Here is a 72,089-nt window from a genome sequence, read left to right as displayed (position 1 = left end):
AACTCATAGGATTGATCATAGGAAACACCAAAAGGCAATTAGTATTTTCTCAAGTCATTGGTTTGGACCTTGAGAATATAGCCAGTTTCCAACTAAGAGAAGGAAAGTCATGAACATTCATGACAAGATGGAAAAACACAGTATGTTCCCTAGATTGATTGACACTTTAGGACTGCTGTACACAGTTGAGCATACAGATGTTACACCAAAGGAACAAGTAGACCCAAAAGCCAGTCCGTATTCTGCTTGCAAAGAACATGCTCCCTGAATTCCCAATTGCCTTTGGAAGCAGGTGACCCTGAAGAAGTCTTAATCACAAGAAACTTGGAAAATGCTTCTGTGACAAAATCCTAACCAGGAAGAAGAGTTTCCTGAGGGGTTTCTCCATTGTATATAGTGGATTGTCCCCTGCGCTTAAGTAGAGGGTCTCTGAGTCCTTTTCATTTGTTGTTTTTCAAAACTCAAAGCAAAAATATCATACATTCCGACCATTTTTCCTTCCCTCCCAATCTTTCTTCTGATCCACATGACAACAGCTTGCATGATACAGGGGACCTCTGACTCTTCACTTTGCTGTAACTAATGATGCATTTGCTTATCCTGTCAGAACTACCTCAAAGATTGAAAGGGAGTTTTTGTGGTTTGATCTTGGTTTGGCTGAGACTAATCATTGCAGGACAGCTGCCTCAGATCATAACCTCTCTCCTTTTAGTCCAAGTTCATCCGGAAGGAAGAGTGCGGGAAAGGCAAGAAGGGACACCAGAAGGAAGGGTACAACATGCAGTGGGGTGTTGGAATCTGCCCCTAGGAGGCACCCCAGGTTATCTAATGTTCATATGCATCCTTTTATCCACCTCTTCCATCTGCTGTCCTGTTAGACCACAGGGTTCTCTAGAGCAGATTCCCTTGGAGTTTTTACATGCTCTGTAATATGCAGCACAAGCAGAGTGCTCAGGGAGAAGGGGGCAGCGTCTGTTCTGCATGGCCTCTTTCAGTCTTCTTCCCAGTTTCTAGTTCTCACATTTCCTTTTAACTGGGGAGATGGGAAGAGGAGAAAAGTTTGTGTCAGGTAATAAGAGATTCTAATGAGAATCCATTTCATTGATCCATAAAATAAAACCAAGATTATATCCTCTATCTTCTTCATATAATTATTGCAATTTATTAAATTTTAATATGTTCCAGGTGCTTTACATACATTATCTTTAATCCTTATAAAAACAGTAAGGTAACTATTTTTTATCTCTGTTACATAGATAAGAAAACTTTGGTGAGAAAAGTTAATTAACTTACTCAAATATACAGAGCTAATAAGTTGCAGGGTTAGTGTAAATCCCAGCTCTATCTGACTCTGAAACGCTCTCCCTCCTGCCTTCCCTTCTTCCCTCCTTCTCTTCCTTCCTTTCCTTTCTTCCTAAAAAAACATTTTTAAATAGCATAGTCTAAACATGCATATATTTTCATTATATATAATCAATATAATACAAAGTGTATACAGTAAATATAGAAATTTTTCTCCCACACTTCCCTCACCCAAATATATCTGGCCCTACTAACTCTCCTGATGGGGGCAAATTTCTAAAACTTTATCAATACTTTTCAAATACACACAGACACACACACACACGCATGCACACACACACACACACACCCCACTGTATTTTAAAAAACATACATAGCTGACAGTGCATCATTCTAGAAGTTGTTCTTTTAATGTAATAATATATTTTAGAAATTGTCTTCCAATGAAAGTACTTTGAGACTTTTTTTATAACAGCCGTTTAATATTTAAACTTAAATTTATCTGCCATCTCATTCTGTATTTTCTTTTTGTCAAGCTTCTTGAAATAGATGATTTTCCAAATCCTTTTATTTGCATAAGTAAACAGAGGCTAAGAGGAGAATTTAGAGGATGACATTTTTTCTCCCAGAACTCTGTTGTTGTTTTTTTTCCAGATGAGTTTATCCTTATTTTATGGATAAATATCAGATTATTGCAAAAAAATTATTTCTGTTTGCTGCATTAATGTGATTACTTGGGGATCAGGCTTGCTGTTTGGTTGGATATGATAACTTTTTTCTCAGATCCCTGCTCTTCTTGGCTGACAATTGGACACTTTAAGCAGCCCTCAGTCTGCCTTCATAACATCACACTGTGGTCCATCTTATTATAAAATATTGTAGTCCATCCCACAGCTGAGGAAACCAAGAAGCAGAGAGAATAAATGACAGACAAAGGCATCGCACTATTTAGTGTTAGAACTGGTCATAAATCCCACTTATCTGCTGACTTCTGTCTTAGTACCTTTTCTAAAATATAGCATGTTATTAGCTGGAAGTCTTAGGGCAGTGTGTTGACTTACCAGTAAATTTATCCTTTTTCTCTGTCCACGTTTCATGTCCTATTTGTGGGCATACTTGTTTAACTGAAAGAGTTTGACATACTTATGTGTTCTTGACAGAGAACTCTGGAAAAGACCACTTAACTTTGTATTTTATCTGGAATAATTTCTGGAAGAATCTAGTACTAGACATTTCAATAAGTAAAAGGTTAGCATAATATGGCATGCTAGATAAAATAGAAGGCAACCCCTTATTTTATGAGTTCGTTTAACAACACAGTATTGTGTGTACACTTACTAGATGGTCATAAATGCTAATATATGTTAAAGTACATTTTTATATAATCTGGGGAATTAAAATCAAACAAACTAATTCACTTGAAAAACTTGATGTGCTAACTCAACAGTAAATGTCAGGGGATAGTTCATATCTCCTGATTCAAAATCCAGTGCTAAGCCCCCAAGCAACTTACCAGGTGCTATTGTATACAGCCAATAAAATACAGGCTAGTCCAGCCTATTTACGGTATATGCTAAAATATATTCATCATTTCTCTTTATGGTTTATAGAAAAACATAGTAATAGTCACGCAATATGTGGTGCGCTTATACCTTTTAAAGTCAGAGACTTTAGTTTGCTTTCAAATTTGTAATCATAGATAAACAGCAATGTTTTGAGGCAATGAGCTAGCTCCATTGATCTGAAGTATACCCCTCCCCATCTCTCTCTCTCTCTCTCTTTCTCTCTCTCTCTCTCTCTCTCTCTCTCTCTCATACAAGTATAATTCTTAAGGTCACCTCATATTTGACTGAAACTAGCATTTGTATTCAAATTTAGTAAATTATACTGTCAACATCTTGTGATCATTCCTATTGAATCCTGTTGAACATTTTGTACAAGCACATTCTAACTGGGCTGTTCAAGGATAGTATTGGTTTGAAAGGATAGAATATTTTTAGTGCATTATCACACACTTTAATATCAGGTTCAGGAGCAGCATTAACTAACCATGCAGCTTTATTAGCATGGAGAGAAGAGTTGATGTCATGGAATGGACATTGGATTTGCTATCAGACACCCTGAGTTTCAGTGACCTATTATTCTTGGCTTTCTCAGGGTCTTGGCTAATGTTATCTTAAAGGTGAAGTAATGATATCCATTTTCTTTGAGTTGTTTTAAGATTTAATTGAACTAATGCATGTGGAGTCACTGTGGTACATACGAGGAATGTAATAAAACCTAACTTCCTTTCTGGATTGCTCAATGTTTGCTGCTTTCATACCATTGTTTCTCAATAATGTGGAAACTAGCTCTGACAGTGGTAACAGAGCCTGACATAGCTCATGCATGCTCTTTTCCTGAAGCCCAGATTTCTCCATTAGTACATAAGCCTGGTGAATCAAAATCCTTCCTAAAATCTTCTAAGTGACTTTGCAATCCCCGTGTGCATTAGTCTGGATCACTTGAGGGTATCTTGCACATTTAATTAAACCTGTTATTTCTGGAAACAAAAACAAAACATTTGAGAAAGAACGGCTAAGAGGAACCATTGGTTTCCAGTATGTGACATGTGAATAAGTTTAGCAATCTTTTAAAGCTGTGCTTTATTTTAATTGGTTTTTGAATCCATTCATTTTCGGGCTGTGCTTTTATTTTCTTCGTGTATCATTGCTTTGTGCCACTTCTCTTTGAGGATATCTGTTATCCTTAAAAAAGGAACTGGATGGGAATTAACTTGCTTCTGACTCTATCCATTTATCCACTTGAAGATCACCATGGCAAACTATGAAATATGTGCTAGTTTTGAAAAGTGACAAAGCTCCCAAGATCGAAAAGGTGCTTATCCTCTCCCAGGAATCTATTTGTTCTGTTATTCTGCCTTCCTTGGCAGCTGGGGCTGGATTTTCAAAGGGAGATGCAGATTCTATTTTTCTTTATCTACCCTGAAAATTATGTCTTATTTCTGCAATGGAAAGGTTTTGGATCCAAAGTCCTTTCCTATTTGCACTGCAAATAAAAAACACAACCCCATTGTAAATTGCTTTAACACCTTTTCAACAATCTAAACCTTTCCAGGAAAGATATGCTGGCTATTATGTGTACATTACAAGCGCTGCACCCAGGTGTGTTTGTCAGGAGGTTCTGTGTTCACTGTCCTCTTCCTTAATCCTTCTCTAGGCAACCTCATCAGAATGGGGACATGAAATCTGTCCAATCCATCCAGACATTAAATATACAAACATTTTTCACTTTTAATTTAAATTGTACCAGAACCTTTTTCTTAGTAATAGAAAGGTAGTAATTTGTTTTTGCTTTTTCTTCCATCCTCTTGTATTACTTCCACATGGTCCAGGATGATGTTTTTATTGCACTTTGGACAAGTGTATGTCAAATGCTGCTGTTCTTCAAGCCTGTGGCTTGCTAAAGGCCACCAGACACAGGCCAGTTTTCCATCCTATGATGACATAAGTCCCATGAAACCCTCTTAGATGCTTTGAGATAAAGAGGAATGAGGGAGTGGGGAGGGTAATGCCAAAGCATTCACACTAGACAATCAGTTTTATCATAAAAATAGCCTCTTTTTATTTGAGAAGTCTCTTGTACCTAGACTGGAGGTCGATGATGATGCAATGGTCACAATCTCGGGTGCTGACCACCTCTTGGCAAGTCCTTAGAGATGATCCAGCATATTTCATTAGAATGTGGGGCTTCTATCATCCATCCCTACCAACATTTGGATCTCAAATGGACTTAGAAATATCTGTTTAACATTTTGTTACTCATGTATAGCTTTTTTTTAAAATAAAAACTAAGCCGTAAGAGATATCTATAGAGTACAAATGAAGAATGACTGGAGACGTTGGTAGAAATTTCCATTGTGGCACAACTATGAGACTGACTCTAAAGTATTTTTCCCTTTTGCTTTGATTAAAAGTGCAATTTCACATGAAAAAAAGAGTGTGCTATTTCATCTCCAGTTTCCAGGGAGGCTCTGTGGAGCCAGTCGTTAACCAGTGTGGTCAGGGAGCCAGCAGCTTCACTGATTAGTTCCTCCTGCTGTGAAGTAGAGACAAAACCTCAATCACAGGACATTCCAGAGAGCTGGAGTGTCCATACTCCAGCTGTGCTACCTAGAGAACTGTCAAGTGTCTGTAAATATTTTGCAGTTCCTTAGGAAAAAGTGTCAGCCTTCTGAAAAACTGCAGAGGGAGATAGTTCTCGCATCTGGCCCTGGTTCTGGGGAGACTTGGTTTGCTTTCTTATTTTCAGTCATTCTGTGACTCTGATTAATCTTCTATCTATATCTCCATCTTATCTCTTTATGTGATTTATGCTAAAGAGTATTATTCTTCTGACACATCTTCTTCCTCCAGGAGTGTGCAGAAAATCACTAAGTATCCCTGATTGATTCATTTATGACCTGAGTAGCCAGGTGACTGCACAGGACAAACAACCCTCAGCTTGAAATAGGGACCCGGGAGGCATCACTTGTCACAGTTTTCAGAGATTTTCATCTCAATTTAACATTTCCCCTCTCCCCCACTCCCATTGCTAAAATGAAATAAGAAACTTAGTCATTGTTACATTAACTCCAAGATTTTTTCTGATCATCTTGCCATTTTAACATGCTTTGTCCCATTTTCTCTCCCCAGATGGTGGATTTGTGTCTTCTGAGAAGAGTAACTAGCAACTTCAGAGCCTTAAAATGTGCATCCACCACACAAAGCTATCCGTAAATACATTGTTTGTTTTGAACAAACCTTCTGTTCTTGTTCTATTTGATTAACAAGAATAATCAAACATCTAAATAAAAATCATTGTCTGTTACCACTGGAGAGTGTCCAACCTACTCATAGACAGCTTGCAAGGCTGGCAAAAGGCAAGATGCATTGTGCTGGGGGACATCCAGGCCGGCGTGGAGGGACCTGTGTGCCATCTGCCCTCACCCCTTCTGCTACCATCCCAGTCCAATCATTTTAATCTCATTATAGCAAGATTCTTGTCAAGCCAAGAGATGAGATTTAGCTGCAGCTCCCAATTTTATAAGCTAAAGGAAGCCTGGCAGTGAGAAGGCCAGCTTCTTCAATCACCTTGAATGACCTCCCAGCTTGGAACCTCCCAATACCACCTACCTATTCATCCCATAAAGGGTTGAGCACCCTTTCTGTGAGTTTCACTTTTCCACACCATGAGACTTGAGAGGAGAAGAACCTTTCCAGTTAGAAATGTGTATAAGTGTGTATGTTCCCCAGGCACGATGCTGAAAGTGCTGGAAGATATTATGTGCTAATTGTTTGTTGCTTTAGAGCAAAGTCAGCCCACTGAGAAGCTGTCCCTTTTTATATTTGTAGAGCTGCATTTACCAGGAAGCAAAGTTCAGGAAGAAAAACAATCTGAAACCCTTTCTTCACAAAATAAGAAACATTACTGACACCCTATTTAATGACAACATTCAACTGTTTCTTTTCCATCTTTATTTCCCCTCTAAGGTTCAGCTTATTGGCTCATTATGTGCCTGGAACATGAAGGATGACAAGGAGATGGAATTCTGGCTCAGCAGTTTCAGAGCCCAGCCCCCACAGGCTCAGCCAGCTCCCCTCCTCCCTCTGGCTCTCCTCTCCTCTCCTCCCCCAGCTCTCCCGCCTCCTGCTGCAGATCTCTTTCTGCTGCCTGGCAACCGCACCACAGGCAATGTCACACAGGATTGCTTATTGCAGCTTCAGAGAAATAAACAGGAGGGGGAAATTTCTTGCTGTTACATTAGAACTGTTTTGTACAAATGTACCAATGCCACATAATTCCAGGAGTGATATGATAGCAGAATTTTGCACCTTGGTGCCTAGGTCTTCCCTCACCCAGATGGAGAGGGGTGAGGGGAAGAGGAAAAGGGAGTTGGGTGGATGGCTTCTGGCCAGTCATGTGTTAAATATAACCATTCTACTGGCATAGACCTCAAAAATAACTATTTCTGAGCTTTAAAGATTTTGCAAAAAAATGCTTTTGTTGATTGTCATTTGAAAAGTGCAATGTGTGTGTGCAAGGCATAGATCTATTGCTGACCCTTGGAATCTTGACTTATAATTATCAGATAGCTCGTTTTATCAGGACTTAAGAGCATCTCATCTAAGATCTATGAAGAGGTCAGGACCTCTCTTTTTTTCAATATCATTTTTTTGCTAATATGAGGGTCTTTTGTTCTTTCAGACATTGACTCAATCTATTGCTTCCAGCAGATGACAATGATGGAGCACATTTTTTGTGTCCCCTGCTGGATACATGAGGAGCAGGAAAGACAGGGGAGCCCTCCTAGGGATCACACTTCCCAGGGAAGATTGACAATTAAACAAATCACTAAAACAAATTCTTCCAAAGAATAAAATGGAAAAATCTTGTTCCGTTTTCATTCTGAGTTCTCCGCCTCTTTGCAACAGGAATAGTTTTATATCAGGATTTCCTTTTGGGTCCCATCTGTTTAGTCAGGCGATGGAAGGAAGCAGGTTTCTTCCAACTCCTTTTCCTGAGTATGATATCCAGAGAGCATAAACACTGTTTGAAGTGTGTCTCCCCAGACATCTGCACTCTCCTTTAACCTGATTGTCAAACCCTTTCATGTTCCAGGACCCTACCCTTGTGGGCCTTAGTAATCAACATTAGTAGGACCAGTCCTGTTTCCCAGGTCAAGTTAACTGTAAACCCTAAACCCCATTTCTGCCCTCTTGCCTACAAGTCAGTCTTGAAGACATAGGTGAGCCCAGTGCAAATCACAGTACTTGACAAAATGTAGGAAATCCTAGGCAAAGAGGGATGGCACATGTGCTGTGATCAAACAAGACAGGGGTGATATGAGGGTTTCTAAAGGAGCTTGTTAGTGACAGCAAGTGATGTCCAAGGTATGAGTGAGGGAAATTAATGCAGAGTAATTTGGTATAATATTGGAATCAGTGACTGTTACCTTCTAATTACTATTAAGAACTAGGCAAAAGTATCAGGTAAACAGGGTTCCCAGTTGGAGCTGTGAAGTAAACTCAGTTTCCAGAGAGAGAACAAAGTGGATGGACGAGGCAGGGCCTCAGCCTCCTTCCCATTTCACCAACCAGGTCAGAATATTGACCTCCAGGGTCAAAGAGTAGAGTCTCAGTAACTCTGATGGATGAGACCCCCTCCTCGCTCCTAGAATTCAGTGGTTCAAGGACTGATGGGACTTCTTCTGCAGGGCAAGACTTCTGTACCCCCCCCCCCATGTGTGGCACAGGGCATAGCTGGCAGATGGTGGGGAGAGGAAGCCAGACTGGATGGCTGGCACCAAGCTCAGGAAGCCTGTCCAAGGCACTGACCTTGATCAGACAGGCTTAGGTTTGAATCCCAGTTCTGACATTATATATGACCTAATTGGAAAAATTATTCATATTCTCAGAACTTTAGTTTCCTCATCTGTAAGCTTTCAACAAATGTCTCTAATATCTATTTGATTAAAATCACTATTACCATTCAAAGGACCAAAAACGGATAAGCAGGAAACCTGCCATAATATGAAAGCAAAATTAAGAAGCAATTAAAGTGTTCTATCTGAATTTATGGAGTTGGAAAATTTATGATAAGTGGTATTAATGACATTAAAATAGTACACCTTCAAGAATTAAAATCGTAAAATATATATTAAACTCAAAAAATTCTCTTCCTCTGTCTCTCCCTACCTCCCAGTCTGTCTATCACATGACAGCAGCTTGCACATGCCGCAGGTATCAATGACTGACTCAGTTCAATTCTCACACTATGTGATGTGGGAATTGAAGGAGGTGGGAAGGGCTTGCTGGCTATAACAGAGGTTGTTCGACATGGTTATGGAAGGCGCAAAACTGTATTTTCCCTGTGTTACCAAGGAGGCAAGTTTAACCTGTCCCTAAACTTCAAATGAGGTTGTGCCAGGTAGTTTCTGAGAAATTTCAATTCCGTTTAGGAAAATCTCTGTTCACATCTACTGCTTCCCTTGCCCCCTCATTTTCTTCCTGGGCTGTTGGCCTATTTGACTGTGTCTCTGCTTCCTTGCCTGTGTTTTCCATTTGGTATTGACAGTACAATGTGTCAAGAAGGTTTCACTTCTATTTAAATTCATCCCCTGCCTTCCCAGTGGTTGACAGATATCTCTCATGACTGAACTATGGTCCCTGGAACTCAGCATCACGCACCTAAGTGATAAATTCTAGTTCTCTGCTGGAAGTAAATCAGATGGACATGTGTCTATTTTTCCCCAACGTTATGAGAAGAATTACGAAAACCATGTCCTAGTATTTTCCAAGCAGTTCAAGGAGCAGCTTCATCAAGTCACCTGGGGGCTTATTAACAAATCAGGATTTCGAATCCAATCCCAGATTTACCAGCCAACTCCCTTAGGTAGTTGTTATAAACATTAAAATTTGAAGCTTGTTGCCTTTTCAGGTGAATAAATGACAATATAAATTCAATTTTTCCACCAAAGATTTTTTTTTTCTTTTTAATTCAATCTATTCATACATTCAGGAAGGGTTTTTCTTTACAATATAGATCTATCCTTTTTCAAGTTAACAGGCCATGGGGATAAAAATAAACAAATGAAAAATGATTCACAAGGGATAAGAAAACAGGTTGCATAATGCTCAAGTTATCCTGTTTGTCCAGGACTCCAACTGGCCAATCAGTTGCTACTCTAGGTGCTGGAGACACAGGACCTCTGTCTGAACAAGACAAAGTCACTGTCCTCGCTGAGTGAGCTTCCCGTCCTAGCAATGGAGGCCATAATGGACAGCATAGTGATACATATTTCTAGAGGGAAATAAATGCCATGAAAAATAGTAAAGTGTCTTGGGAGTTTGAGATCAACTAGGGGTGGGAGAAGGAGGCGGCTTGAAAGGAGGGCCAGGCAAGAAAACACTGAGGTGATATTTCAGTAGAACTCTGGATGATGTGAAGGAGCTAAGATTGTTCTAGAAGAGATTAGGGAGTGATAAGTCAGGAGGTTGGGAAGGCATTGGTGCAACTGAGGAGAAGAAAGCAGATCAGGGTGGCAGTAGCAGAGTGACTGCAGGGCCAGTGCAGGAGATGAGGGGACAGGGCTTTGTGGACTGTGGTGAGCAGGTTGTGTTTTACTTGACTTGTAGTGGGAAGCTTTTACTCAGCTTTGAGTAGGGAAGCTGCATCATCATATTTGTGTGTATACACACACACACACACACACACACACACACATTAATCACTCTGTTGTATAGAACAGAGATCACAGAAAGGAAAGATTGAAAACTAGAGATCAACTTTTCAATGGTCATTGAGAAGAGACAATTGAAGCTTGGGTGACAGTCATCTGTGGAGAGAGAAGACAATAACAGCAGAATATATTCTGGAACAAGAGCTGGTAGAACTTGTATATTGAAAAATGAAAGAGAGATAAAAATCAAGGATGCCTCATATGATTTTAGCCTGGCCAATGGACTGGTGGTGCATTTTACTAAAATGGGAAATCTAGGGTAAGACACTTCTGGGGAAAATATTGTATCCTCTGATCATGATAATTTTGTAAAACATGATTATAAGAGTCATGATGCTGAATATGGGATTGGGCATAATAATCTGGAGCTTGGAGCTCTAAAGTGAACATACAAACTTGAGAATCATCAGTGTTTAAATATGTAATGTCACAGAAATGAAGGTCTTCCAGGAAGTGAATATCCAAGGAGAAAATATAGACTTAAGTCCTAAACTACCCTGATATCTAGAGCATAGAGGAGGAAAAGTCCGTGAAGGAGGCTGAAAAGGAGCCAATGAGATAGAAATAAAATCAGTGTGGTAACCCTGAAGCCAGGTGAGAATTTGGGGCCTAGGACTGGTATCATGATGTGGACTGAAGCAGGTGAGCTGTTTAGAAGCATGAAATAAGCTGAGGAGTCAAGAGTAATAACTATTTGAATGTTAATAGCTCTCCTTTATTTTGTATTTTAATAAATGAAAGACATGTGAAGACATGTAAGTGGTCTCTTCCATAGGACCTCCAAAATGGAGAAAGCAACTATTGAACACACTCTAACCATAAAATGAAATGCTATTTATTTTTCCTGAGGGACAAAGAGACATGTCCAAAAGCAGGAGGATCTTTTTAAAACTTCCTCTGGCAGTAAATCAACATCAAACAGCTTACTGAAAAGGGCAAAATAAAATATGCTGATTAGACCTGCTATAACTTCTTGGCATTTGGGAGAGGAAAGGTTAAGGTCTAATAAGTGGTGAGTGAGGACTAATATTCTTAGGTTTCCAGTGGGTTACACAGCTGCATAAGTCACATGAAGAAGAGGGGAGAAAGCTTAAGGTATATTCCAAATTGTGTTGAATTGTGTTTTTTATGTGTTCACTAGCTCAGAGGCTTTACAGAAATATGACCTTCTGACTAGACAGGAAAGGAAATTGCTGCCTCTGGTTAGTGTTTGCTGAGAACCCAGAATGAGAGGCATTTGGGGCATTTACAAATTGGGTGACTAGAAAGTCACCCAATAAGGGACTTATTCCACATTTCATTACTTTGTGGTCAAACCTGGTGTGATTTCTGCTCCATGAGGTTGGTTCATAAGGCATATAGAAATACAGGTCTCATTCCCAATGTTAGTACATCCATAGGATCGAGTCTTTCTCTCTCACACTTACTATTGATCACTTTCATGATTAATTTTGACTTTTTGTTGACATCTAATTTAGTTCAGTCATGGTTTTTAAAAAAATGTTCTCCACAAAAGAGACCAACTGCTGGTCTTTTTCTGGGGTGATTTATATTTAAAATCTTGTTAGCTCAAATTGTTAGAAAGGATTTTCTCTGTAAGAATATGGACATATCTATTTTTAGCTAACAAATCACCAATTTATAGAATCAATAATTTTTAAAAAACTCAATTCACGGGAAATTACATCATAAGAATAGGAAATAATCGACACTGGCAGATTGAAAGAACAGACCCAACTAAATCCTACAGCTTAATAAACTTCTTAATATTTTTCCACATTCTCTTTGTTTTTTGTGAACCATTTGAAAGAAATTTACAGACATCATGGCAGTACTCATGTTTAGTTAAGTTAATGGCGTCCCTTTCTTGATTTATTTTCTACATAATCAGTGTACCTTACAATGATATGACTGTGCTGGATTAATCTACACTCTCTGAAGTATAAGAAACAAGCATTATCTTCACTGCTGGAAGGGAACAAAGGTATTTGAAATCCACCATGGTGGCAAACTCCCCGAACTATTCCCAGTTGGCTTTGGGATATGTTTTGTACTTAAATTTACTGTGGGTGTGTCTAATTTTCTGGGAATATATTTCAAAGAGAAAAACGAAATGACACAGTGAAAACTTGGCTCCCTTTGGGCTGGGAAGTGCTCCAGTTTTCCTATCCTAATCCTGTCCATTCAGGAAACAGACATGACCTTGCTCTAAATTCTCTGTGAGGAAGGAAAACAAAACAAAACAAAACAAAACAAACCTCCACCACCAAAAAAAAAAAAAAAAAAAGTGCACTAATTCTTTGGATTTCAAAGGACTACTTCACAAAGATTCCAGTTTCCTTAAGGCCAGAGCAATAATTAAGCCAAATGTTAGAAAAATGCTTCAGCTGAGAAGGTTTGGCTGACAGACACTGACTCTACAGTCTACTGGGTGGGGCTAAGAAAGAATTGCAAAAGAGTAAATGACTCCCTTTGTGCATCCAGCCTTGTCTTGCAAAGCATTGTAGTGCATGTGGAAAAACCTCAAGTTCAAATTTATATACAGATTATTTCTCTCCATAACTGAAATCTTTAGCAAAATGCTTACTTCTCTTAATCTATAAAATGGTACCCCGTGGGCTTGTTGCAAAGATTAAATGAGCTAATAGTCAGTGCTTAGCTCCACACAAAGTGCATACTAAATGATGAAGATCACATTAGCTGTTATTAGAGTCTGTGGACTGAACTTCAAAAGACCTCACATGGAAAGGTTGTATTGTTTCTTTAAATATGCTCAGCTATGATTGTGCTTAGTGAAATGCAATGTTACTTAAAAAATCACTAAAAATGTATGTATTCTACAAAGAAATGTTAGCCTACCATGTGCTAGTGTTCTTACTCATACACTTATTCATTTCATTTTGGGCTATCTCAATCAAGTGATCCTGAATGAAACAATGTGAAAGCTTATGCAGTTTATGACACTACGAGTTGCCTTGAATAAAAACTGCTTGTAATGCAAGAAGCTTGATTGGATCTTAGGTGGAGGTGGGGCAAGAGGAAACTAAAAAATTCAATTAGAAAATAAATGAGTACACTTGAATATGGTTCCGATAAGAGAAAGAATTAAGTAATTATTGTTACTTTTCCTGTGTGTGTAGTACTGGGAATTGAACCCAGGGGTTCTCTGCCACTGAGCTACATCCCCAACCATTTTTTATTTTGAAGCAGGGTTTGACTAATTTGCCCACACTGACCTGGAACTTGTGATCTTCCTGCCTCAGCCTTCCAAGTAGCTAGGATTACAGGCGCACTCCACTCTGCCTAACTATTATTATTACTTTTAAAAGTTGTATTGAAAGTGTAAGAAATTTTCAGCCTCCCCACCACCTGCCAATCTGTGCTCCACCCGCCTCTTCCTTTACAGGAATTTCCAGCTTACGCTGCTGTCATCTTCCTGCCTCCCACGTTGCGTCCTAACATGTTATTGGTCCATCAGTCAGTCTGCAAGAATTCTCCTCCACTATTGGTTCCTCCCAGCCCGCAAAATTCCAATATCTGGGAGAAGCCTTAAGCAATTTTTTCTTCTTTTTTCTACCCCGGACCTTATCCATCCCCATAAATAAAGTCTTTTGCGTGAGATCTCTTATCTGCGGAGCGTTTTTTTCTGGGAGCTACCAGTGAGCCACAACTGAGCCAGCAACCCCTAACAGAAAGTTATGTCAGCAAACATCCTTATTCTTAGGAGATTCATGTTGAGATATTTAAGAGTACTGCCATGACGTCTGTAAATTTCTTTCAAATGGTTCATAAAAAACAAAGAGAATGTGGAAAAATATTGAGAAGTTTTTAATCTGATCATTGTTATATTCTTTATTTCTACATATGAAGATTTTTCTTGGTAAAATGATGGTGGAAGACAAAAATATGGGTCTCATACTTTTAAAAAAATTGTATGAACATAGAATAATCTGTTCCAAGTAACTCAGTTAAGGGGAAAACTGAGACCTAATAAGTAACCTATTGAAGTAACCAGAGGATGTCAGAGCCTGAGTACTTTCTGTCTTAGAAAATAAGAATGCTCATCTATCTAAACTGTTCCTTTACCTGCTCAACACTTCAGAAATAGGGCCTCAGTCACAAGGGAGACCAATAAGAACATGAAAACAGATGAATGCAAATCCATTCACCCTAATGAAGAAAGAAGTAAGCGTACTCCTGTGATGGGAAGCCAATAGTGTTATCTTCTGTTAAAATGAAGGCCAGAAGACTTTTTTTTCACTGTAGAGGAGAAAAGACAGCAGGGAGTGAGTTCTAAAGGTAAGCAAATTTCCCAGATAAGTGTCTTCAAATATTTCAACACTGTCAACGCAAAACTTAATGAAATATGTTCATTCTATGCTCTCAGGCAGCAGACTATCTAATTATAATTGTTAGTAAACATCACAGGGCAAGAAGTAAGTTTGTATAGCTGAAATATAAATGGTTATTTTTATTACAATTGGTGATATTTTTTCTATATGATGTTTGAGAAACTTCAAAATGGCATTGGTGGACGTTTATGGCATTTTTTAAGTATATTACACAAGATCCCCAATTCTTTGTAACTCAACCAGAATGAACCATACTGGAATCATGGACACATACAATCTTTAAGGTAGGATTGCTAGGAGGCCACTAGGCATTTTATGTTATCTCTTAAACTTTAAGTATAGAGATCAGTATTTTTCAGCTACCCAGACAGCTTTACAACGTTGCATATGCTCTTTTTATTTTACCTTTTCAGCAGTGGCCTTGGTGGCTGGGCCATTCCCCCATCTTCTTCGTCTCACTTCCAGGGTCTTCAGGGTAGTTTGGAAAGAGAAATTTGGATATAGGCTACTGGACACAGTTATTACTGTGAAGAAATTTAAGTTCCAAAATCATTAAAGATACAGATGTGATCTTACATTGCATACCATAAGGTAGCAGAAAAAACAATATGTTGTATTTTAACAACAAAGAAAGAGGGTATACCTCTCCATGCTGAGTCATGGTCTTTAGCTCTTTGCTCACAGAAAGGTCAATGGGTCTATGAAGTTCTCACTAACAACCTGCTTACTTGAAAATTTGTTCAACCAAACCACACATTCCCTTTTCTGAAGACTCTGGGTATCATTTTAAGGTCCATCTTAGATAGACAGATCTTTAAAAAAATATATCCATACACACACACGCACACACACACACACACACACACACACACATATATATATATATATATATATATCCAGTCAATCCCTCCATATCCATGAATTTCCCATACAATCAAACAGCTGTAGACTGAAAATATTTTTTAAAAAATATATTAGTGCCCAACATGTAAAGTACACATTTATTTTCTTGTCATTATTTCCTAAACAATGCAGTATAACAATAGTTTGCATAATATTTACATTATATTATGTATTATAAATAATCTGGAGGTGAATTCATGTATACAGGAGGGTATGCACAGGTTCTATGCAAATACTATTCCATTTTATATAAGAGACTTGAGCATCTGAAGATTTTGATCCCTGCAAGGGATCCTGGAACCAATCCCCACAGATATTGAAGAATGACTCTGTATACATGTATATTTTCTTTCTCACATTTCCAGAATTTCAAAATGCACATATATTTTGCCTCTGTGTGGTAATGAGAAAGAAATGCCTTATCTATTTTCTGTAGTCAGTTGTGGTCCACTCTGACACAACACTGATGCAAAAGGCCTCCTTGTATGGATATACCTCTCCTGGGTGTGTGTTACTATAGTCAATAAGAATGCATTTTAAAATAATCACACATCCAGAATCTCACTTATGTGCTTGATCTTGTCTTATGACAAAATAGAAGATAATTCTTTGACTCCATTTTTTAATTCTTAATTAGTGGAATTTTATGAGATTATTTTTTCCAGGAGGACTTTAATTTTATGTCATGCAAGTTTGCATCCCAAACAATCCACATACAAGTACCCTCTCCTATGTTGGCTCAATTTTCTACTATTTCAAGATATTGTACACTAAAGAAATAAATAAAAAGCAGGCTTCCAAACATGATTCATGAAAAGTGTGCCTAGGGAGGATAGTATTAAAACTAAATACATCATATACCATTTCCCATTCTATTGAACAACACAAGAAAGCCTTCGGTTTTAATCACCCACTATAGAATACCTATTATACAGAAATATGGGGGCCATGGCATGCTTTCTGCAAAGAGTTCTGAGCTGAATGCAGATATTTGGGCTAGCAGCACGATTCTGCATAATACAGCATTCTGCAGTGTGTCAGCAGTTCAAAGCAATACTCTATTCTTTGGATCACTTATCCATTATTACTTCAGACAATGAGTATCTGATACAAAATAAAAGTGATGGATGCCGAGTGCACTGGTGAGTGTGTTCTGAGTAAGAACAATTGGGAAAGACATCGTGGTTCATCGCCTGATGAAATTACTTTTGGGTATTTAAATACATCTTACATTATGTTATGCATGAGCTGTTGAATGTGAACTCTGGAAATCAGCCCTGAAAAATTAACTGCTTCCACTCCACAAAATATATTATTTAAATTTCCTAAAGTGTATATTGGATATAATTGTTAAATAAAGTTCTTTATATTCATACTCGAAGCATTAACATTTTAGACTCATTATTTTGATATCTATCTGGTAATCATTGCTATCATTTCTCTGTCTTTCTCTGTGTCTCAAATGGAGAGAGAAAGTGGGTCTTGTAAAATATTGTGTACTAAACATTCCTGTTTGAATATGAAATAGTGGGGATAAGATAAGAAAATGGTTCATCATTTCTTGGAAAAGTAACTTTTTAAATTGTAATATGATTTTATATACCTATGCTCTTCTTGGCACTTGGTTACATAGAAATAACCTGTACCCCACAGTTAAAATCATGCAGCTGACTGACTTGGCATAGCATATCTGTCCCTGTGCCCATGCCACCACAATGACAAGTTTGTGAATTGTCTCCCAAAACGAACTTGGATAATTTCATTTCTTTACTCAAAATTTCTCAGTGTCAATCTCCCGCATAAGCAATTCCTACCAAATGAAGACTTGACTCCTTCGTTTATATACCAGGTCTATCATTAGGAAGCTCTTGGTGAAGACATCCTCTGAGAAAAAAATAGCGTGCATTTATGTTCACTTAATGTAGAATTGGTTCTTCATAGTCCTTTATTCTGGCATAGTTTCGAATTCATTATAAATAGCAAAACAAAAGTAGAAGTTTAGGGAATCATTTGTGGTCTAGAAGTTGAATTTTGGGAGACTGTTCAGTACTTTACCTAGAGGTTAAGCAACCGACCTGCTCCTATATTCTTAGAGTAATGGGAATGGAGGGTAGAGTTTCTCTAAAATATGTTCTGACTTATTAAAGGCAGAGTAGAATGCCTTAAAACTATACTCAGTTGTGAGGAATGACTCTTTCACAAAGATATCAATCAATCACCTTTGAAAATCACTTTAAAGTGGGATATCACCCATAAAATTTACAGGTACACCCATAATTCAATAAGCCTGCTGTATTTGGGATACTAATCACTCTAAATAAATAAATAAATTCTTACAGTTATTCTTCAAAAATAAATAGGCTAAATGCATCTTCCATTCATTCAATGACTATTATAGGGGAAGAAATCTACTAAATTTTTCAACAAATATATCAATAACAATGATCATAATGATCCACTTCTGAAATGACTAATTAGAACACTAAGAGGTAACTTAAATTTGGGCATTAATCTGACAAGGGAATCAATATGAGATGAATGTATTTCTACTTGCCAGTTCAAAATAAGTTTCCTCAAACAGATTGAAATTCTCAAGTGCTAGCTTTGCTAAGTACATTCATCTCGAGAGATATATTATAATTAAAATATTATTAACTGTCCAATTTGCCACATTAACTATTTATAATGAAATACTTTGTCTCTATTAAGGAAAAGCTAGAAAAGTTTTGATACATTCTCATTTTAAGGTTTTAAATGTGTTGCAGATGAATTTCATAAACTTTAAGACCCCAAGTTTCATACTTTTGGGTTATAGAAAATGAAGTCATGGGTGGAAAAGCAGACATCATTTTTGGGTTTGAATCTTACCAAGGTGATCTTGGAGGAAAGAACCAGAAACCATGGGGTTAGGATCCTGTAGAACAAGGCAATAAGAAAGAACTCCCCAGGCTATGATTTTTTCAGAGGAGAGATTTGGGGCTCAAGTGTTGGGTACACAGTCATCTTCCCCTGACATTTAAAATCCTTAGTCAAAATTTTAAGCTTGGTGTGATTACACTAGTGTAAGATCATGGGAATGACATAAATTTATGCACAGCAACTGAGAAGAATGCCCTTGCATAACATTCTTTATTGCCCATCTCTTCTACTCCACCAGAGACTATTCGCATCAGGAGCTAGGCGTTTTGTGTCTATATCTGTGGTCCTTTCCATCACGCCAAGCTGCTCAACAAATATTAGTTGGATCGAACTAAATCTATTGGTTAATATGGAAGAGTGCCATCCTGTAGTCTGTTTTCATTTTCTGTTTTTGCTGAATGGGAGGTTCCTACTAACAGGCATCAAGGAACGCCCTTATGTAGCAAATTTGAATGGTGTCAGCTAAAATATGCAGTGAATACATCTTTCCCAGCTCCAATTTCCTGCCAGCTTTTCAAAACACACAGATTGTCTTTCTCATTCAGGAGAAGTTGGGGGAGGTAGAGGAACAGACTCCACCCTGTCTGATCTGTTCACCTTGCTGGATATCTGAGAACCACTGGATGGCTAGACAGAGGCCACAAAAAACAGTGTTGACTCTGTCTGGTGTTGGAAAAGAAAAAACAGAAAAGTATTTTTTTTCTGAGCCCTCTTGCCAAGTGTTAGGTATCACACCTGGCACCAGCTAACCTGCAAAAAGATAATAGAATGTGTTTGGGGACTTGTAGGCCCAGAGATGAGAATAATCTGTAGACCCAATTTCTAATAGTACAGGGGGAAACACTTTCATCTGAATCACTGATGTGATCAAATAAATATGAGTGAGTACCCGCCAATTGCTAAAGCAATTTATCTCTCCAAATGTATTCGAAATGTTAATTTTATCAGGGTGCAAGCTGCTAAAATGCAGCTAGTAGATCATTAAATTTCAATAGGGAATAGACTTCATATTTAACATAAACAGTCAAGTCATTTTGGCTGCCTGCATCTTGTGCCACATTTAGAAAGCCTTCTGTGTAACCATGGGAACAGTTTTGCTTAAGCACTGTTGCTTGTGTAAATCCAATTCATTCTGAATTAGCTGAGAAAAAGGGGGAGGTGTGCGTGATTTGTTTCCGTCCATTGCTTCCCAAGTTGCCTCTTAAAAGATGTGAAAAAAATTTTAGATCATGGATTTGTTTTCTTCCCTTTGTTAGAGGTTGAGGTATAGATAAGATTAGGAGGCAGAATCCTCCTCTTCTAACAATATCAGCATAATGGAGAACACAAAATAATGTGGTGGTCTTCTAGAGTTCAGAACCTTTGCTGCTTATTTGGGCATTTTTGCCATTTAAAAATATTTGCTATGCTTATCATTTTCTGTTCCAAGGAAAGCTCCCTCACACAAGTGACTTAGGAACGAACTCTTCTTGCATATAACTTTGCACATAGCATTAAATCCCATTAGAAATATACTCATGTTAAGAAAGTCTTCTTTTTTGTCCTAGGGTATTTTATGAGCTATTAACTACACATGTCATATAGTAAACTTGATTAATTGTATCGTCAACTTCCAGTACCTTGTTTAAAGCAGCTACTTTTGCCATGTGGAGACTAATGATAGAGCAGATTTGAATGGGCTGCACAGGAGAAGTGTTTAGAACAACCAGAGGGAGGTGGGAAGATATGGATTTCTAGAGAAGGAAGAGCAAGCTTCCCTCTGTGCTGCTCTCTTGTCTGGAAATGTCTTTTAACATCATTAAACCATTGACATTCTTTTTATCTTCAAGGCTTGGCTTAAATTTCATTGGGTTGAACATACTTTCATTGGACCCCACCTCCCAATAATAATTACTAATATTTTTATTAACCCCCTATGCATTACAGATGTATCTACATAAATCATATACTCTTCTTCTTTTCTTTACAAGTGATTTGTTTTGATTTTTTTCTGGGGTGCTGGAGATTGAACCAGGGCCTCATTCATCCTAGGCAAGTACTCTACCGCTAAACTGTGCCTCCGGCCCTATAAGGGACTATTTATCCATTTCTCACACCAGAATGAAAGCTACCTGTGGACAGAGAATTTTTCCTCTTTTTTTTTCTAATTGCCCAGAGCCTACAGCATTGCACCTAGTAAGTCATACTCATTGTTGACAGTGAATCCAGGGAAAAACAGAAAAGCAACAGAGATGCCAAGGGCAGGCATAACCTGTTTCATAATTATATCTATTTGGGGATGAGCGATGGTATGATGGAGGAGCATTACAGAGATTTGGAGGGAAAAAAGAGGAAAGGAAAAGGAAGAATAAGGTTATAAAATCCATAAAATATACCAGGCATTGTGCTGTGGATCTTAAGAGGATACCTGTGACAGCCTGAAAGATGGTTTCCCAAAACATATTCCATATCCTGATCTCTGGATCCTATAGGTGTTCCTTATTTGCAAAAATAGCTTTACATTTGAAGGGGTATTTGCAAAGAGTGACTTCACAGACAGAAGAGAAACTATGTAAAAATAAAGACAGACATTAGTGGGATGTGCCCACAAGCCAGAAAAGACCAGCAGCCACAGAGGTTGGAAAAGTCAGGAAATGATTTTACCCTAGAGTCTCTTGGTGATATTTTGATTATAGCCCAGGGATACCCATTTTGGACCTCTGGTCTCCAAAACTGTGACCGAAGAAATTTGGGGATTTTAAGGTATCAACTTTGTAGGAGTTTGTTACAGTGGTCATAAAAAGTGGATACAAAACCTATAGTACCTGTATTTATTAAGGAAAAGAGAATTGGAATTGAAAAAGGTCGGTAACAGATGAGTTCACATAGACGATTACTGGCAGAGCTGAGAATCAGACCCAAGTCTGAACAACATTGGAGCTGTTTATTTTTTCTCATCCAGCATGTGTGGGGCAAATTTCTCTCCAAGCCAAATTCTGTTTTATTGACTCAATGTTGGCACTGTTCTGAGGGCTGAGACAGTATAACTGGATTGTTCCCTGCAGCAAAAGAGGAGATTTCAATTAGTTGACTGACGAACTTAGGTAGACCTGTAAGCCTCTCTTAACAATTACATCCCAAAGTAGCAACCTGTGTAAATGACCTTTAAGAAAAATTTAATTGTAGATATAAACCAGTGACCTTGACAGAACTGTTTTGCCTAGACCTTTGTTTTTTATAAATGTCAAGTGAAAAATAGCAGAGATTTTTGTTGTTTTTGCTGTTGTTGTTTTGTTTTTTTCAGCAACTTTGAAAGTTGACTTGTCTACCTATTAAGCATTCATCCACAATTTAAGACCATACTGTGTGTCGGGGCCTGTTATACGTGCTCAAAATACATTATTGTATTAAAAAGTTGAAAATTCCTTCTCTGCTTGGATTTACATTTTAGTGGAGAGTAGGAAAAACAGAACAAAGTTAGTGTTCAAACAAAAAGCAAGATAAATATGTAAGATATTTAGATTTTGAAAAATGCTAAAGAGAAAAATCAACCAAAGGAGATGAGAGATGACAGGGATCGGGGTAGCAGGTGGATACAGAAAGGACCAAGGAAGGCCTTCTGAAACAGAGAGCTGAGCGAGTTCTTGAAGGAGGGCTGGAGCAAGCCATGGGACTGTGGGGTGGGGGAAGGTGGTCCACATAGATGTTGAGCGAATTTGAAGATGCTGAGGAGAGAAAAGGGGGGCAGAAGACCATAAGAACAGAGAGAAAACTGGGGGCAAAATGTAAAGGACTTTGGAAGAACATGGAAAGAACTTTGGATTTTTCTTCTGAGTAGTATCATTAAGATGTTTTGAGCTGAGATTATCTGGTTTACCTTTCGAAAAGATCACTCAGAGGGCCCTTCAAAGAATAGACTTCACTAATCCTAGCATCCAAGCAAGGAACTTACAGTATTTGGAAGATCATAATTGCATATGGTATAGAAAAAAGGGCAAACTCTCCGATTTCTCTTTGTCTTGGAATTGTCTCACCACCGAGTCTCTTGGAGACACTGATTATTCCATGTACTACACTCTATTTTACTTTTGCCCTTTTTGATTTTTATAATGAAACTCAAAACACAAATGACCTACGCAGTTAAATGTCTTGCTGTAATACTGCCTGTTTCTATCTGAAGAGACACAAAACAGAGAAAATTAACTTTTTCGAAAGCTGGCCTTTGCTTAATGCCCCAAATTTCACATCACCTAAACCAAGAACAGCTTTGACTTTACTTTCTTTAATGTTCTGTGAATGCTTTAAAAAGTATAGTGTCCACTCCACCTTCCAGCTCCAACAAGGACCCTTCCACCAAATGGATTTGTAGCTTAGAATTTCTCTTAAATAAAAGTATAGATAAAGGGAGAGTTTATTTAAACATTAGTACTGTTTTAGCACATGGTATGAGTTTTCCACATATGATATGTGAGACAGGGAACAAAGAGTAAAAGAAACCAATAGTTTTAGGGAGAGAGGAACAGAAAAAGAAGGGACAGGAAGTACAGTCATCCACGGAGCATTTGTTTCCATACTGCAGAGGACACCAAAATTTGCTAGTGCACAGGTCCCTTATAAAAATGGTCAAGTGTTAAACCTACACACATCATCCTATATATTTACTTTAAATCATCTCTAGATTTCTAATATTACCAAATACAATTTAAATACTAAAAAGTTGTCCTTCATTGTTAAAATAATCACAAGAAAAAAAAAATCTGGACTTGTTCAGCACAGATGAAATTTTTTTAAAAAAGAATTTTCTTTCCATGGTGGTTGATTGAATTTGCAGGTGGGTTCACTATACTCAAGATTTCAAATTGTACTTTAAGTTAATCAACTACAACTTAAAGAGAAACCTAAGTATGGCTTACAATTCATAACTCCATCACCTTTGTCTAGTGACCCCTTTCTCAGTATTGAAGTAGCATCCAGCAATTTCTAACCAACCTCTTGCATGCACTGTGTGTATAATCTCTCTGACGTTAGTGAAAGAAATATCTCAGAGGGTTTTAAACTTTAGTTTGGAGACATATGACAATCAGAATGACAACTTAAAAATATTGTGAGAATCCTTGATGATGCCAAGAAGTGTTCATATTAGAACTTCAAAGCAGTCCAAGTAGATTTTATCTCATTTTCTTGTTATCAATAAGGTAAAATACCACAAGAACTGTTCTTAGGACAGTGTTTCTCACTCGAGAGGAGAACATGACAAGTTACCTCGTAGATAAATAGAACACATGAGGGATTCCTCCAACTCAGCTGAGCCAGACTAACCCAAGTCAGTCTGATTTCACATTTGATTTGAGAAAGAACTTCTGGCTCTATTATCTTTCATCTGTGTCGGATTTCACAACTTCAGAAATGCTTTTGTAAATAAAGAATCCAAAATGTCCTTACAGTAAAGTAAGGATTTTTGCTTTTTGATTTCTACTGAGAGTAGAAAATTTTTGAAACCCATTGTTGTTTAGATCTTTAAATCCTACTTCCCTTCCTGTGTACAAAACAAAATATTTACCATGTTGGAAATTTTGATTGACATTTTTCTTTCATTTTCCTCTGACAGCAATTGCTAGCATGGTTTCCTTCCATGTTGCCTTTGCTTTTCACAATATATTTGTTATGTTTGTTCTAAGCCAGGAAATAAACTCAGAAGAACAAATGTAAAAAGAAAAAAAAAAATAGAAGTTGATTTTAGTAAACATTTCCAAGTTCTGTTAGCAGCTATTAGTAATAGAACTGGAATTTCTGAGTGGGTTTGTGTATATTTTAGATGCTGTGAAAAGGATTGAGTTTGCCATGAACACAAAGGTGGTCAATGCTGCAAATTTGGAAAAACACTTGATGCTTTTTGACTCTTAAGTTGTGTTTTCGTGGACATGAAGGTTTTGATATAAATAAAACATCAAATATACTATACTTTAAGGAGAGGGATGTGGGAAGAAAGTCTTTAATTGCTACACTAGTTGAAATACCTTAGGATAATAGTGAGAAAAATAGCAGAATGCTCAATACTTTGCTCAGCATCTGGCACACTGTAAATAATGCGATCCTCACCAGGATTAATGGTGTAATCTCTAGGGACAAGGTGTCTGTGTTTAAACCCTGGCTCCTGATTTACTAGGTCTGTGACTTTGAGCAAATCGTTTAATTGGCAATATTTCAGTTTCTTTATCTGTGAAATGAAAATAATAATACCTACCTTAAGGAGTTATTAAGGCAATGAAATGAGTAATGTTATTGAGCCAATTAAGCAGGTAAAGATATATAAAGAACTGAGGGTGAAATAATAATAATAATAGACACAGAATTTGCAGTCTTCAAGCATAAACTAGTGTTTTTCTTAGGCATAAGGAAATAGAGCTCAATATACATGTTTGGTATTAAAAGTTATGAGCCTACAAAATTACAAAAGTAACAATATAAGAATGATGGGTTTCTCCACAAATGGTACTAGAATAATCAGACATATATATGCGAAAAGCTCAGTATATGTCTCACATTTTAGGTAAAATGAATTATAGACTTAAATATAGAATGTTAAGTTGTAAAACCTTTAGAAAAAAAATAAGAGAAAAATTTCAACCTCTAGGGCTAGACTTGAACCATAAAAAGAAAAATTGATAATTTGAATCTCAACAAAATTTAAAACTCTTTGAACTCCAAAAAATCCTGTTAAGAGGATGAAAATACAAGTAACCTACTGGGAGGTAATATTTCCAAATTAAATACTTGACATAGGATTAATAACTAGAATATGAGAGCTAGAATAAATAATTCAAAATTCAACAGTAAAAAATTAATAATAATCTAATTTAAAAGAGGACAAAAGCATTCATAAACATTTAGCAAAAGAGGATAAACACATGACATTCATATAAGCTAAGGGTATGCTCAACTTCATTTAACCATTAGAGACAGGTAAAATAAAATCTCAATGAGATAGCACTATGCACCAATCAGAATGATTAAAATAAAAATACTGACAGCAGCAAATGCTGGTATATATAGCTCTGAAGAGACAGGATCACTCCAACATGGCTGGTTGGAATATAAAAGGATGCAGCCACCCTGGAAAACAGTTTGGCAGTTTCCTTAAAACTAAATGTGTGGGCACATGCCCCTTCCTTTCCAGCCTCGGCCTTGGACCCTGAAGCCTCCTCGATGTTGATGCCCAAGAAGAATCGGATTGCCATTTATGAACTCCTTTTTAAGGAGGGAGTAATGGTAGCCAAGAAGGATGTCCACATGCCCAAGCACCCAGAGTTGGCAGATAAGAATGTACCCAACCTTCACGTCATGAAAGTCATGCAGTCTCTTAAGTCTGGAGGCTATGTGCATGGAGACGTTTGCATGGAGACGTTTCTACTGGTACCTGACCAACCAGAGCATCCAGTATCTCTGTGATTACCTCCACCTGCCACCTAAGATTGTGCCTGCCACTCTACACCATAGCCAACCAGAAACTGGCAGACCTCAGCCCAAAGTTCTGGAGGGCAAGTGACCTGCAAGGCTCACAAGAGGGGAAGCTGACAGAGACACCTACAGACAGAGTGCTGTGCTCCCTGGTGCTGACAATAAAGCTGAGGCTAGGACTGGGTCAGCAACCGAAATCCAGATTAGAAGAGATTTGGTCATGGACGTGGTCAGCCACCTCAGCGAAGTTGGATAGGATTATTTTGTTTTGAATAGACTCGTAGCCAGAAAAAAAAAAAAAAAAAAAAAAAAAAAAAAAAAAAAAAAAAAACCTAAAAGTATGCAGCTACCATAGAACTCAAACATAACATTTAGCCCACAGAACTAAAAACTCATTTTTGCATGAAAACCTGTACATAGACCTTCATAATTGCTTTTCTCGTAGTAGCTAAGAACATTCCTTCAAGGGGTGAATGTTTACCAAACTGTAGTCCTACAGAATACCACTCAGCAACCAAAAGTGAATAAACAATTGATATACACATTGTTTTAGTCAACTTTTTCACTGTTATGACTAAAGGACCTGACCAGAATAATTGTAGAGGAGGAAGAGTTTTTGTGGGGGCTCACGGTTTCAGAGGTCTCAGTCCATGGACAAAAGGCTCATTCCTCAGGGATCAAGGTGAGGCAGAACATCATGGCTGAAGAGTGTGGCAGAGGGAAACAGCTCACAAGATGATCAGAAAGAACAGACAGATTCCACTCACCAGTTACCAAATATACACCCCAAAGGCGTGCCCCCAGTGACCCACCTCCTCCAGCCACAAACTATCTCCCTTTGGTTATCACTCAGTTAATCCCATCAGGGGGATTGATTCACTGATTGAGTTAAGACTTTCATAGCCTAATCATTTCTTCTCTAAACCTTCTTTACACAAGCTTTTGGGGGACACCTAACCTCCAAACCATAACACATTTCAACTTGATGAATCTCCAGGGAATATGCTGAGTGGAAATAGTTACATCTCAAAAGGTCACATACTTATGATTCTGTTTACATAATATTTTGAAGTCACAGAATTTTAGAAACCTAGAAGAAATCTTTTGTTACCAGGGGTCAGGCACAGGGAAGGAAGAGGAAGTTTAATATGGCTCTCAAGGGCAACAAGAGAGATGCTTTGTGATGATGAAACTGGTTGGTATCTTGACTGTATCAGCATGAGGACTCTGCTTATGATATTGTACCATAATTTTACAAGGTGGTACAACTGAGGAACAATGGGTAAAGGATGGTACCACACTGCATTGTTTCTGTCAGTTTAATGAAAGCATAAGGATCTCAAAATCAAAAGGTTAACTTAAAAGAGTTATGAGTCTAAACAGTTCTTACAAAAAAAGTCTTTTTCAATTCTACCTCATCAGAACTACCACTGAATCCATTCCAGAAGAAAACATAGCCTATTTTTCAAGACACTGAGGGAATTTTTTCCCCAATCATCTGGCATTCTCTCCTTAAAAGCCTACCCTACCCTCATCTAAATCACTATGCTCTATCAGCTCATTTTCTGAGTCTAATGGGAAAGTCACCACCATCAGAATATTATTCCTCATAAAATAAATGACGTTTTAAAACAGAAATAATTAATACTTTTCAACTGACAGTTCATGAGCTGGATCTATGATAACCTACCTGTTCAACTGGTAGGTAGCATTTCATAGTCTCTAATTTCCTGGGTCTTAGAGAAAGGAGACCAATCAAAAACTTGGATAGTCACTTTTAGTTGGGATTCTTTTAATGAAGGAGGATGGACCATGTTTAATTTGTCAATATTTCTAAATCATTACTGAGACTTGGGAGGTGGGGAATATTTTCATTCTATTTGTATTGATGGGATTTTTCCATTCTGGAAGAAAACATTCATGGTTAAACAAACATTTGCCTCAACTTTCTGATTTTCTTCCAAAATCTTTTTCTCAAGTCTTGATGAGTCAATTACCATTTTAAAAGGGAAGTGACTAGGCCTAAAGCTTCCTTGAACCCTAAGAAGTCATTATTATTAGGAGAAATATGGTTGCACTTACAGTGGTGTTACTGGGGTGCATGAAACTTGGGGTCCAAGTGGTTGGGAACTCATCTTTACTGTCTATGGCTAGTGAGTTACACCCTTCTCAAAGAAGGCTGGTGCAGCCAGTCCCAAGAAGGTAGACATTAATCTCCTGTCACTCCTTTGGGCCTTAATAAAATTTGCTTAATGCATCCTTGAAACCATGAGTCACTCTCTCAAATACAATCAATTTTTATCCTAGAAGAAAACTGATTTGGATACTTTTTTTTGATATTAAAAAATGTCTGCAAACATGCCATTTATATGCACAAACTTTTCCTCTCTTTATCAAAGTTATTTGCCTTCTCCTTTCTTAAAAACAAAACAATAAGCACCATAGAAATTTTCTACCCTGCTTTCTTGACTTTATTGATGACAGTTGGTTACGGTACAGTGCAGGAATGGCCTGAGGTGCAGCCTCTCAATGGAAAACAGCATCACAAAGAGAAGTTGAGATCTAGTGTGTGGTTGCAAGGTCCTTGTTTTTTAAAGTAGGAGATAGTTTATTTTTCCCTTAGGCTAAGAGCTAAAAATGGAACTGGGGACTGATTTACAACAATATAGAAGGCTCTGCCTAGGAGATGCTTCTTTTAATGGCTATAACTAAGGAGCAGCCTTTTCCTCGGGCCATCAGCTGATCTTAAATTAGCATGACCTTCCATTGGTTGCTTCTAATTTCCACTAACTGGATGTGTTCGGCCTTCAATATCAGCAGGATGCTGGTTGGGGACCTATTTCGAAAGCAAAATGAAGCAATACGAGAGTGTGAAAGTGCTTTGTAAACTGTCAAGTGGTATGCACATAAAAATTACTTTTGTGATAAGTCAAACAAAATAAATGCTAAATATGGGTTGGACTAAAATTCTGCACATTTTCACTAAAAGAAAATGACTCCTTTGAAAACAGACTTGCCATTATGTTCATCTTTGTAATTTCCTTTTCCTAAAAACCATCTCTGTCTTCTAATCCCTAGCCAACATGGTAGTATCCAATATATAAATGATGCTCTCTGAAGGACTGTTTGAATTGATTTTGGCAAATGAGAAGGACAATGTATGGACCCACCATCAGCAGCACAGTTTGGGCTCTGTGGTACCTCTCTGTCCTATTGTGATGACTTTGAACAGAATCAGGCAGTACTCTCACCTGCATAGACAAGTGACTTGGCCTTTGTTCTTTGCTTCCTCGGCATTTTAAAATAGTAAATAAAATTATTTAAATACTTGAAATAGAAACTGCATGTTCTAAATGAGATCGAATTCAATTCCACAATCTCTTCTCAGCCTAGCACTGGATTTTGATAAGGCCATGAATAAGATATGGAAATTGTCCTCTGAAAAATCTGCAGATAGGTCAGGCTTGGTGGCTCACGCCTGTAATCCCAGTGGCTCAGGAGGCTGAGGCAGGAGGATCAGGAATTCAAAGACAGCTTCAACAATGGTGAGACGCGCCAAGCAACTCAGTGAGACCCCATCTCTAGATAAGAAACAAAATAGAGTTGAGGATGTGGCTCAGTGTTTGGGTGTCCCTGAGTTCAATCCCCAGTACCAAAAAAAAAAAAAAAAAAAAAAAAATCTGCATAGAGACACAGCAGTGAAGGAAATAAGTATAAACTGTGGTAGAGATGTCAGGAAAGAGTACTTAATACTGACTTTGGTAAGTAGTGTAATTCATGTAAAATATTACTTAGGGAAGATGGTAATCGACTTAAATCTGGAAAGACAGGTGAAACCGTGAGAGGCAGAGAGCACAACCATTTACACCTGAAGAAATCCATGCCTCCAGCTTCTTCCCTTTCATATGGGAACAGAAGGGACTCTACAAGATGGGTCTTAGCTTCACTAAATCCTAGAAGAGACATGTTATATTAATGCAAGACATTAAAGCACAACCCAGAGAGATCCTAGTAGCAGATTTATGTCTCTTGCATCATTACATTTTGAAGGAAAGCAAGGATACTATGATATAAAGCATGGGATTAGCATCAGGCAAGATCTGAGTTCAAATCTCAATTCTGTTACTTGCTCAAGTTATTTAAAGGTTATTTAACCTTTATAAAGTTTCTTTCACATTAATATGACGATTCTAATGGTATTTAGCTTGTTAGAATTTTGATAGGATTAAATGCCATGGCGCAGGGATGGGGCTTAATGTAATGCCCTGTTCTCTGACAGCACCTCATAACCATAAGCTATTGTCATTAAAAGGAATCTCACCCTTGACTACTGTGTTTCTCACCTATGCACCCTCCACTGTGTAAGCAAACACATACGATCTACACTAAGGCAAATATTTAATTTTAAAACAGGTTTGGTTTAAGAATGTTAACAAGAGGAAAAGGTAATTTAAATGTATCTGAGTCCTCCATGAGGGAATCATGCTATAAGCTAAACCTTGTGTACAGTGGCTCCCTCAGTCACTGAGAAAGTCCAGTGCGGCTGCTGCTTCTTGTTCCCAGCACAGGGTTGCAGCTTGGACTCATTCACTGGGCCCGGCATAGCACAGGCCATCTGGGATTGCTGAGGAAATCATCAGGCCTGGGCGGGTCACTGCTTAGACTTGAACAATCTGTGTAAGCTTGGACTCCACACCCGAAATGTGGCTTATTATGCTGCTAGGCTATTAGCTATCAACTTTCATTTCAAAATATAAATTCTGCTCTCTTGGCTGCCCCACTGATCTGGTTATAATGTGCTGTGTGTAATGGAAAAGTACAAAGGGAAAAGATGGAAATGTAGACTTACAAACACTACAACAATAGCAGATGACGACCCTGATTTCTGCATACAAATGAATTCCTTTGCCAAACACTAATGTTCCAATTTAACCCATTGCTCCAATTTTAAATATCATGTTTAATTAGGTATGTAATGCTCCTTTTATTATTCATGTCACTTTTTTTCCCTGCCCAGAAATTTATTCTCCTTGGGGTTTTCTCTTGTCTTTCCATTTGCTTCTCCTATTTATTTTCCTTGTTCTTTCATTTATAATTTTCCTATTTTAGATATATTTGTGGGGTGGGGGCAAAAGCAAAAACCAGTTCGAAGGAATTTACATTAAGAAAGATTTCAGTTTAGCCTTAAGAAGAAATCATTAAGCTGACCCATTTCAGGGCACACACACATACAAATCATTCCCCCAAATAAATGAACCAACCCAAACTACAGTGCCATGCACTGCATGTGGCATCCAGGGTAGAAAAATGAAACAATGGCCTCTATCTTGATAGGATGGTCCTCATTGACGACACCTATTCTTGCCAATCTCTTTCTATGAAATCATGCTGGGAATTTGCATAGTTCCTTAATTGTAATGGGTGGTACCCACCATTTTTCCAACAACCAGGGCTTTCTGAGGACTAATGTGATAATGTGTTAACCATTTATTGCGGCTCCTCCCCCAAGAAAACCAGACATTTAATGAAGTAAATAATATCAAATTTTAAAAAAAATGCAACATTTCCATATTGCATTAATTCCATGGATTTAATAGCATTTGCATACTCTAATAGAGCTCTGTGGCCTTACGATGCAGCTTCTTTTTATAACTGCTTTTTCATTTTCAATTTCTTCATAAGCCCTGGACCTTCTATAGCTTGGATTACATATACTCAGCTTAGCTTTTCTTTTCTCTCTTAAAACTATTTAATCCCCTTCATCTGTAGGTTCCATCCTATAGGTTGAACCATTAATCATTCTGGCATGTCTCTGTCTTAATGCATCCCTATAACATGATGATTCCTAGTTACATCTGTATATTCCAGAGCCATCTTACCTTTTTCTTTTAAGGTAAGTATTCCTAGTGCCCAGAGGCCCCATTACCATCACATGCCAGAACCATCCTCTCTATATATATTCAAAGAATTCTAACTCTGATTTTGGAATAATGTCAAGAACTATAGTAGAAACTCCATACTTTTCCAAAGCTACTTTTTATATACAATTAGGGAAGTATCCTACATTTCTCTATGAATGTATAGCTCACTGTTCCATTTCTTTTTGAATACTACCCACTTATTTTACTTCTATTTTTAAATTACCGGATAGACCACTCTGACTCTAAGAACCTTCTGAACAAACCTAATCTTATTTAAAAGTTAACTTTAAGTTATTTTATACATGCTTCCTCAGTAATATTTCTTGCCTATGTGTTTAAAAATTTTGCTTTATCTTCCACACTGTCCCAGTAGATGTTCATATCTGTGATTGGTATGCCATTGGAGACCTCCCATCCCCACAGTTTGAATGAAGCCATTCAGGAAAGCTCTAGGCCTGTTAGTCATCTCTGATAACCATCCTGCCAGGGCATCCAAGAGGGCCTGAAAAAACTCACTGTTAAGCTCTTGCTATTAGTTTAACTGCAGATATCAACCCTAAAGAGTTGTTTCAAAGATGTAAATCATAATTGCTTAAAAATACAATTGTTCTTTATGGGACTATCTGTGGACAAGGAAAAACATGCACCTTGGAAAATAAAAAGAGAAAACACTGTCTTGCTAGCCAAAGTAAGGACTATTCTTTTAAAGCTGGTCCAAAATTTTTCACAAGGTTAGACTTAATGAAATGTCAAGCTCATCACTTCTCCAGGACTTGTGGTTTTTACCAATCACATTACTAAGATTGGGGGAAACAGCTGCAGTTCTTTAGATGTACTGCCAGTAATCTCACTTTTTATAATCATCTCTTTATAGAAGAAGTAAGCAAGATAGATCATGAATATTGGGATGAGGCAGAAGTATTTACCAGCTTTTAATGAATGACTAATGAAGAGCAACCCTTTCTCAGGGTTTACAGTTTCCTTCTAGAACTTTCCTTATAGGCTCCATTTCTTCCTGAGCCCCAGTTTTTTTGACTCTGTCCCACACCACTTCCTCCTGGGTTATCATAACACCATTATTTGCTACCACATTATCTATAAAGTAGCTTCCAGAAATGCTTCCATAGAATCTTATGAATCAAATAATACTGAAGTGGAGAAGAGACCTTGGTGGTACCTTTGATTCCTTCTTACAGGTAGTTAGAAAAGTAGGTAGATACAGACACTCTGAAGTCATTTCTATTTTCACAATTTCTATTGATCAAGTCATGCTTAAGAAGATCCTATTATCTCAGGGGCATCTCTCATATCTCATGTCAAATTTCCACTATCTTTCCCCAACTGGTAATGTCAGCATGGTTCAATGTTAAATATTGCCATTGACCAAGTCCTCTTACCTAATAGCTCTCCACTGCACATAAGAGGCTTTTGTGTAGTATCAAATCTAACCTTTCTATGTAATATGTGTTACAACCTATATTATTATTGCACTATTTCCATCTTCAAGTAACAGCCACTCCTAACTATATTGAATCTTTCTAAAGGAGTCTTTATGTAAGGGGATGATTTTTCAGGATCTGTTTCTCCAGTAAAATGGGAAAGACTATCTTTAAAGTTGTAGATTGTACTTGTAGTAAGGTGTTTTCTGCTTGGTTCATCAGCTTCTGAAAGTCTTCTCATGTGTTTTACCTGATACTTCAACTCTGGTGGGTAAAAAAAAAAAAAAAAAAGCAAAAGCAAAATCCTATGACTTTTAATTAATCCTACAAGACAGTATACACTCCTAAATAAGACTTAATTTAAAATTTTCCTCAAAAAAGCATCACAATGCATCTAATTTGTGTACTCCCCTCCCCCTTGCACTTACAAAAGGAGTTATAAATACTGTATTATAATAAATATTGGTGGTGGTCTTTGCAGTACTCATGGCTTAAAGAGAAAATAAATGATGAAAATCACTCTCCTTCATTAATAAGCAATGCAATATTTTTTAATGCAGCCTCAACCAGGCACATTTTTTTTTTTTTCCTGAGAGCAGAGTTACAACATCAAATGGAGAAACATCAGAGTGAGACCAGGAAGCAACCAAAAATGCGGACTTCATACATGTTGCCTGGACTCACTGCACACCTAGTGTATACCTCCATAATGACCAGAAATTCCCACTGTGATTAAAGGAATATAAACAAGGGAGAGACTTTTTTTAATGTTATAGCATAATAACATTTTTCAAAAACCATGGTGTATGAACCACCTCCATTAAAAAAAAAAAAAAAAACTCAGATTTTTTTACATCATTTCAGATCTAATGAAAATCCTAGTCTCTGTGAGGACACTTCTGGAATCTGCCTTTTGGCAAGTTTCCCCAGTAAGTTATGAGCATAGCAAAATTTACAATGGGTGTGGTCAGTGTGTGACACTATGTTTCCTGAAGAAGGCTGGGCTTGGCACTTGGTTAATAGTGTTAATAGGTATTAATAGGCAATAACATTTTCAAGTAGTGTCAATTATGGGTTATTAAAAGATCATTGGAAGCAGAAACATAAAAATGATTATGAAAACTTTATTGTGCATACAGATCAGCTCAGGATCTCATTAAAATGAAAATCTTGATTTATTAGTTATTTTGTGTGATTTGAGATTCTGCTCTTCTTTTTATTTTTCTTTTTAATTTTATGTTTTTGATTGACATGTAATAGTTGTAAATATGTATGAGGTACAATGTATTGAAATACAGTGTACTTGATTCATATATTGAGTAGTAATCAACTTGAGAATATCCATCCTCTTAAAATTTTATCATTTATCTTTGGTGAGTGCATTGAAATTTCTGTCTTGTACCTATTTTGAGATATATAATGCATTATTGCTAATTCTATTCCCCATGATGTGCCATAGAACATCAGAACTTATTCATTCAATGAAACAACATTGTACACATTGACTGACCTCTTACCTCCTTATCCCCGTCTCTGTTAACCACCATTCTGCTTCCAAATTGTGTAAGACTAACCAACTTTTTTAGATTGCACATATGAATGACATTATGTGCTACTTGCCTTTCTGTGCTTGGCTTATGTCACTTAACATAATGTCTTTCAGGTTCACCCATATGGTCACAAGTAACAGCCACTCCTAACTATATTGAATCTTTCTAAAGGAGTCTTTATGTAAGATGATTTTTCAGGATCTGTTTCTCCAGTAAAATGGGAAAGATTACCTTCTAGCTTTAAAGTTGTAGATTGTACTTGTAGTAAGGTGTTTTCTGCTTGGTTCATCAGCTTCTGAAAGTCTTCTCTGTGTGTGTGTGTGTGTGTGTGTGTGTGTGTGTATAGTCAGTGTGTTACACTCTATCACATTACCTTTATCCATTCATCTGTTGATGGACATTTAGGTGGTCCCATATCCTAACTGTTGTGGATACAGTTGCAATAAACATGGAAGTACAGGTGTCTTTTTAACACATTGATTCATTTCCTTTGAATATAGACCCAGCAATGGGGTTGCTGCAGAGTATGGTGGTACTCTTTTTAGTTTTTTGAGAAACCTCCATACTGTTCTCCATAATGGCTATACTAATGAGACTCTGCACTTCTAATAAGTTCCCAGAGGATGCTGGAGCTGCTGGTCTGTGAATCAAAGTTTGAGTAGCAAGAATTAAAAAGGCTTACAAAACAAACGCCTAAGAACTGCTGGTGAATAGTTACTTCAAACATACGTTTTACTGAGAAGAGTTCAAATTTTCTATCAGAAACCCAAAAAAGTTAATGCTCAATTTTAGACCCAGGAAATATAAATATCTTTGGAACTATTCCTTTAATCTATGCAGTGTGTATTCTGTTTAACTTCCTACCTGAAGTGATCTAGGTTCAGTGAACTATAAATATAAGCTGCTTTCTCTTCCAGAGAGAAAATGAACCCAGTTGAAGAATGTCGTTATTAAGTTGCAACATTTTATGGAGATGAAAATAGGGCGCAGTGTGTGAAATAATACAGGAAGAATGCAATTCCAAGAAGACAGAGGTAACTGGCATCCAGAAATTGATGGCTTGACCAATATAGCCTAAAATAACCAGCAGGGAATTAAACTTATATAAGAACTACTGTGCTAAGAATTACACATGGGTTTAAAAATTAATCCCCAAATAGCAATATGAACACAGTATACTTTCTTACATTGTATTGCTTATGATTTCCAAGATCGCACACTGATAATAGCAAAAGCAGGACACCCATATTTCTGATTTCTACTTCTCTTTCTATTAAATCAATCTGACTCCCCCTGTTACAGAGCTGGGGTCTTCTGAGAAACTGAGACAGTGTGAGAACCCCTCTTCAAACCCCCATTCTTGAGATCAAGTCAGAAAGATTTCAGACATGTCACTCAGAGTAACAGGAATGAGTTTATTGAAGGGAGAGGGAAAAGAGAGACAGGACCCTCTCAAGGGAGAGAATGGGTCCAGCTCAGAGAGGAGACGGATAAGTGCTTTTTCTGCATTCCAGTTTTATTGGGAGTGTCAGGGAAGTTTCCTGGAAACCCCGCCCAAATACACCTCTTAACTTCTGACTGACAGCAGGGTGACATCAGACTTTCAAGTTTCCACTGTCATGGCAACTTTCGGTCACCTTGGCCCATGCTGACTGGTTCTAAGGGGACTATTTTTCAAAAAAAATTTTTTTAGTTGTAGATGAACACAATACCTTTATTTATTTTTATGTGGTGCTGAGGATTGAACCTGGTACCTCACATGTGCTAGGCAAGCGCTCTACCACTGAGCTACAACCCCAGCCCCTCTAATTGGCTCCCTAATCATACATTCGAACAGATTTTATGGTTAGGAGGAACTACACTTATCTCCCAGAGTTTCAGGTTACAAAAATCTCCTTGGATTCTTCCTATCACCATTATCTTGGGCCTATATTTCTCCTGCAGTGAACAGGTAGTTTGCTGAGTAATGTGACATATCCTGTCAACTGAGGTCAGGCATGGTAGCAGGTAAATTGCTTCTTGGAAAAGAAAGCATGTAGGGCAGTGGGCCCATTTTATAGAATTATTCTCTTATCCTCGTGTTCCCACTATCCTCATCTGTCTATTCCTTAACACCCCCCAAAAAGGAAGAAGAAAGAACCTCAATATAATTGGTCAAGACTTTCTATTCATGAGGTAAGCATTCTGTATGGGGATTGTTATTGCTTCCAAAGGTAACACTAGTGTCTTGGTGGAACAGGAGGGAGGTGATTAGGAAATTTTAAAAAACTAAAAAGTTTTCTGGAGGAGGGATGTGGGCAGGAAGGGAGAAGGTAATGAAAGGAAGATTAGACCATTGCAGAGGGTAAAGTCAATCTCAGAGGAAGTACTGACTTCTTTCAGCATCGGCACAGACAATAGTAATGGCCACAGATTCTAGCATATGGGAGTTATCCATCACCAACCAAGGAAAAAGCAACTCACAGGGTGGTAGATGACTCCATATTGAGGCAACTGTGTTAACCATTCATATGGCTGACAGGGCTAATGTGCAATTCTACTGCCTTTAACACACTACTTATTCAGGGAAGAAAAATATAGGACGGAAGGAAGGAAAGGAAGGGAGGAAGAGAGGGAGAAAGAAAAAGCCGATAGCATCCTTCCTTAGTAGGCATCATTTACCCAGAATAACCAGCACGTTGTCCACAGTCCTCATTTAGAGTCCATCTGAACCAAGTATGTACCCAAACACTGTGAATCAACCTCAGTACTGTACAAGAAAACAAAAGGGATTCACTAATTGGTAGTAAATGATCCCACATGGTAGAATGAACACCACAGGCAGCTTTTCAAAGTTTGGCTACATATGAGCTGGTATGGTTGATCATGTCAGGGGAGTGGGAGAAGCCCTTGGAGCTGAGGTGCTTTCTGGCAAAGAATTCTTCTAAAGAAAGTGGGTCTGACCTTATGCCTACATGCTAGAAGAAGATTGCTGAGTACAGGATATTGTCTGCCCTTCAGCTTATTCACCTAATAAAGATTTTTAAAACAAAACAAAGCATGATTAACCACACATTCTGAGCAAAAGAGTCCTGTCTGGGGAGAGAAACTTGCAAGTCATACAGAAAGAGTTGTTCTAGAGTCGGGCACAGTGGCTCACATTTATAATCCCAGAGACTCAGAAGGCTGAAGCAGGAGGATCATGAGTTTGAGGTCAGCCTTGGTAACTTAGCAAATTTCTGTCTCAAAAAAAAAATTAAAAGGGCTAGAGATATAACTTACTTCTCCAGCACCCCTGGGTCCAGTCCATGGTACCGGGGAAAAAAACAAAAACAAACAAACAAACAAAACTGCTCACTTAAAAATTGGTAGTCTTAGGGCAGTATTTTAGGATCCCTCTGTGGGAGTACATAACACAGGGTAGGAAGAGGAATTTAGCAGAATGCACAGGCGGATCCTGCCTTTTCAGGAGAGCTCATGCATCTGGAGTACAGCAAAGCATTAAAACTTCAAAACAACACGGTGTTGACACAGCATTGTTTTGGCAGCTGCTGTGGAAAATGGTGTGAAGAGTAACTATGGCAGCAGTGGTCAGCCCCTTTTGAATTGATTCAGAGGCAACAGACATCACCTGGGGAAGGTGGAGGTGGCACAACAGAAGAGGAAGAATGCATGCCATGAGGGCAGGGCGTGTGGGAGTAGCATGAATGAGCCAGCTCCGGGACTTCCACAGGACTAATCGGAGACTTGGAGGGAAGCTGGAGCTGCTGTCATAAAAGAGGCTGAACACACTATCTATGCCAAAATAGGGATGTTACTACTCATCACTCCTCAGGATGGTCTGCCTTACCATGGGCAATGTGAAGTGTATACAAAACTAAGATACAAATAATTTAAATCCATTTCAGATGTAAGCTTCCCATCTCTCCCGGGGTTATGGGTCATGAGCTGGAGTAAACGGCTGACTCTGGTCTACATCTTTCATCATCCAGCATCTCAGCATCTGCTTACAGTCTTGGTTTTGCCCTGCTCTCTCTCTAAGCAGTACTCCTGCTGAAATGGACCTGCAATCTCTAGCGCAGAAGAGGTAAAAGAAAAACACCAGTAAAAGCGTGGATAATTCTTCCTTCTTCCATCCCACCCTCTCGCCTTTCCAAAGAGGGCACATCTTTTTCTGGCTTTGCCATTCTTTATCTTTGCTTTGCTGACAGGAATTCAAGAAGAGAAATCAGATAGGAACTGAGAGAAGACAAAACACCACACCGTTCGTGTGAGCAGGTGATGGAGAAGGAGAGTAGAGGCATGAGGAAAAGGAGCAAGGGGAACAAGAGGAAGAAGGAGAGATGATGAGAGATGCTAGGCGCTGCTGCTAGGAGTGGGTCTTTGGAGAGCAGGATATTTCAAAAGAAATTCGAGGAAGTCTTATTATGTGGAATGAAATGTTCTCTCTGCTCTCATTTTAAGGAAGCTTATTTTGTTTCCTTGATATTTTGGTTTGCTTTGCATTCATCACCATGCTCAGTCTGTTTGCAAGGCATCTTTTTTGATGCTAGAGAAAAAAAATGAAGTACAAAGCAGATGAAGTCTGAGCTCTCCTGTAATTTGAATTTTAGTAGGGGATACAGATAATACAGAGGTAAAAATGTACAAAGTAGCAATAGAATACGAGCTGGCATAAAGACAGACATCACAATGAAACAGAATTGAGTGCCCAGAAAGAAGACTCACATTCATAATGTGAATAGTTTCTGGTAAGGGTGCCAATGACCTTAATGGAGGAAGGAATTAATTTTTTTTCAAAAATAGTGCAGGAAACATTGGACATTCATATGGGAAAACATGAACCTTGATGTTTCTGGGATGATAGAAGTGCTTCACCTTTTGCTGGAGGATGGAGCTCTTCAGGTGTGTGTGTCTGTCCAATTTCATCAAACTGAATGCATCAAATATGTGTATTATATTTTATGTAAACTACATTTCAGTCAAGTTGACTTAAAAACACAACTAGCTAATTTTAGATAGTCAAAGACTGTGATGAAATTTTAAAAAGCCACAGAAACAGAGAATGAGAGTGCAGGTGGAGAAATTGACTTCAGGGTAGGTTTTGAGTCAAAACCTAGGGACAATTATCAGTCAGCAAGGCCCAGAGCTGTGAGATGAATGCTCCAGACATGTGCAAAGGTTCTGAGACCAAAGCAAGTTTTCATGCTTTGGAAACAGACTGAGGCCTGGTAGTGAGTCTGCAACCTAGTGTAAGAGGGAAAAAAGAAGATGCAGTTGGAGAAGAAGGTAATCTCTGGACCAGGAGGGGCATCACAGACTTTGTAAAAAAAAAAAATGAGTGGCCACTGGAGGGTGTTAACCAGACAAATGATGCAACTCAGTTTACTATATTAAAATCTGGATGTGATTTATTTGTGGGAATTTTGTGTTGGGTGAACGTTAGGAGATCAAGAGAGAAATAGCAAGTAGAGCTTGGTCTGGAGTGGCAGCAGCAGACACAGTGAATTAAGTGAGTTGGGTATGTGCTAGAGTAGCTTTGATGTTAGGAGTTGAGCATAAAATAGAGATGAGAGATGACCAGCACATTCGTCTCTTGATCCATTGGGAGTGCAATGGTATCGTTGGGGAAATAATAAAGATTTGGGGAATGGTTGGGGAAAGTGTAAATTAAATGAGCATTAAGACATGTGGATTGAAATCTCAGAGAAGTCAGGGCTGGGTGTCCTCAAGCAGGTGTCACAATCACACAGATGCCATTTGAAGATGCGGGACTCAAAGAATCTCTTACACAGAGAGAAGTGAAGAGGATGACTGTGTGATAATTACCAACAACTCTTTTGATGTGTTTTGTTTTCTTGTGAAGGTACATGGAGAAACGGAGTCAGTATTTCTAACTGAGAACACCAAATAGATGGTAAACTTGGGATAGAAGAAGCACCAGGTATCAGGGAGAGATGACGAGTCCAGTTGTGGACATATTGCGTTAAAGGATGTAAGTGGCCAACTTGGAATTCAACATGTGCCCAGAGAGATGGATTTTGGAATCACAGAAAATTTTGGTTTGAGCCTTATTTCATTGAATAAGGTCAATCAGAGAGATTTCATGGTAAAGAGGAGTGGAAAGAGCATTGTAAACACATTAACCTGGATAGAAAGTTACAACATAGAGAACAGAAGCAAAGGATTTTGGTTGAATATATATATATTTATACATAATATATATAAATATGTATAATATATATGTATATATATTATCCCATTGGGTCTGACCTAATCACATGAGTCTATATCTTGATGCTGTTTAGAAGCACACTTCAGAGGTATGAGATAAAAGTAAATGATCAATAAATCACAAAACTGGTGCTGAGGCAAGATGAAGTACTCCAACTATCAATACAGCAGCTGGAAGCTTTATTCTGCTAAAGGAAGAGTCTGGAAAACTTCCTGACATGCCCTGCTGATAATTTCTTTGCTCAAAAGGCAGAGGGTGATAAAAGAGGCAATGAGAGGAAAAGCTACTGGCACCCAATTCAGTTGAACAATGAGAACTGATGAGAGCAGAAGAAATGAGGAGGACCTGCGGAGAAAATGATTGTCATATTTGAGTTTGTAACAATGTAAAAAGAGATAAGATTATGTACTTATTAAAAATATTCCTCTGGAGTCCAACTTCCTTGGTTGAAATTATACCCCTGACACTAGCTGAATAACCTTGGGCATGTTATTTGATCAGTCTGTGCCTTAGTTTCCTCTTTTGAAAACAGGAATGACAATAGCAAGTAGTTCACTGGGTTACTCTGAGAACTGAATGAAATACTACTCATAAAACATTTAGGAGAGTGGTTAACATAATCAAAATATTCAATAACTGCAAACCATAAAAAGCAATTCTTATAATTATTTTATCTGATATGTACCTTAGATTTCAAGAAAGTTATTTTTTAGAAATGATATAAAAGGTGCATTCTCTAATGTATAGAGAGATGAATGAAGCTTTCAGAAATGATTCCCCTTCACTTGATTTCAGTATATTTATTTATGACATGATCCAGGTCATTTGGTACTGAAATCAGGATTGGTGTAGTCACCAGCAGTAGTCAAGAAAAGCAAGCACCAGAAAGTGATTTAAAATCATGTTCTGAGATCAACTTAGGGAGACCCTAAGTAACTCAGGGAGACCCTGTCTCTAAATAAAATACTAAAAAGGGCGGGGGATGTGGCTTAGTGATTAAGTGCCTATGGGTTTAAACCCTAGTACCAAAAAAAAAAAAAAAACAAAAACAAAAACAACAACAACAACAACAAAACACACACTGTATTTTGGGCATCTTTTTAAAAATCAGAGGACTTTACCACAATGGCCTCTCCATCCTACCTGGCATTCACCTGGAGGTGAATGAATGATAGCTGCTTATCACTGAAGGGCTCTGGAATTTCCAGTTCTCCACCTTGTACCAGACAAACCACTGCACGTATTTGAATTTTTGAACCATGATCAAGCAACAGAGTTTGGGAAAGGAACACAAGACACAGAAATGGCTGGCCCAAAAGGAGATGAAAAGAGAGAAAAGCAGTTGGCCACTTGACCCACATGGGTGGACCAAAGGGTGCATGATGGGCAAAGGACAGGCCTGTTTTAAAGGGCCACAGATGGGAAACCTCCTGTGGCTGGAAAGGACACTCTGGTGGGCTCAGATTTTAAAGAACACAGGAAGAAGAGTCATGGAGGAATAAGGGATTTGAAACTAAATATTAAATCAGAAGATTGGTTTGGATCTCTAAGAAGGGTCAGCACTCAAAAGCAAGTTCAAGTTTGCAAAACTTTCTGAAGACAAAACAGTAGACCTTTTTTTCCTTTTTGTTAAGTTCAGAGCAAGGAGATGAAGGAAGGCTGTCTGCTGGTACCAGATGGCACAAAGCTAACAGATGACAAAAAGAAAACAAGACTAATCAACTCCTATTTAGCTTCCGTCTTCTCCAACCGGGAGAAGGATCTTCAAAGTGGCAAAAACAAAGCAAACATAGTTAGGAGGAAATTGAAAACCAAGACAGGTGAGGAAATAGTGTGAAAATATAAAGCCTTTTTAATCCTCCAGTCTCAGAAAAATTACATCTCAGGGGAGTGAAAGAGCTCGAGATTCAATTACAAAAGACCACAATCTCTGAGAATGCTGAAAGAATGGAAGAAATTGGGAGCATAAAAGTGAATATTTTCGTTCTTTTCAATTATTTATGTTTTCTTCTCTGTTCATTAAAATATGTTAGAGATAGGTAATTCAGAGCCTGTAAGAAGGTATTAAGAAGCAGAAATCACTGATAATTCAACATTTCAGAATCAACTTCATCCACCAACTTGGCATACTTTTTTTTCTGAAATTTTGTATGTATTTTTCCATAGTCCTAATAACATAAACTACAGTATTACTCATCAGCTTTTACTGACTTTAACCTTAAGTCATGATCATTTTTCAATGCAATGATAACTTCACACACATCTCTTTAATAACTATGTAACATCACATCCCATGTATGCTCTTCTCTTCTTTGGTGATATTTGTCTCCAATTTTGCATTCTTACAGATAAAGTGTGATGAACGTCACTATATGTAAATATTTGTTGCTTTATAGATTTTGCCTTAGCATTTATCTCTTCATTACGGTTTGGGGTAAAGTGACTATGCACACTACCCAAATGTTTTTCGGAGTTTGAATCAATGTACACGTGAGGATTCCTTCTAATACAATCCTCAAATGAGTGGAGTATGACAATTAAGAGTCTTCAACTTTAGGGTGAAGATGATATATTGCTGTTTGCATTTCATTCCTTTGAATTTGGGTGAGGTAGAATTTTTATATGCTTATTAGCATTTATATTTCTTCTTATTATGTGTAAATTAATAGTATTTTTGGTAAATGTTTCATAAAATGCTTTAAATCTTTATTTTCTATTTTAAGGTAGAAAGAGTCATCAGTGTAAAATAACCCTCCAATATTGATTAATGACGTTTAGATTAGATGATTTATGTGATATCAACAATTAAGTTTGTATTTTGTATTCAGTTGAATAATCATACTGTGGTATTACTACCCAACTGTATTTCATCCAGTTAGTTTGCTTTAAATCTCACAATTAGCCATTTTGTATTAACAGATGACTGTTCTTAGGTTCTTAAAGCAACGTCTTATGTTTAGTGGAGTTTGTTCATACTTAAGAAATCTTCTGTTGTCTTCAAATTGAAATGCTCTCTTAGATGAACACATGACTGTCTCTACCACTTAAGTTAAAAAAAATGCAGTACAAGTTTTTTTCTTTTTTCTATTTTGAGTTATTCACTTATTTTCAATTGCAAGGAAGAGGAAATAAATAGGATATTTGCAGAGCCCCTAAATACATAGCTGTTCTCTAGCTTTCAAACTAGATTGACCATTCTGTTGCACATAGACTTCTTGGATTGCAATTTTTCTTCTAAAATTTCTGTAGGCATTGTTTACAATTTTGTACTATATAGTTAAAGTCTGAAGCTACAGTAATTTTGTTCCTTTGATGTTATTGTTTTATTCCCCTGTCTAAATATGTATACGATTTTACTACATAAAGGGGTGAGTCTCCATTTTTTTTTTTTTTTTTTGTGGAACAGATGGGGCCACTTAGAATCTGAAGACTCACGTCCATTTTATCTCATAGAAATTTTCCTATTTTATTTTTTATTTTTGCGAGTGACTAACCTTGAAGTTTGTGAATGGAAACTCTTTATTCTATTTTGTTATCTAAAAATATTTAATTGACAAATAAAAATTGTATATGTTCAAGGTGTACAACTGGATTATTAGATATATGAAGACATCATGTAATGATTACCACAGTCAGATTAACACATCCATCAACACTGAGAGTTACAATTTGTGTGTGTGTGTGTGTGTGTGTGTGTGTGTGTGTGTACATGCAAGCATGGTGATAGAACTTTAAGTCCGTTCTCATCAAATTTCAAGTAAATAAAACAATATTATGAACTATAGCCACTAGGTTGCACATTAGATCCTTACAACTTATTTGTCTTATAGATGGAGGCTGGAACCTTTGATTAACATCTCCCCAATCTCCCTCACTCCTAATCCCTGGAAACCACCATTCTACCCTTCACTGCTATGATTTTGACTCTTAGATTACACATCCAAGATCTCACACACACAGCATTCTTCTTTTTCTGCCTGGATAGTGCATTGACCAGTGGTCCCCAGGTTCATCCGAGTTACCATGAATAGCAGAATTTCCTCCATTTTTATGGATGAATGATATTATATTTCATGGTGTTCTGATACCACACTTTCTTTAGTCATTCATTTGCTTCACCCATTTGATTAATGCATAGCTTGTTTCCATAGACTGGCTATTGGAAATAATGCTGCAATGAACACAGGAGTGCAAATATCTCTTTGAAATACTGATTTTGCATCCTTTGAGACTGCTGGATTGTACGATAGCTCTACTTTTAATTTTTTGAGGATCTCTCCTACTGTTTTCCCACCAACAGTGTACTAAGGTTCCCTTTTCTTCACATACCCATGATCACTTATTTTTTTTTTTTTCTTTTTTTATAACAGTCATCCAAAGAGGTATGAGGTGATATCTCATGTGATTTGGTTTGGGTTTCTCTGAGAATCACTAATGTTGAGCCCTTTTGTCTTCTTTGGAAAAATGTCTTTTTCAATCCTTTGCTCATCCTTAATTAGGCTATTTATTCATTAGCTATTAAATTGTGTGAATACCTTATGTATTTGGATATTGACCCCTTATCTGCACAGTTTGCCATATTTTCTCCCATTCCACAGATTGCCTTTTCATTTTGTTGATTGTTCTGAGTCTCCTGTGGGCTCACTAGTTTATTTTTGCTTTTATTGCCTGTGCTTTTGGTGCCACTTCCAAAATAATTACTTTCAAGACTAATGTTAAAGAAATGTCTCTTGTTAAGCCTTTTATTAGTTTCTCGTTCATGTTTTTTTCTTACTTAATCTTAATAAGTGCAACTTTAATCTTTATTCTCTCCCTTCTATACTTTTACTTTTTAATTTTCTGAAATTTCTTTGTTCTTCTATTCAGTATACTGAGAGAGCTTAATATGTCCAATTTAGTATTTTCAACTTTACTGTTTCCAGTGTGGATTTCTATTTTTATATTTTAGGGCCCTCACTCTTATTTTTTTCTCTTCCTATGTCCCTATGATGTTTATCATACATACACTCCCCACCATATCCAGGTAATATTCTAATCCAGTCGGTTGTTTTATTTCCCACTTCAGGAACTGCATGAAGAAAATTCCTGTGATCCAATTCAGGTCAATGAGAAAAGCTGACTGGGAGATTCTGCACAGTGCTCTTCTCCTGGGAGAGAGAACTGAGAGGAGTAATCCCTTTTCATCAAGTGTACATTCACATGCATGGATGTGACCCGTGGACCTACTGCAGTCATCTTGAGATCATGAAGCAAGTCATTCTGAAAACAAACCATCATGAGGAGGTTGAAAGACACAGAGAGTACCAATGGTTACTCCACCTCTATCATTAGCCTGTAGGAGAATCTACCTTGCCTCTATACTTCTGATTATGAGAAAATAATTTACTTAATGTGTGAGTAAACCCAGATCAGAATTATCACTTGCAGCTAAAGCTATGATGAGTCCCTCTTTCTTCTTTATATTGGTCACATTATTGGACTTTTCTTAGAAAAATCAGGCAAATTTTCTAAATCATTTTGCTCTTATTCTTATAGAAAATTATTCTCAGAAGGATGTTTTTTCCTCCAAACTTTCAAGACAATTCTTTGTCTTTAAGTTGAGGCATCTTTCTATGAACTCTTTGTCCTGCAGCTAAATGCTACCTGGTCTACCCATCATCAAGACCTCTATACTGGTGCTTTATTTTACAAAAGACAGCACTCAGTTCACACTTATCCAGACATGTAACTATAGTGTACTAGTGAATGCTTGCTTTTGTATCTAGACCTGCCTGAGTAATACATTTAGTATGGGGTAATGTTTTTAGCCTTTGGCACAGATGATAGATAGACAGACACACAATAGTGTCATATTTTCTAATTAGACTAATTTTTCTCTTATTAACTGATTTAAATATGGAGTCATATTTAAGAGTCAGACTGTACTGTAATTCTTTTCACACAAGGAAAGCATGTTAAAAACTGTATTTAGCTTGACTTAGGGGTACATGCCTATAATTCCATTTACTTGAGAGGCAGAAACAGAAGGATCATCAAGTTCCAGGTCAGCCTTGGAAACTTACTAAGACCCTAACTTAAGATAAAAAGTAAAAAAACTTGAAAATGTCTCTTGGTAGTAGAACACCCAGGGTTCAGCCCCAGTACCAAAAAAAATGAATTCATAAATAAAAATAAAAATAAAAATTATTTATCAATGCATACAGATTAAATGACCTTTCTTATTTTATTTTGTTTATTTATTTATTTTTAACGTTTACATAGGGTAATGATGTTTATTTTTTTTCCCTTCCCCCCCACCCCTCCCACCCCTCCCACCCCTCTTTTCCCTCTATACAGTCCTTCTTTCCTTCATTCTTACTGCTCTCCTTAGCCTAACTCTAAACCTACCCTAAACCTAATGCTAACCCCACCCAACCCCCATTATATGTCCTCATCCGCTTATCAGCGAGATCATTCGCCCTTTAGTTTTTTGAGATTGGCTTATCTCACTTAGCATGATATTCTCCAATTTCGACCATTTGCCTACAAATGCCATAATTTTATCATTCTTCATTGCGGAGTAATATTCCATTGTATAAATATGCCACAGTTTCTTTATCCATTCATCAACTGAAGGGCATCTAGGTTGGTTCCACAATCTGGCTATGGTGAATTGAGCAGCAATGAACATTGATGTGGCTGTATCTCTGTAGCATGCTGATTTTAAGTCCTTTGGGTATAGGCCAAGGAGTGGGATACCTGGGTCAAATGGTGTTTCCATTCCAAGCTTTCTGAGGAATCTCCACACTGCTTTACAGAGTGGCTGCACTAATTTGCAACCCCACCAACAATGTATGAGTGTTCCTTTTTCACCACACCCTCGCCAACACCTATTGTTGCTTGTGTTCTTGATAATCGCCATTCTAATTGGGGTGAGATGAAATCTTAGGGTAGTTTTGATTTGCATTTCCCTTATTACTAGGGATGTTGAACATTTTTTCATATATCTGTTGATTACTTGTACATCTTCTTCTGTGAAGTGTCTGTTCATTTCCTTAGCCCATTTGTTGATTGGATTATTTGTATTCTTCGTGTAGAGTTTTTTGAGTTCTTTATAGATTCTGGAAATTAGCGCTCTATCTGAGGTATGGTTGCCAAAATATTCTCCCACTCTGTAGGCTCTCTCTTCACATTTCTGATAGTTTCCTTTGCTGAGAGAAAGCTTTTTAGTTTGAATCTATCCCAGTTGTTGATTCTTGCTTTTATTTCTTGTGCTATGGGAGTCCTGTTAAGGAAGTCTGATCCTAAGCCAACAAGTTGAAGATTTGGACCTACTTTTTCTTCTATAAGATGCAGGGTCTCTGGTCTGATTCCGAGGTCCTTGATCCATTTTGAGTTGAGTTTTGTGTAGGGTGAGAGATAGGGGTTTAGTTTCATTCTATTGCATATAGTTTTCCAGTTTTCCCAGCACCATTTGTTGAAGAGGCTATCTTTTCTCCATTGCATATTGTTGGAACCTTTGTCTAGTATGAGAAAATTGTATTTATTTGGGTTTGTGTCCACGTCCTCTATTCTGTACCATTGATCTACCTGTCTATTTTGGTACCAATACCATGCCGTTTTTGTTACTATTGCTTTGTAGTAGAGTTGAAGATCTGGTATTGCAATACCCCCTGCTTCGCTCTTGCTACTGAGGATTGCTTTAGCTATTCTAGGTTTTTTATTCTTCCAGATGAATTTCATAATTGCTTGCTCTATTTCTGCAAGGTACATCATTGGGATTTTAATTGGAATTGCATTGAATCTGTATAGCACTTTAGGTAGTATAGCCATTTTGACAATATTAATTCTGCTTATCCAGGAACATGGGAGATCTTTCCATCTTCTAAGGTTTTCTTGAATTTCTTTCTTTAGTGTTCTGTAGTTCTCATTGTAGAGGTCTTTCACCTCTTTTGTGAGATTGATTCCCAAGTATTTTATTTTTTTCGATGCTATTGTGAATGGGGTAGTTTTCCTAATTTCTTTTTCTGAAGATTCATCACTTATGTATAAAAATGCATTGGATTTATGAGCATTGATCTTGTAACCTGCTACTTTACTGAATTCACTTATGAGTTCTAAAAGTTTTCTGGTGGAATTTCCAGGTTCCTCTAAATATATAATCATGTCATCAGCGAACAGGGATAGTTTGAGTTCTTCTTTTCCTATTCGTATCCCTTTAATTTCTTTGGTCTGTCTCATTGCTCTGGCTAGAGTCTCAAGGACGATGTTGAATAGAAGCGGTGAAAGAGGGCATCCCTGCCTTGTTCCAGTTTTTAGGGGGAACGCTTTCAGTTTTTCACCATTTAGAATGATATTAGCCATGGGCTTAGCGTAGATTGCCTTTATAATGTTTAGGAAAGTTCCCACTACCCCAATTTTTTCTAGTGTTTTGAGCATGAAGGGATGCTGTATTTTATCGAATGCTTTTTCTGCATCTATTGAAATAATCATGTGATTCTTTACTTTAAGTCTGTTGATATGGTGAATGACATTTATTGATTTCCGAATGTTGAACCAACCTTGCATCCCTGGGATAAAACCCACTTGATCGTGGTGCACCATCTTTTTAATATATATTTGTATGCGATTTGCTAAAATTTTGTTGAGAATTTTTGCGTCGATGTTCATTAAGGATATTGGTCTGAAATTTTCTTTCCTCGATGTGTCTCTGTCTGGTTTAGGTATCAGGGTGATATTGGCTTCATAGAACGAGTTTGGGAGGGTTCCCTCCTCTTCTATTTCATGGAATAGTTTGAGGAGTATTGGAATGAGCTCTTCTTTAAAGGTTTTGTAGAACTCGGCTGAGAACCCATCTGGTCCTGGACTTTTCTTTGTTGGTAGGCTTTTGATGACCTCTTCTATTTCATTGCTTGAAATTGGTTTATTTAAATTGTGTATGTCCTCCTCGTTCAGTTTAGGTAATTCATATGTCTCTAGAAATTTGTTGATGTCTTCGAGGTTTTCTTTTTTGTTGGAGTATAGATTTTCGAAATAGCTTCTAATTATGTTTTGTATTTCACTCGTGTCTGTTGTGATGTTTCCTTGTTCATTCCGAATTTTAGTAATTTGAGTTTTCTCCCTCTTTCTCTTTATTAGTGTGGCTAAGGGTTTATCAATTTTTTTTATTTTCTCAAAGAACCAACTATTTATTTTGTTAATTTTTCCAATTGTTTCTTTTGTTTCGATTTCGTTGATTTCGGCTCTGATTTTAACTATTTCCTGACTTCTACTACTTTTGGTATTGGTCTGCTCTTCTTTTTCTAGCGCTTTGAGCTGTAGTGTTAAGTCGTTTATTTGTTGATTTCTACTTCTTTTTTCGAATGCACCCCATGAAATAAATCTTCCTCTAAGTACTGCTTTCATAGTGTCCCAGAGATTTTGATATGATGTGTCTTTGTTCTCGTTTACTTCTAAGAATTTTTTTATTTCCCTCCTGATGTCTTCTGTTATCCATTCATCATATAATAGTGTATTATTTAGTCTCCAGGTATTGGAGAAGATTCTGTTTTTTATTCTGTCATTTATTTCTAATTTCAATCCATTATGATCTGATAGAGTACAAGGTAGTATCTCTATCTTCTTGTATTTGCAAACAGTAGCTTTGTGGCATAAAATATGGTCTATTTTAGAGAAGGATCCATGTGCTGCTGAGAAGAAAGTGTATTCGTTCTTTGTTGGATGGTATATTCTATATATGTCTGTTAAGTCTAACATGCTGATTGTGTTGTTGAGATCTATAGTTTCTTTATTCAATTTTTGTTTGGACGATCTATCCAGTGGTGAGAGAGGTGTGTTAAAATCACCTAGTATGATTGTGTTGTGGTCTATTTGATTTCTGGAATTGAGAAGGATTTGTTTGACGTACGTGGATGAGCCAATGTTCGGGGCATAGATATTTATGATTGTTATGTCTTGCTGATTTATGCTTCCCTTAAGCAGCATGTAATGTCCTTCTTTATCCCTTCTGACTAGTTTTGGTTTGAAGTCCACATTATCTGAGATGAGGATGGATACTCCAGCTTTTTTGCTGTGTCCGTGTGCATGGTATGTTTTTCCCCATCCTTTCACCTTTAGTCTATGGGTGTCTCTTTCTATGAGATGAGTCTCTTGCAGGCAGCATATTGTTGGATTTTTCTTTTTAATCCAATCTGCCAGTCTGTGTCTTTTGATTGATGAATTCAGGCCATTAACATTCAGGGTTATTATTGTGATATGATTTGTATTCCCAGTCAATTGACTCATATTTGTTTTTGACATGATTTGGTTTCTCCTTTATTTGGCTATTCCTTTAGGCTAGCGCCTCCTGTTGCTGATTTGCATCGTTGTTTTTCATCTCTTCCTCATGGAATATTTTGCTGAGAATGTTCTGTAATGCTGGCTTTCTTTTTGTAAATTCCTTTAGCTTTTGTTTATCATGAAAGGATCTTATTTCATCGTCAAATTTGAAGGTAAGTTTTGCTGGGTATAAGATTCTTGGTTGGCATCCGTTTTCTTTCAGGGCTTGGTATATGTTGTTCCAGGCCCTTCTGGCTTTTAGGGTCTGGATTGAAAAATCTGCTGATATTCTTATTGGTTTCCCTCTGAATGTAATTTGATTCTTTTCTCTCGTGGCCTTTAAAATTCTGTCTTTATTTTGTATGTTAGGTATTTTCATAATAATGTGCCTTGGTGTGGGTCTGTTGTAATTTTGTATGTTTGGAGTTCTATAAGCCTCTTGTACTTGGTTTTCCATTTCATTCTTCAGATTTGGGAAATTTTCTGTTATTATTTCATTGAATAGATTGTTCATTCCTTTGGTTTGTTTCTCTAAGCCTTCCTCAATCCCAATAATTCTTAAATTTGGCCTTTTCATGATATCCCATAATTCTTGTAGATTCTGTTCATGATTTCTTACCATCTTTTCTGTTTGGCCAACTTAGCTTTCAAGATTAAATAATTTGTCTTCAATGTCTGAGGTTCTGTCTTCCAGGTGTTCTATCCTATTGGTTATGCTTTCTATGGAGTTTTTAACTTGGTTTATTGTTTCCTTCATTTCAAGGATTTCAGTTTGGTTTTTTTTCAGTATCTCTAACTCTTTATTGAAATGATCTCTTGCGTCCCGTATTTGGTCTTTTAACTGTTGATTGGTGCGATCATGTAATGCCTGCATTTGCTCTTTCATCTCCTCCTTCAATGCCTGCATTTGCTCTTTCATCTCCTCATTAGCTTCCCTGATCGTTTTAATTACGTACATTCTGAACTCCCTTTCTGACATTTCTTCTGCTGTGCTGTCATTGGGTTTTATTGATGTAGTATCTAGGTTTGTTTGGGACATTTTCTTCCCTTGTTTTCTCATATTGGTCAGTTGTCAGTGGGACCCTGAGATATTGCAGTTTTCCGCTATTGGCTTATAGTGTCCTGGTAGATTTCCAGTGTATCACCTCCCAGCCTTCAGTAGCCTGATGTCTTGGAGGAATCTGATAAAGCAGCGCATCCGAAAAAAACTGCCCCTAGCCCCCTACTGGTTCCACGATTTGGAACTGGCTCTGTGCTGAAATGCTCTCACTGTGGGCCTGCACCGTGCAGCTGTCCGTGTGGGAGGAGCCCACTGCCGGAGTGTGGAAGGCTACCTTGGGAAGACTCTAGCTGCCCTGCCCGGCTCCAATAAGCCACCTCTATCTGGGCCTGCCACCCGGGCCGCACTTTACCCAGTAAGCAGACTCACCCGTGGCTCTATTTCAGTCCGAGTCTCTCAATGCCTCCCCTTCTTAACTCCTGGGTTCTGGAGCGACAGGGGGTGCAGTCTCCCTCTAGGCCGCCATCTTGGATCGCCCCGTGAAGAGAGCCTGCAGCCGGAGTGGGCAGAGCCGCCTGAAGAGGTCTCTGGCTGCCCTGCCCTGATCCCAGAGGCTGCTTGCGGATCGAGGCTCTCCGTTGGTTCGGGGGATTCTGGCTGGTTCTATGTAGAAAGTCTCTCACTGGGCGGTCAGCTCCGAGAAACTAGCCTTGAACGGCACCTCCCACCGCAGGGGTCCAGACTACTTGGGGAAGTCTCTGGCTGCCCTATCTGGTCCCTGAATCTGCTTGCATGCCGGAGTACGCTGCGATGCGCTGGCTCCGGGACTCGGAGCTTGTTCTGGTCAGAAAGGCTCTCACTAGCGGGCCAGTTCCGTTCGGAGAACCTGGAGAAGCTGGCTGTGTGGGCGGGGCCCACCGCCAGAGTGCGCAGGGCTGCCTGTGGAAGACTCTAGCTGCCCTGCCCTGCTCCGATAAGCCACCTCTATCTGGGCCTGCCACCCGGGCTGTGCTTTACCCAGTGGGCAGACTCACCCGTGGCTCTATTTCAGTCTGAGTCTCTCAATGCCTCCCCTTCTTAACTCCTGGGTTCTGGAGTGACAGGGGGTGCAGTCTCCCTCTAGGCCGCCATCTTGGATCGCCTCGACCTTTCTTATTGTTCACCCAGCATCAGCATAGAAAACTTTTCCTGAGGTAATTACATAATATAGGAAGTAATGCAAAATATACTCCATTCTCTACTTAGTCCTACTGCAAATTGGGAATTCTAACTTATCAATGAAATTTGGAAAAGAGGATTGCTGAGAAAGTGGAGGTAGGTGTGTGACCAGATTATATCAGCAGAAGATCTTTCCCTTGGAACATTGAGGACTTGACTTTCTCCAAGCTAATGTCATTTCCAATTTTAAGTGAATGCTGAAGGAATATAATTGTGAAAACTAGTCCTGGGATGTAAACATGGGAAATAAGTTTTAAAATATAGTAAGAAATAAATACAAAAGCATGTGTCTTTAAAAACATGTTTTAATAAAGAGAAAGATCATCTAAATCAACTGAAGGTTAAATTGCAGTTATCTTCTCTTTAGGTGTAGAAGAAAAATTGAAAAAAAAAAAAAACAACAAAGTTATCTAGTTCATATACACTGAGCTTCTATGTGTCATCAGAGATTGTTCACTTGGAGTCTTCCTAGATCCTACCATCAGACATAATCCCTCATTTTTCTTCAGTTATTAAAATGATGGGTTTTACATGTAGATTTTTGTTACAAAGAGAATTTTAGTAGAATTGCCATTTTTATATTTTCTGGTGTTAGGGTGCTGGGTAAATTATCTTCAGCTACAGTTCTTAGGCATTAGGATTTGGTCGGCTGCCAGATTTTCTGGTCAACATAATCTTTAAGTCACAAAATTAGGAGCAGTCACTGGGGATGCAGCTGTTCAAGCAATTGTGGTGCTAGGGGTGGAGGGGTCTCCAACTGGAATATGAACAGGGAGCCACTGGAAATTCCCCTCATGCCATAGCATATGGTCTTTCTTTAATTTTAATTGCTTATGCCATTGCAATCTTTGTCTCTTAATAAATCTAAGTATTGAAAGTTATAATAAGACGCGACAGACACAAGTATTTAGCTTCTGCATTAACTGTAATAATTTCCATACTATAAAAAGTTTGAAAGTATTTCTTAAATTTCTGTAGTCTAATAAAAGTCTGAAAAAGATTTTTAAAGAGTATTTCTGGCAGAGCAGTGGACCCCACAGCATGGGCATGGGCTCACCTTCCCTAACTGGTTCTACCTCCTTTTTGATAGAGCTGACTATACTGAGAGAGATGATGGGAAGCTGGAAATCAGTGTCAACGTCTCCTGTGAGCCCTAGGCTTTGGCGCTGCCATGACTTAGGAAGGGCTTGAGAGGAATGGGGTGCAGAAAGTGGAGCCCTGGTCCTGTCTTTCCACTTACTTTCCAACTTTACTTTACTGTGCTCTGTAAATGGTGATCCATGTAAAACTATACAAGAAAAAGAAAATCATGTTGTTTTGAGGAAAACAACAAGCAATCATTTGAAAGCCTTCCTATTGATGGAGAATTTTTTCTCCAGGAAAATATTTAACAAAGTCTCATAGTGCCCTTGAGACTATAATACAGTGGGGCCTGGATGAGAATAGTTATCTGGGTTGTAGCTAAAGAGTCAGCCCTATCAACTCCACCGGGTCTTCTCTAGTGATTTGTCAATGAGATCCTGACCAATTCAATATTTTGGTTATCAACTTCAGAGAAGCTAAAAATGACATTCTACTTTAATTTGTAGCTCATTAACTGAGTTAACCAGGTAATGTGTTGAATGGTGATCAATATTTAAAATTATTTCAACAAACTAAAAGTTAATAAGATTGAATTAAAGATATATTTCAGATCTACCCTTGAGTTTTCAAAATAATTTTCTGAATTACAGAATAAATGAAGTATAACTTCAGAAGTTCATTTGAAAATGGTCAATTACTGGTATTTATGAACAGCAAGCTCAACAGGAGCCAAAAACTATTCTTGAAAAGTAAACGTCATTTAAAACTAAAATCTATATAGAACTTATAACATCCCAGGTGGCCTCTTAATAAGAAGTCTACATTTGGAGACCAATATTTGATCTGGGCACAACTCCACTGAACTGTCCATCATAAAGATACAGAAGATGGTGAGAGATCAGCTCCCTACATGAGAAGAGGTCTTAGGGTTTCAGGGTATTGGGACTGGAGGAGAGAGGACAGAACACAGGACATATCAAGCTGTCTTCAGACACCTGAAGGCCTGCCATAGGAAACAATACTCTTCTGGTATTTCAGAAGAACAAAACCACTCCAATGGGTAAAATTCAGAGGTGAAAATTTGTTTCAGTACCAGGAAGGAAATTGTTATTAGGACCAATTTGAAAGGAAAGGTCAGCCTCACAAAGCACATATAAAGATATTTATAAATCTTTGAGCAAAGACATTGGGTGAAAGATTAAGTTGCAACATCCCTCAGTACTTCTTTTGGACCTTAGGCTTCTGTAACACCATACACAATGGAAGTCTGAGAATCTTACCTCCTCTGGCATGAGCTTTACATAGGAGCATAGGAGGCTGCTATGATTTATGCTTGAGACATGGGATAGCTCCAAGGAAAAATAGGCTGCTGGTAAATATTGATCACTTTACAGCTTTTAGATGAAAATAAGACATTGTAAACTACATTACTTTAAAGGAAAAATAAGTTTTTGATTAATGTTTCTTAAGTGTCTAAATTATTTATAACTGTACTTGCCTATTTTTTTCATTTTTGTTTTGTTGAAAGATGTACACTAACTATATTATATAAGAGTAAGATTTATTGTCTTTAATTCAAAATATTTTTATATCACTTGACTTTCTTCATCATTATATGTTCCTGTTTTTACATTTGCCATTATACAGTATAATATTTTGTTTCTATATACACCATTAAAATCATTACCACTTTCCATTATTGTATAATATATCTCAATAACTGATCAATAGTCTCCATTCACAATGTTTCATAAATGAATAATCTATCTATAGGAATTTTTACACTATTATACATAATATTAAGTAGGTGGATAAACTGTAAATTTCTGATAACTATAAGTATTTATAGTTCCAAAACTTTTTTTAAAAAAACCTCTTTAAAGCTCAAAATGATTCCATTGTAATTGTAGCTAAAATTGCATCACAATAATTATAAGGCAATTTAGGATAAGTGATATTTTTAGACTATTGACTCTAGGTGCAAGGGGTAAGATATTATCTTTAGTTAATTAAAATCTTTCTTTAATGTCTTTTCCTATATCTTTATAACTATTCATATAGGTCACAAATATTTCTCAAGTTTATAGACATCTTTTAATACTAATGAGATATACATAATTTTAAAGCAATATTCTAGTGGCTTCTTTGCAGAAGGGCAAACATAAAAGTCTTCTTGAGTCAAAAAGGTAACATAAATCATTTTGTCCTCCTTTGATCTATTAATGTAGTAAATTGTATTAATGATTTCCTACAATTGAGCTGACCTTGCATTCCTGAAATAAAAATCATGATTATATTGTTTTATTAATGTTAATTTACTCTTAGTAGTAATTTTTAATAAATTATTGAAATTTTACTCCTATATTCATAAGTGACATTATTCTGAGTTTTGCCTGCCTTGTTTTGGCATCAAGGTAATTCTTTTCTTGATGAACTTTTTTTTGATCAAATTTTCTTTCATCTTGTTGGTTTCTTCAAGTGATAGACAGGTATCTCTCATTTTTATACTGTGGTATTGATAGTTTTCGTTAAACTTATAAAATATATATTTAAAATGTTTCCTCTTAATTGCAAAATAGTCATACACATAAACTTTTCCCATCTTTCTTATTTCTACTGTTTCTTTTTAGTTGTATATAACATTAGAATATATTCTGACATTATCATAAAAGTATGGAATATAATTTGCTCTAATTTAGTTGTGTCACTTCTCCTGCCCCTGCCTCTACTCTACTGATCTTCCTGTAATTTATTTTATTTTTTTAAATTAGTGTCTTCTGGATATACTTGAAGTTGGGAATCAGTGTGCTTTATTTTGTTTCTTTATGTAAATAAAGAAAGTTTAGTCTGATTTTCTCCACCATTCTTCCCTTTTCCTGACCTTCTTACCTCCCCCTCAATCTCCTTTGTCTTCTCTACTGATCTTTCTGCTATTTAGATGAAACTCCTTACCCACGTTTTCCTTTTTCTCTCTTTCTTCACTCCCCTATTTTGGATTATCTTCTGCATATTAGGGAAACATCCAACCTTTCACTTTGGGGGTCTGGCTTATTTCACTTAGCCTGATAATCTTCAGGATCATGCATTCACTGGGAAATGCCACAATGTCATTCTTCTTTATGGCTGAGTAATACTCTCTCTCTCTCTCTCTCTCTCTCTCTCTCTCTCTCTCTCTCTCTCTCTGTGTATATATATATATATACATATATATATTATATATTATATTATACATATATGTATCACATTTTCTTTATCCATTCATCTGTTGAAGGACACAGAGGTTGGCTCCATAGCTTGAATATTGTGAATTGTGGTGCTATAAATATTGATGTGGCTTAGTTACAGTAGTATGCTGATTTTAAATCTTTTGGATATACATTGAGGAGTGGGCTCACTGGTTCATATAGTGGATCCACTCCTAGATTTTTGAGGAATCTCTATTGCTTTCTGGAGTGGTTGTGATAATTTGTGGTCCCACCAACAATATATGACTGTACCTTTTCCTTCACATCCTTGCCAACCTTTATTATTATTTATATTCCTGATTTTTGCCATTCTGACTGGCGTGAGATGGAATCTCAGTGTAGTTTTAATTTGCATTTCTCTAATTGCTAGAGATGGTGAACAATTTTTTATGTTTGCTGAACATTTAATTTTTTTTCCTTTGAGAAGTGTCTGTTTAGTTATTTTGCCCATTTATTGACTGTGTTACTTTTTGGTGTTAAGTTTTTGAGTTCTTAGTATATTCTGGATATTAGTACCCTATCTGAGGAGTTGAAAGCAAGATTTCCCCCCATTCCATAGGTTCTCTCTTCATATTCTTGATTGTTTCCTTTGCTGTGAAGAAGCTTTTTAATTTGATGCCATCCCACTAATTGATTCTTTGTTTTACTTCTTGCCTTTTAGGAGTCTTGTTAAGGAAGTCACTTATTATGCCAACATGCTGCAGTGTTGGCCTATATTTTCTTCTAGCATTTTCAGAGTTTCTGATCTAATTCTCAGGTCTTTGATCTACCTTGAGTTGACTTTTGTGCCGAATGAAAGGGGTCAAATCTCATTCTTCTGCATATGGATTTCCAGTCTTCCTAGGACCCTTTGTTTAAAAGGTTGTGTTTTCTTCAACGTATGTTTTTGGTACCTTTGTCTAATATTGAATAACTGTATTTAAGTGGGTTTGTCTCTGTGTCTTCTATTCTATTCCATTGGTCTTCTTGCCTGTTTTGGTGTCAGCATCATGCTGCTTTTGTTACTGTAGCTCGATAATATAATTTGAGATCTAGTATTGTGATGCTTCCAGCTTCACTCTTCTTGCTAAGGATTGCTTCTACTATTCTGGGTCTCTTTTTTTTTTTTTTTTCTTTTCCCAATGAATTTCAGCACTATTTTTTATAGTTCTGTGTGTAATGTCATTGGCCATTTGACTGGCATTGCATTGAATCTGTATAGTGCTTTTGGTAGTATGGTCATTTTGACAATATTAATTCTGCCTATCCAAGAACATGGGAGGTCCTTCCATCTTCTAAGTTCTTCAATTTCTTTCTTTCATGTTCTGTAGTTTTCATTGTAGAGATCTTTCACCTCTTGTATTAGATTGATTATGAAGCATTTAATTTTAATTTTTTGAGGTTATTGTGAATGGGATAGTCTTCCTAATTTCATTTTCAACAGATTTACCACTGAAGTATAGGAACGCAATAAATTTATTAATGTTGGCCTTGTATCGTGCTATTTTGCTGAGTTCATTTATCAGTTCTATAAGTCTTCTTTTTCTTTTATTTTGCTTTATTTGTAAGTGGACACAATACCTTCATTTTATTTTTGTGTGGTGCTGGGAATCGATGCATGCTAGGTGAGCTCTCTACCACTGAGCCACAAGCCCAGCCCTCTAGAAGTCTTCTGATAAATTTTTTGAGTTTTCTAAATATAGGATAATGTTGTCAGCAAAAAGAGATAATTTGAGTTCTTCTTCTCCTATTTACATCCCCTTAATTTCCTTCTCTTACTTAATTGCTCTAGCTAGAGTTTCAGGGACTATGTCGAATAAAAGTAGTGAAAGTGAATATCCTTGTCTTGTTCCTGTTTTTAGAGGAAATTCTTCAGTTTGCCTCCATTTAGTATAATGTTGACTTGGTTTGTCATATGCAGCCTTTACAATGTTGAGGTCAAGTTTCTTCTATACTTAAATTTTCTAGTGTTAATATAATCAAGGAAAGTAAAATCCAGGTTAATATCCTTAGTGAACATAGATGCAAAAATTCTTAATAAAATATCGGCAAACTGTGTACAGAAACATATTAAAAAGATAAATACATCATGATCAAGTGGGTTCATCCAAGGGATGCAAGGTTGGTTCAACATAAGGAAATCAATAAATGTAATCCATCATATCAATAGACTTAAAGGTAAGAATCACATGATCATCTCAATAGATGCAAAAAAAGCATTTGACAAAGTACAGCATCCATTCGTGGTTTAAACAATAGAAAACTAGGGATAGCTTTTCCCATCTTGTAAATAAGAACTCCAGCAAAGTCCTGGTCTCTACTTACCTGCCACAGTTTGTTCAGATCATGTAGAACCCTAACCCCCATTTGTGTTAATTTTGCTGTCTGCTTTGCTTTACATATTTCAGGCATTCCCCCTTAGCAATCATTTTAAGTTCCATACTCACATCAGCAGCAGCTCTAAGTTTAATTAGAAATTTTACTGGATACTTTTCTCACCACTACTTCTTTTATCCAAGGTCAACTCCCAGGGATTCATTCTTGCTTTGCCTTTGTTTATTGCAGCATTGTTTTGAATACTTTTCCCATTAAGTGCCTGGGTAGCACATTGATTTTACTTTTAGTCATATTTAGGTATAGAATTCTAGGATCCAAATTCTTTTATTAAATAGTAGATGTTTTGCCATAATCCTTAAGTATCCAGTTTAACAGATAAAAATTCAATTGTCATTCTCTTAGATTTTCTTTGCAATTTGGAATTCATGAATTTTATGAAGATATATTGAATTTGTGGGGTTTGTTTTTTCTTTCACAATATTATCTTAAAATATTTGAAAGGTTCTTGGAATCTCTGAAGTCTTGTGTTTCTTCAGCATGGAAACACTTTCTTTTAATACATTGTTTTTTTTTTTTCCCCCTCACTTATTATCTTATATAATTTTTGTTAAAGGGTTATCAGATGTTTTAGATCTGTCCTCTGTTTACTTGTGCAATAGTAATGCTGTATTATTGGACTCATACTCAATATAATAGCTTCTAAATTAATTATCTTAGCTCTCAATCATCTCCCTTTTGCTCTGAAAACTTTCCACTGACTTCTTTAAAAGACAATATATTTTGTTTCATGCATTGACTGTCCAAGCATTTGTCTTTCTGTTTGTTCGCATTCTGCCTTTTCTTTCAAGTGATTTTGTTATCTCTTCATACATACTTGTTAGCATTCAGAATTTATCAGTACAGTACTTTATGCTTCCTTAGCACTTATGAAAAATCTTCTGTCAGTGACAATGACTAAAACTTGCCTAAGCTCTATGGTGGGAGGGAGATGGGGGCATAGAGACAGATGAGCTTCCTCTCATGCCCATAACACTTTGTTGGCATGAATGTTGGAAGCTAGGAGTTATTAGCCCTTCTTTTTTCTCCAGCCCTGATGTCCAATTTGGGAGTCCACTGCAGTTGAATCTAATTTCTTTAAAGATCTATATTTCCTGGCTACAATTTGAAGGCAAAAACCTCATCCAGATACTCTGCAAAGAATCAGTGCTACATTAGAACTATTTCAGTGATTTAGTAGCCAGCAGTTCTGTGCCAACATCAGACTTTGCTACTCTAGTCTCAGAGTCTCTCTGTATTCCTTCAGGAAAATCAGCAGCAGTCATGTTTTCAGTGCTATCTTACAACTACTACAACTCCCCAATCTTATCTGTTTTTCTTTTCTAACATCTTCCCGAATTCCTGATCTACTAATGGCATTCTTCCAAGTTCCTTGGGATTTCTATGGATTTCTATGTCACTTCAATGGAATTTTACAACAGAGTAGTTAAAGGTATGTGTTCAAACCTGCATCTTAATCCAGAAGTTCCCAGTGAGTTTCATCTTTGCTCTGAAGACTTCGCCTCTGGTCCCAGGAACAATTACTTGCTGCCACTATTTTCATATAAACTTTATTCTTATTTTGTCACATTGCATTGTAATTATGTCTGTGGTTTTCTGCAAAATTATAAAAATTTTAAGAGTAGTAATAATCTTATTGATGTTTGCAAAAATTTCTGATGTAACATAGGTACGTAATAGCTACTGTTTTATTCAGCTTTTACATCACTGTAATGAAAAGACTTGGCAAGAACAATTAGAGGAGAAAAAGTTTATTTTGGGGCTCATGGTTTCAGAGGTCTCAGTCCATTGATGGTCAGCTCCATTGCTCTGGGCTAGAGAGGAGGCAGAACATCATGGCAGAAGAGTATGAGTGGAAGAAAGTGACTCATGACATAATATGAAGAAGCACAGAGAGAGTTATGCTCAACAAGGACAAAATATAAACCTCCAAAGTAGACCCCTAATGATCTACCTCCTCCAGTCACACCCTACCTGCCTACAGTAACCACCAAGTTAATCCCTATAGGGGATTAATGTACTCATTAGGTTAAACCTCTTTTAACCTAATTAGTTCACCTCTAAACTTTCTTTCTTCCTCACAAGAGCTTTGAGGGACATCTAATCAAAATAATAACATTCTGTCCCTGGCCCCCAAAAGCTCATGCTCATTTCACAATACAAAATACATTTAGTCCATTTCCAAGTCCATGGTCTTAACAGTTTTAGTTTTGTCCAAAGTCCAGTTCAAAGTCTCCTTTGAAACTGAAGGCCTACTCTCCATGTGAGTTCCTATAAAAATCAAAAGCAAGTTTATGTATCTCATATATACAAGCACATAGTAAACATTTTCATGAGAAGAAATAGGAGCACAGAAGAAAAGGGCAAACAAGTCCTATAGTTGCACGTCCAGAATCTGTGATACATAGCATCGTGATGTTCTCTCCAAAGGTCTTGTGTAGTTCCACCCCATGACTTTTCTGGTTGCAGCCCACATGGCCTCTGTTTGTTTCTGCCTGAATTCAAGCAACTTTCCTCAGCAGACGTTCCACATTACTGGCATTTTTTAACTCTCTGGGGTTTCCACTGCAGCTTCAGATTTCTCCTTATATCTCCACACACTGTCTTTTCAAGGGCTACCTGCAGGAATTTCAACCCTGTGGCACTTTGTGTGGCTTCCCAGGCCTTCATTTGAAATATTGGTGGAAGCCTCTATGACCCACTAACTCCAGCTTCCTACAATCCTGCAGAACAAGCACAAGTGGTTCACATTGTGGTCTGCCACCATCTTGAGCAGCATACAAGCCTTCAGGCACCATGGCTGCAGTACGTTCTGAGTACTGGGGCAGCTGAGCAATATGAAACAATTGTGTAGGTCCCACAGTGCAAGCAGTATGCCCCACTGATCTCTTCTCAAAACAATGTTTACTTTTCACCTTTTAGCCTAAGATAGGTGTAGTCTTGCTAATTTCTGAAATGCCTTCAAGCCATCTTTCTTATTCTTACTGGGAAAAGTCTGTAGCATTTCTTTAGTGGCTGTAATGTCTTTAACAATCACACATTTCTTAACCCTAGCTGTACTCACAATTTTTTGGCCAAACTGCAATTTTTCCAAATCTTTCAGCTCTGCTTTTTGTTCCTGGTTATCATAATAAACTTGTCTAAAGGTTGCCAGCAATACCCATGTCACCCCTGAAAGTCTGTGCTGTCTTGAAATTTCCTCTGCCAAAGAAATTAGTCCATTATCTTTAATTTGAGCCTCACACAAACTCTCAGGACATGGGTAAAACTTAGATAACTTCTTAGCCAGAATGTAATATGAATGACCTTTAGTCCAATTTCCAATAGAGTCTTCCTTCTCTGAAAACTCACTGTCCTCCGTCTTTATTGACAACAGTCCTACTGGCATTCTGGACTTCTAAACTCCCACCAGAATAGACAATTAGGCTCTGTTTACAAAAATCTAAAACTTTTCCAACTTGCATTCCTAAACTTACCAAATATCCTCTCATAAATTCCAAAAAGCTCCAAAAACTTCTGAACCCTATTGAGACAAGGGAAAAGGATTATCAAACAAAAGGGAATGGGTTACTAATAGCTAACCTCCAGGTAGTATACTTCCTTGCTCAACTGGTTACTAACACCTCCCACAGAGGGGAAGGATCACACTTTACAACACAAGCCATTATCCCCTGGGCTGCTCTTTGCCCGTTTTGGGGTATATACACAGGAAAAAAAGAAAGGGTGGGGGTCTATGAAAAAAGCAAGATACCTCATTCCTGAAGGCACTAGTTCTGGGGCCCAGTTTCTTTCCAGAGGAGTCAGCTATCTTTGTCCTATTTCTTAAATAAAACTTGCTTTCTATGCTTGCCTCAGTGTTTCTCAGATGTTAAATCTTCAACATCAGGGGATTGAGGACTAGATCCTTATAACCTGATCACTAGGGTCAGGTTAGACACAACAATGATCCCACTTCTTGGTACCAATTTCTGTTTTAGTCAACTTTTTCATTGCTGTGACCAAAGGACCCAATAAGAACAATTTTAGAAGATAAGTTTATTTGGGGCTCACAGTTTCAGGGGTCTCAGTCCATAGAAGACTGACTCCATTCCTCAAGATCCCATGAAGTGATCACAGCGTAATGGCGGAAATGTGGCAGAGGACATGGCCCCAGGAAGGTGGTGGGGGCAGGGGAGAAAGAGAGAAAGGGAAAGAGTACTCCTTAACAGGTACAAACTATGAAACCCAAAGGCACATACCCAGGGACCCACCTCCTCCAGTCATACCCTACCTACCTTCAGGTACTACCAAGATAATTCCTATCAGGGAATTAAGGCACTGATTGGGTTAAGGCTCCCATGACCCAATTATTTCACCTCTAAACTTTCTTGCATTGTCTCACATATGAGCTTTTGGGGGATACCTCATATCTAAATCCTTATTTCTACTTAACAAACAGATATGGAAAAGATAATTCCTAATGAGAACAGTGCTAGCATGAGGTGTCCACAGATTTGCTTTAGAAGCTGGAGGCTTTGCCAGAGAGTGGAATTTAATCTTCATAAATATACTTATGTCATAAGTCCTTATGGTTTTAAATATTTATACATTATCAGTTGCAGTTACCCAGAGTTTTTTGGAATGAAGAAAAGTTGCTTTAGCGCTTTCCCTGTTGATGCTATAGGGGAAAGCCAGTGTCCCACCAGATATTTATGCAAATTTCTGGGGAACCTGGTCATGGTTTGTCCTGGTCACCTCTGTCTACAGCTCTTGCTTCTATAGTTACTTAAGGAAGGGTCTGTCTGTCTTTAGTTTGTTGTTCCTTTTCTTTACTGTATCAAACAACATGGTACTCAGTCAAGGTCATTAGGGAAAATGGAAGCCAGCAGAAACCATGCATAGAATCATTTGTGTTAACATAAGTAGTTATTCAATATTAGGGGATCAAAGTGTGATTTATATACACTAGACCAAGAACTGAAAATTGAAGCCTGAATATCCCTGTTCCAGAAACACTTTCACTTAGCCTATAACTGGAAATTTTTGCCCAAATGTATGACACTATGATCATCTAGACTGACTTCTTTCTTTCTGAGCCCTTCTTTCCTCTTTTTTTTTTCTTATTTCATCTCTCCCAGACTGCTTCTAATTCCAACTTCTCCTCACTATAATATTCCACTTTCTCTGGCGTCACCTGTTGAACTTTGCCTTAGGAACACCTGTGGATATTCACACCTGGTCCAAATGTTCAGATGAAGGAATTATATTGGCTGTTCAAAATCAGCAAGAGCTATAGATCTTATCTAAGTGTTAGATGTTCCTTAAAGATATACTTTTAAATTATATCATTTTAAATCTAGAAATTACTCAGGCAGCTAATTAAAACTCATTTCCAAAAATTAGCATGTTTGCCCAGACACAACTCTTAAGAATCAATTATTTGCCAACCGAAGTTTGGTCATAATTAACATAGTACAATACATGATACAAGAAGAAATACTAAAATAATCCATAGATAAGAAAAGTATATATTAGGCATTCATTTTATTCTTTCTATCAGTTAACCCATTTGCATATACTATAACTTTGAATAATTACAGAGGAAAAATAAATACATTTTAAAAGATTTTGAATGTCTTTTGTTGATTATAACTCTGATGCCAACCCACAGAGGAAAATCAGAGAAGAGCCCTTTTACTTATTCAGAATATATACTCATTGTTAATATTTTTCCATCATACTAATCACTATAAAACAAAAAGTTCATCAAAGATGTTTAACTTATGTGCAACACTTAAATGTGACACTCATGATACAAACATTATCATAGTTATTTCAAAATTTTTTTAAAAAAAGTAATAAAGATCATCTTCTTTTTATTTCCTGCAAAGAAAAATATACATATATATGACATGTAATAAATATTTTCTACATCTGTTAACAACAAATCCTAGTGTCAAATGAATATTTGCTTCTGAAAATGGATCATTTCTAACTCTACATAACGGTCTGTAATTTCATTGAAGCATAAATGTTCAGCTGTCCTGTGCTCAAAGGTCTTACATTTTTCCATTAAGCAGCAATTATCCTTAAGTCTCTTTTCCTCTTCCCACTTGATAAGCACTTCCAGAAAATTCTAGGATCCATTGAGAGAACAATAATAAGGCTGCCACTACTATACTATGTTTGATTTTGAGATGTTCTTTGCATTTCATAAACCCATTTTTAACTGGTATGTCTAAAAATCATTGTATAGTTCTCAGCACTATATGCATAGTAATAAATTTTTTTTCTAGTGAATATTGCTGTCTAAAGAGTGCTACACTGGGATTTGAACATATTGTATTTAATTCATTAGATTTTTCTGTGTGTAATTTTCTTAATCAACTAATTAATTAGCATTCAATTGTTTGAGGTGTAATTTATTATTGAAAACTTCTTTAAAAAATCCTGAGCTATTTCTTCTAATAAAGTTTGTAAGTAAATTCATTCCAACTATTTTTCACTCAGTAGTTTCTTCTTCAGATGATAAATTAAATTCTAGGCTTCAGAAAATAAAACATCTTTTATTGCAATCTTCATTCAGCTACATTTGCAGCAAATTATATCAGGTAAGTAGAAAATTAATCTTTTTATATTCATCTTACAGCAACATAAATATGTACACTTATTCTACAAACAGGCAAGTAGACAATTAGTGGGATAGATAGGAGGGAGTGGATGGATTTATTTAGTCAGCTATTATGAAGAGGCAATTAAAATGCAGAACTTTGCTCTATAATATCCACAAAATTAAGTATGAAACTGGAATACAAATCCCTTTTATGAGAACAAACAGAATTCTGTTATGACAAAGATGTATCAAATATAGCTAGCTAGCTTTTCTAGAAAGATTATGCTATAAAACTTCAGGGATCCAGTAACCCAGAAAAATCCAAAACTATCTTCTCAACAGAGGTATAAAAATAGATTATATAATCTATTATTTAACTCCAATATTTCTTTGTTGACTTTCTTTCTGTTGAAAGTGGGGTGTTGAAGTTCCCTACTGTTATCATATCAGAGTCTATCTCTTCCTTTATATTTAATAATATCTGTCTTATATATTTGGGTGCTCTGGTGTTGGGTACAAATATATTTATAATTGTCATATCTTCTTACTGAATTGATTCCTTTATTATTACATAATGTCCTTCTGTCTCCCTACATAGTTTTTGACTTAAAGTCCCTTTTATCTGTTCTTTAGTAAAAGTATAGCTAGTCCTGTTTGCCAATCTATTATTAATATCATCAAGGGAATGTAAAGGTCATATAAATACGGGGCTGTATAAAAAACACTCTGTACTAAAAGTTGTATGTCCATTTTATAAAATGCTATTTTCAACTAGTTTTGTGTGAAAATAGCATTCGTCTTTGATGTCCCACTCATATACAATATGGTTTATATCATGCATAGAAACACTTTTAGGATCCCAATGCCAGAAAACAACAGTAGCAATGATAAATGGTAATTCTTTGCCTGCCATTGATAATAATCTGATTTTTCATTTTGTTTTTTGGATATCTAGGTCAGTGCTCCAAACAAAATAATCTTCTTGTTTGGGGATATTTTGGTTTGTTTTTTGGTTTGGGGGATTTTTTTAGTACTGGGTACCCAGGGGCTCTTAACAACTGAACCACATCCCCAGCTATTTTTTTATATTTTATTTAGAGACAGCGTCTCTTGCTAAGTTGCTTAGGTCCTTATCAAGTTGCTGAGGCTGGCTTTGAACTCACTATCCTCCTGCGTTAGCCTCCCAAGCTACTGGGATTATAGGTGTGCTCAGCCTATATAGCTTTAAGTAGAAAAATAAAAAATGAATGACATTAAAAATTTCTGTAAGGCTGTGTAATTGTGGTGAAGAAAAGCAATTGTGCTAACAGAACTCTGTTTTATTAAATTGAATGTGACCAAGTTACAAACCCTCTCTAAAGTCTCTTTATAGATATGTACTAATATTTGATTAGACTCATGTTAAATTAAGAGAAAAAGAAGGACCTGCCACAGAACAACCAGTGTGTCACTTAATTAAGCACTCAATGTAGAAAATATCCCTGACTTACAGAAATAGAGCTCTTTGGGGGCTCTTTTGCCCAAATTAGAAGAATTGGTTAGGTTTTAACCTTTTGCATTATGAAAGCATAGAGTTTGAGAAGGAGCGTACTACTGCACATCAAAACAACATTTTCTCCTCACAGCATCTGAGTTTATCTTCACATCCCCTTGATGTATACTTCCATTCCAAGTCCACTGGGAGTTAGCAACATACTTTTAAAACTCATCCAAGGGAACTGTACTCTTTCATCTCATTTTTCTTTGTAAAATCCAATTTTACTTGCTTTCACCAACAGCCCCTTCCAAATCCCTCCTTCTATTTGACAGTGGAGCACTTCCTTAAGTGATAAGATGGGGCTGTGGTTTGGACAGGGTGTTAATGTGTTCCAAAAGGGTTTACCTGCTGGAATTTAATCTCCCCAGTGAGGTAATGAGAGGACAGAACTCAATCCAACCATGATGTTTAGAGGTGGTGCCTTTGGGGGGTGATAAGGATGAGATAAGTTTATCAGGGTAGCACTACCATAATTGGATAGCAGTGACTTTCTAAGAAGAGGGGGAGAGACTAGAGAAGAGACACATGCACAGTCCCTGCTTGCTGCTGTGTGATGTCCTGGGTTCTTTGGGATTCTGCCAGCAGGAAGGCCATCAGCCAGTGTGAACCCCCAACCTTGAACCAGAACTGTGAGCCAAAATAAATCTTTCTTCTTTTAAAGTTATCCAGCGTAAGTGTATCAGGGAATTAGAGGTTGCTTTTACTAAAAAGCACCGACTCTTCACTTGGGCCTACAGACATCCAATGGGTCACTAAAAGCAGAACAAATGCCTGGCATCTATGTCTTTATTTTATTTATATTTGTCTCCTTTGCTACTTTGAGTCAAATTCCAGCTCAACTCTGGACATTGACATGATCATCAATTAACAAACATCTGTCTAAAAACTGGTAATACAAGTTAGTCCTAAGTTTACCTGACCTCTCATGTCCCCCTTTAAGACTGAAGACATCAACATAAGAGTAACTAAGTCTATTTTCAAGATTCCAAGAATAGTAAGCCTTGCAAGTGGGTCATCTCAGGATGGCAGGGCCTCCCTAGGCAGGAGGGATCATCCATGAAGGGAAGCAAGCTGCCCTTCTGCAGAGGCTATCAAATCCTGTGGGGAACTGAATAGCCCCCTCAAACAATGGCAGCTTCCCTGGATCCAGCAGCACTGGCAGAACCACACCTGAGAAAATGGTCAACCAGACCAGTTTGGCTAAGACTGCTTAACCATGTATACTTCTTGCCTCCCTTTTGTTCTTTCCTTACACAATTCTGAAGCTCCTGTTGGAAACCCCAAAGACAGGGCTTAGGACCCTGAATCCTGTAATTCCCAGTATGAACAAACTAAGAAGAAAATTACATTCTCACGTCACTGTCACTCATATTTTACTTTCTGATAAGGCTTCCAAGGTGACAGGTGGCAGAACCTGTTCTGTTTATTGGGACCCGAGTCTAAAGACTTCCCAACCTAAGACTCAAGTAACACAAGGCATTTCATTATAGTAACAGAAAATGGACTAATACAAGTGGACAAATCTCATACTAGTAAATTGTTTGACTGCTTCTATCATCATCTCCACTGTACAGAGTTAGAAATCACCAAGACAGCATCATTTATCAGAGGGTAAATTCATTGCAGGATAATTAGGGAGAGAGTATAACTAGCAAAGAATTTATGAAAGAATAAATTCTAATATACTTGTAGAGTTAGTTAGTAAGACCTACTTGAGAGTTGGGATAAGGAAGCCTATATCATTGAATATTTGCATTTACACAAGTGGGATGTATTGAACAAATTTTATCTAATGAGGCAGAAAGTCCAACTCAGGATGAAATGAGTGTGTTACTCATTTGTAATGACAGCATATGTATCATAAGGAGACAGAAATGCATGCAAATAAATAAGGAATTAGAGGGGAAAGGGGTACTTGATCTAATATATTTCATTAAAGATCTGGGGAATAGTATAGGAGAAATATATGCCACCAAGAATGTCATCATGAAGGTTAAGGATTTGATGTATGTAATAGAAGTTTTAATATAAGTGCTCAGTTCTGTGCACTATTGGCTTCTGGCTCCTTCCGCTGACTATAGTCAAGTCATACAGGAAATAAATTAAACAGTTGTTTATTTGCCAAATCTGGTCTATTCTACTCTTTTTGACTATCCAGGAATTCAGAATTGGGGTATATGGCAGCTCACTTCCTCCTCTTCTTCCATGGGTATGTTACCCTAGAATAGTAGCAGCCCTTAACATTGCTCTCAGTTTTGCACAGAAGGGTTGAGTTCATCCAATCAAACACAGCAACAGAAGATGATTCTGGAAATTTATTTTCTCAAATCAATTCAATAGTTGAATCTTAGCTTAAATTATGAAGTTTAATTTACTTATTACCTGGATTTTCACTGCTCTGATCATGGAGAACAGTATGTATATAGTACCTACAAGAAACTCAATCAGACATCCTACATAAATGTCACTGTATTCTTCAGACCATCATTGCTTGTCTATTGATTATTAAATAAAGTTGATGTTCTTTGTCCCAGAGGACTAAATTAAACACAAGCTACCTTTCCAACATTGATTTTCTCACCTTGGTTTTGATGTTTTTGTTCATGGATATCCTTAAAGAATGTTGAAAAACCATATATTCCCTCATGCAATTTTAAGTTGGTATTGAAATTTCTTATTAGAAGTTTGAGAAGTTATTAGAATATAATTCTAAATATTTATGTATTTAATAAACATGATGGTAATTTTATTATATTATTATATATATAGTCAATGAAATCCAAATAGCAGTAACTTAATAACCACTAGAACCTACTTAAAATGCTCTTGAACATTATCATCTCTAACAGAATTTTTACATTACTCCCTTTTCTCCTCAAACTTGCATTTCTATTTCTATCTTTCCTCAGAATTTTTTCCTAATGTGGTTTTATACTTTCTAGTCTTTTATCGATCATCTTATCATATGTCTTTGCAATATCTATCTAGATAGATATTTTTTCCTGTGACTACAAGGAACTAAGCACTAAAGTGTCCAATGATCTGATCATTTTTGCCAAATGTAGATGGCAATACTCTTCTGTGAGACTCAATAACTTCTCAATGAAATAAAAATGCTAATTTACCTTTGTATGTATTCTTTTTACTCAAATGTGTGATAATCTGTTGGAAGTAAAGTTTCAACTTTTCTTCCTTTTCTTGAAATCATCCCAAATATACCCCTGAGACGGAGGTACATGAAAGTGCTCATCCTAATTTCAAGACTAAATTTGTCAAAAGTGCAAAGAAGCCATTTTTAAAAATTGGTATTATCCACATGCATTTTACACATCCTGATATTCTAACTCAAAGATGAAGAGATATTTGGGCATTGTCATGAGCTTGTTGCCTGCTGAAACTAAAATACCTCAACTTTTTACCAGTAGGAC

At 37.2% G+C, this 72,089-nt stretch overlaps 1 pseudogene; it reads left to right on the top strand.

The window, feature by feature from the left end:
- The first annotated feature begins 25,927 nt into the window (after positions 1-25,927).
- Positions 25,928-63,386, top strand: LOC124993604 (40S ribosomal protein S10-like; annotated as a pseudogene).
- The last annotated feature ends 8,703 nt before the right edge of the window (positions 63,387-72,089 follow it).

The sequence above is a fragment of the Sciurus carolinensis genome, chromosome 9, assembly GCF_902686445.1.
Source record: "Sciurus carolinensis chromosome 9, mSciCar1.2, whole genome shotgun sequence".
NCBI lineage: Eukaryota > Metazoa > Chordata > Mammalia > Rodentia > Sciuridae > Sciurus > Sciurus carolinensis.
The sequence above is the reverse complement of the archived record's forward strand: the minus strand, read 5'-3'. Positions and strand labels throughout refer to the sequence as shown.